Source organism: Saccostrea cucullata, unplaced genomic scaffold, assembly GCF_032062105.1.
Source record: "Saccostrea cucullata isolate Sc308-1 unplaced genomic scaffold, CSIRO_AGI_Scuc_v1 ctg46, whole genome shotgun sequence".
Classification (NCBI taxonomy): domain Eukaryota; kingdom Metazoa; phylum Mollusca; class Bivalvia; order Ostreida; family Ostreidae; genus Saccostrea; species Saccostrea cuccullata.
Genome location: NW_026935190.1, coordinates 517,693 through 573,575, shown reverse-complemented (window position 1 = coordinate 573,575; position 55,883 = coordinate 517,693). Strand labels below are relative to the sequence as shown.

Sequence of the window (55,883 nt, the reverse complement as noted above, 5' to 3'; positions counted from 1 at the left end):
TGGGGACACACCCCCTTGACGACCAGCTTAATCACTTATCCATGCAATCCCCTCATTTCCACTCCTCGGAATCCATGGAAATTTCAAGATTTAATAACTGTATCTTTAACTTCAAACAAATTTTTTTTAATACAAATCATTTGGATTTATTGTTAAAATATTTCTACAAAAATTGGTTAGCATGTGACCTTAAATACAAAAGATATTACAGGAGTCCACGAACTTTTCGAACAACCCTCGTAATGGCAAAAAACAACAATGTCTGTGAAATTATTTTACTTTTTTTTATTCAGCAAACTCTCAGATCGATAGACGAATACTAAAATACTTTTTACAGATTTTGCATGCTGTGACTTCCGCCTTAGAAAGTTTTCTCAAAACAAATAATGGAGAAACATCATCCGAAAGGAAGGGAATGAGCAAAATACTTCTACTAAAATATGAAAACACCAGGCAGTAATTATGAGATCTATTAAACCAGCGGTTTTCCAATCTATTTACTGTATTATAGAAGCGTTCATTAAAAATACATTTTCACGGAGGAGTTTGTGTAAAACACGAGATCCTATTTTCTTAGTTCCTGAACATACGAGGGCTGTTCAATAAATAATGTCCCCGGTGCTCAGAAAGATGCAAAAGACGCTTTTCAATGACTTAGACTTAATGATTTAACTTGATAACTTCTGATTGTTTTTAGAACTCATTTTTAGGTATGACCCATAGTATACTGGAAAATGGCAGATCCTATTATTTCCTGGACTAGTTTCTTCGTTCTGAAAGGTTTTTTTTTTCAAGTTTGGAAAATGAAACAAGTCAAAGGGCGAAAGATCTGGCCAATTTTGTTAGTGTGAAAAATATTCACTGTCTGTTTATCCCAAAAAATCCTTTACTCTTCATGGCGTGCGGGTTTGGACGCTGTCATGAAGAAATATAATGTAGTGGATTCCTGATTCTGGTTCCTTCCCCTCATTAACCTTTTGATTTTTTTTTTGGCAAAAAATTGCTTTCTAGACTCTTCCAGAAATTAAGCTGCCTCCCCGAATACGAATTTTAACAACAAGACCACTTATATTTAAGAAAATTGCATATGAATCTGTCTTTGTGCTCTTGCAATTCTTTGCTCTTCTCAGACCTTTGCTGTTTTTGTCAAGTACATCTTAATGGAAATTTTGTTTCGAGGGTTTTAAGCAATAGATTCAAGTTTCATTATCTGTTTGAATTTCAAACAAACTTGGATAACTCCATTTTTTCATTTTTTAAAATAATTGTTTAGATATTCGTACAAGGGTTGTCGTTTTCACCCATTTTTCAAAACATAGGGTGACCTTTGAGTACTAAGCTTTTTTACTATCAAACGATTCTTAAAAACCGTGTTAACTACTCCCGAAATGATGTCTATATAATTTGCTATGTGTCTTAAAGTCAATCATACATCATCAGTGAATTTGTTGAAAATTGGCAAACAGTACAATAGTTGTTATATTATTTGTTGGCAATGACGGTACCCCTTTTTGATGCCCATTATATAATTTATTATCATTTAAATCCACTGCTCATTTGTCTATAAAACAGACATTGGTTGCCGTAAATGTTACATATTTCAGTAAATATTTCTTTGGGATTCTTTACGAGTTTTACAGCAGCTTATAGAAGCCTTTAATCTCACTCTAGTTTACTGATTCTTTACCATTCATTTTAATAGACTGTCTCGAATAGCCCTTGTTTTCCAGCTTCTCACAATGAAACTATGTGATGCAAAGTATTCACATAAACTCTTATAAATTCATTAAAGATTCAATAATGCGAAAAAGTCAAACTTAATGTCATGTGAAATCTGTATTGTATGTCATACAGTTCAGGACATTATTTATTGAACAGCCCTCGTACATAATTGATTACTATATCGTAGAATTTTCATAGTTTTCCAATATTTTTATCTTACTTTTAAAAAGTATCATAAAATTAGATTATTTTTTACATCAGTGTGTGCCTTTTATTCCTGGCATCAACTTTATGACCAAAATGAGATCTTATATGAAATTATGAGCAAAATAGTAAAAACTGTGCATGTAATCTACCAGATTTTTACCTTCCTAAAATAACCTTGAATCTGCTAGCTTCTAAATTAAACATTGGGCCGAAATACATTTTACATCTCATATCCTTTTGATCTTGTTCCAGCTATGTTGGATCGGAGCCACGCTTTGATAAGAGGTATCATTATGAACTCTTTAGTATTTCCATGACATAAGTCATTGTATTTGTATTTCACTCTATCAGTAATGTACATTTATTCATTAACAACCCCCAAACCCCATTTAGTAAGCTACAATCACTTCTTGTTGTCTACTGTAGAAATTGTAGACAGAGGCTATACGAAGACATGACATAAAGCCCAATAAATATATGCCCTCCCTGCTGATTTTTGATCTGGAATTCATAAAAAAATCTCATCTGACAAACCTGGTTCTTCGATTTCATTGCTACTTTGTAATATCCAGTTTCTATTGAGTGGAACGCTAGTAAAACTACCTTGTTCAATATTCAAAACTCTTTACCTACACAGAAATCATACTTAAAATTTAAAAGAATTAACAGCAGTGTTCAAACCCGTAAACAACTCGATCAATTTTGAGAAAAACATAAAGAAAATAGATGGCAAAATACATTCATCTATCATCAAGGAAAGAAAGCAACAATTAAAACAAAAACAATCAAAATTTATTGAAATATTTTTTAAGTAATCTACAAATAAGAATTTTTAAAGAAATATTAATCATTCAAGTGGTATTTTCATTTGAACCCATATAGAACAATACCGGTATATATGGCAACTTAAGTAGCGCTATGATATTAAGAGTTACTTGGAAAAACACTTCTGTCTCCAAATATCTCACCCAAGTAAAACGTCACCGAGTCTTCACACGTTTACAAAACAGGATTCCTGAATGTTACAAGTTTGACATTAATCTAAAAAATATGATTAATTTTATTTTTTTAATTTTGGCATGGTCATATTCGTTGTCTCCTATTTTTATCTAAGGTTTGGCATATCTTTGTTGGTTATTTGAATTCATGGTCTTCTAAGGAGGCCGCTAAATCTAAAGAAGGTAGTTGTTTTGTAAAGCCGTCCTTTCCTGTCAGGAAATAAGTTGGCACTGTTCCAATGCCCTAGAATAAAAAAAAGTTTTTCATCAGATTGTAAGATTACACTTTTCTGATCTACATTGTAAGTAATTCATTTTTTCCTTTACAGATTGAGAAAGTTCAAGGAGACATACGAAACCTTCATTGTTATTTCACCACGGTAAGTTAGATGAAATCCTCCAAGTTTCTCCAAAATATTCCGACACGGTTGACTTACATGGATACGAAGAGCTGAACAATTAAATAAAACAACAAACTATATTTTTAAATCTACATATTAACCATGAGTTGAGGACTGTCATATATCATACGGTTAATGATTAAGGCATGTGATATTGAAGTCTTCGAGAAATGGTAAGTATGTCTGGATTTGTAAATGTAAGTACATGTTTACATTTAGTGCTACTGATAAATCTCACCTAACCCGGAGGACTCCATCCTTGCGGCATGGTTTACTGTGTCCCCAAACAAACAATACCTCGGCATCTTAAGACCTACCACTCCTGCACACACCGGGCCTAGTAAAGATAGGTGTTATATTTTAAGTCTGTGTTGTAATCAAAATGTTTAAAAAGGGGAAGTGCTTTACTATACATATACGTACTAGATGGCGTTACTTGGTACATTTGTAAAGGCTGTATGGTACTTATGAATAAGAACTTATCTCAATTTTTATAATGCATCATATCAATGTGTTTCTATGTTCATATCGCCGTGTGTTCTTAGTCCTGTTTTCGCAGCTATCTATCCTTACTCTATCCCAAATAAGCCCAATCTTTACCATTTATCGTGATTGACACCAGTATGTATCAATTACCGATGTGAATCCCTATCTGTGTGTCTTTAACCCTGTATGTACCACTATTTGCCAGTATCATTTCGCCTATATCCATTATCCCTGCCCTGTAAATGTGTCTCTATGTCTTTAACGCTGTTTCCCTGTCATTTACACTATTTGTCCATATCTAATCCCTTTTTACCTGTATATTTGTTATGCTAATGTCTTTCTTTATTCTTACCACTGCAAGTATATATGTATTCCTTTCATTATAACTACTTATCTGTCACCAGCTATCCTATACCCTTGTTCCTTTACTAGTATCCTTGTCATGTTAATATGTGTCTTTATCCTTACCGCTATCAGTTACCACTATCTATCTGTCATCCTATCCCCTAGCTCTAGCAGACTTGCTTAATGAATCACTTTATGTCCTTACCACTGTGGATCCCTATCCTTAGCTGTAGTTGTCTTCCTGGACGATGGCGTATCTCAAACGTTGTCACACAACTCAGAAGGTTAAGGGCCATAGTGGCTATCTCACTGGCATGACGTAAGCCATTCTTAACCGGAAGTCCACTTACCACCATATACGCGTCACCAATGGTTTCTACCTTAATTGAAAATGAAGTTCCCGGATCAGCAACTTTTTAAAATACAGCATTTCAAAAAGGGTTCCTCGAATGAATTTATAATATCGTACCTTGTATACATCAAAGTGTTCAATTATGGTGTCAAAACAGGTGTATAAGTCGTTTAAGAAATTCACAATCTAAAAGGAAGGTGAACGCTTTCTGTTAATCACAAAATGTATGAACTCAGAATAATGCAAATGTACCAATTCTTATGCCAAAATTTCAAAACAGACAGGTCTAATATTTTTTTTTTATTGAAAATACTAAACAAGCAGGTACCTCTATTGCAGTACTCTCTGATGCCAGTTTCGTAAACTGTACTATATCACTAAAGAAGATAGAGACACACTCAACACTTTCCGGGTGGATCGGTTTTCCGTATTTTAAATCATGAGCTATACTTCTGTAATCAAAATGTGCAATTTCTTTGAGAAAGTATCAATAAAGAGCACTTTATAAAAATAATATTATTGTTCCTTGCCTTAGGATTACTTGACGAGGTATTAAATGTAATATATCTATAGATGTATTTTATTCTGATTCCAAATAAAGGCAGAAACATAAACATATTCCTACGATGGAAGCATACGATGCAGGAGCTCATCTGTCTTTTTTTGTTCTTCTTCTAACTGGCGCGTGCGTTCTCCAACCAAGTCTTCTAAATGATCGGCATACTTCTCCATCATATGCATCATTTGGTCTACTAAATTGGTTTTTCTTCAAATAAAATTGAAAAGATCGTTTTTTCCCCTAAGATTTGGAAATAATTAACCTCTACGTTTATTTAAACGATTTAAACTATAACTAACCTTCCGTTATTTGTCTGTTTTAAAACGGATAAAATTGTTGTAAAATTTGGGCGAAACATTGGAATTTCTTCCCAGCACATTCTCATTAATTCCACTATTTTCCGATCAGCTGCATTGACTGGAACTTTAGGTCTAAAAGGGGGTGATTCTATCAAACGTACCCTCTGTACAATTTCTACAATAAAATAATATCTAATTTTGCAACAAAATTTTTAATTGGTGTTCAAACCTTTCAAACAATGAACTGGACGTAATAAAGGTTAATTGCTTAGTTCGCTTCCTCTTCAGATATATTATTCTACTTGAAGTATTGACCAAAGCCTACCATGTGGTTCCAATGTCTCGTTTTCGTATGGCACACAACGCAAGATAATTTCTTGTAGAATAATAGCAAATGCAAAGACATCCCCTTTTTGCGTTCCTTTAGGTGGTATAGACACTTGACGTAGTAGCTCAGGGGCAACCCAAAGTAGTTCTAAAGAATGTTAAAGATTGAATAAAGAGGATGCATACGAAAACTGTTTCATGAACAGAAATCATTTACTTGTATACATGTATAAATTTAAAAGACTTGATTTGCCACAATGGGAAAGAACAATTTGTCAAAAGATACTATACACAGTTGTTAAAGGTTGTTAAAATAAAACTAGAATCTTACTAAAATTTTCTGAATTTTTTGCATTATCACAGGTTTTTGCGCCATCACAAAAGTGAGGCATAGGCAAATCTCCAACTTTACACATCCATCGAGAGTCAACATAGACATTGCTAGACCGCAGTTTACCGTGAGATTCCAGGACTGAATCATGGATGTACGCCATGCCCTACAAATTCACAAGAGAAGGTAAAGAGGTACGATATTTCATAATTACAATCTTCAATAATGATCAGATCTAGGAATCTGTACCCTATCATCACTTTTTTGTACTAAAAAACTGAAAATTTTATTTTCCAAAAATTTTATTTGTTGCATTGTGATCTACAGATACATATAAACATCTACCTGCAATAATGTATCCCTCTCCGACTTTTTTTAATCTGATGTTTTCTGGAGAGGGCTACAATTCCATAACATCTCCGTAATGGTGCAAATAATTTTTTTTAAATAGGGGCGACTGCGGGCAAAATAAATTGTTTTTACATTCAGCTTACTTCTTATAAGACGAAATTTTTATTCACTGTCAACAACATAGTCTGTTAAATGCGAAAAACTTGTAAAATAACTCTGCGTGTTTCGCAGTCGTTCTACTCAACAGCCATGGCAGTTCACGCGATTCATGAGACTTTCGCTTGAAATTCAGAACTTAATAAAGCAAATGTCGGTGTTTATAAATGATTGTGCTGAATTGTATCACAAAACATCGATAAATAAAACCATTTTAAGCGTTATTTCTATGCAAGCAGGATATTTATGCATAAAATAAGAGAATTCCTAAAAGATACCCTCGTATAGAACCTATATTCTCATTGGCTCTCCCAAAATACAATCTATCAAGGTCAGTAAACAAGGCGGATAAATTCAAGCTGTGATGTTGAGATACACGAAAAATAACCGATATATGGATCGTTCTGTATATTTTTGGATTGATTTACGTTTTTAATGACTACATTTTTAGAGTCAAGGTAAGAAATGTTAATAAAATAGCCATTTACTGACACTTTGAGCCGAAATCCGTGCGGGAGCGAATCGCTGTCGCTGCTGCACCATTTCGGAGATCCTAAGGAGTTGTATCCCTCTCCCCCCAAAAGAGAGAGAGAGCTACATTATTGCAGCTAATAAACATCCAAGTCTGTTTTGGTCAAATTCACTTTAAGTGATCTCTTATTAGAACATAGGGCACATGCATGTCTGAAATAGCCATGTATCAACAATAAAAACCTATTTTAACCTGAATAGATAACGATGAGTTTATATAAAGTTCCTTCATAATTAACATTTCGAAATAATTCCTAAGATTGATTGTAAAGACTAAAATGTTGTAACAAGTTTTGCCTTTCATTAAATAAATGCTTTGCATGGTAAATGAAAGGTATATTTGCTTTAGGTTTGTATAATTGATTGTATTTTATGGTTAAAGCGCAATTTTGCATTTTTTTTTCAAAAAACATTCTTTTTGAATTGAAATACATATCGTAAAGTATTGAAGTACCTTTGCAATGTCTGAAGCAAAGGAAAGTTTGAATATCCAATCCAGTTTTATGTTGGTATTTGACAGAACATCTAGTAAGCTCCCCTTGTTATAGTAAGCACTAACAATATAGATATTCATAGGATCCACGCAAGCACCAATCAAAGTATATACATTGTTGTGTTTTAACCCGCGGATCTGAAATTTATCAAAAGTATTGCAAAAATTTTAAAATCTTAAAAATTCTTATCAGTTTATTTATCGGCTGATTATTTCTTTCTCTAGATGCATTCTTTCTCAAAATGTTGTGCAATAACGTCTTTGAGATTCTTAATGCAAAATCCTTGTCTTATCTAATTAGGATTGCTTCTTTGTAATTGAAATCTTGTTAAATATCTACAATGAAACAACCTACAGAAATCTGATTTCAAATTAAAAAAAACGAAGATACCTGGTTAATTTCTTGGATAACAGACGTAGTAATGGCAACAAATGCCTTGTTGATGAATTTTATAGCTACAATGGAACCTTGGTAGTTGGCGGTTTTAGTAAATATCTGGAGAGTTGCAGACATTTCCGTCTTGCCGCTTATTGATCGGGATCGGCTTCTTGTATCGTTCAGAAAAGAGGACTGAAATAAAGTCATGAAGATTTAACTGAACAAATGAACTTTTAAAATGAATGTAAAACATGATTAACCTCAATACTGTTTTTTTAATGTTACCAAATAGTGTCTGGATGTTACCTTGCTACAAACGCTATGAAATACTTTGCCAGAACTGGTGTCTAGATCACAAAATGATATCTTCCATTGCATATTTTCCATTTCCTCTTTCAACAATCTCTTTCTAGAACATATAAAGGTGAAATATTAACAAACAGTATCTGTATTATCGAGATGCCTTTGAGAAATTAAACCAAAGAATGTGTTCAGCATTGTGAAAATGAATGCATGTGTTGCAAAATAGACATGACAAAGCGAACGAAAAACCTCTAAACTAGCCATGAACCTTTGAATTATAATTTAGATACAAATTCTTCGTACATGTAACTTTTAAATTACTTGCGCATATGGAAGAATATGATAACAAATGTAACAAAGAGCAGCACGACCAGGGCAGCCATTGCAGACACAGAGACGATGAGATCTGTAATAGGTGATAAAATCTTATTCAGAAAAATGCATCTTTCTTTGTACTTTAAAATTTCATTGAAGTGAAAGTTGATAGCAGAAAATAAATTGAGAGAGAGAGAGGGAGAAAGAGAGCACTTACATGTGTTAGACTGGATTTTCACACAGAATTCTCCATCCCATCCACAAACAGGTCTCCCAAGAGGTTGTATTGTAGTTCTCCCGGGCCAATGAATGGTTTTGTTCGTAAAAAATGTTGTTGTTGTGCTGCAGAAAATTTGTCATTTATTTTTTATTGCAAAAATCTCATAAGTCTATCAAGGAAGTATATCAGTAGTTTGAAACAATGAGTAAACCAAATTTCATGCTAAAATTGAATATGAAAAACGAAAAAAAACGAACAGAGTTTGATCTCATATATCCAGTAAAGAATAAGAACTGGAAAGGACAAAATCTAGGAATTTTAGAAGTATCAAAGGTGGAATTAGGTGACAAGGAGGAGTTTGTATCTCATGTTAACTGATCAGACACCCCCGTGAACTCTCTGCACTGTTAATCACTCTGATCAAAAGTTCATGGAAACTATACATATAGGGAGCAGAGCACACACGGACCTATAAATTATTCAGAGACCGGATCAGGTGCAGTGGAAGAGGAGGGGTTTCTTTCCGACCCGTTACACCCGCCATGTGCTCCTTATCATGATCGAGTAAATACTTGTAGATATAACATAAAGCATTTAAAAAATATATATATTACCTGTCAAATGATGCAATTTCATTAAAGTCTTCATGAAATATATTAAACAGTGAAAAGGTGGTTTTTCTCGTACCAGTCTCATCGGTTGTAAAGCTTCCAAATGGTGCTGGAAATTAAAAAAATTAAAAAGGGAACCATTTTATCTCTGTATTTCCTTAACTTAATTCTAAATTAATACATTGATAAAAATGTTAGTTAACATTTATTTGCTTAGTATATATAAACATATTCGTTCTCTCTCTTTTTTCTTGCATGTTCATAAGATTTGGGTTTGAAAAAAATATATCTTAAAGACAAAATAAATTATTATTTGGCACCTTCAACAATTTGAATGTAACATGCTTTTGATATAACAATCATTATCCTTAAATAAAAAAACCTACTTTTTAAGGTCACGTTTTGCATATTTTGTACTATAATTGAGGTGTTTTTCGAGGTATATCCCTCCGCCAAAGCCTGATCCAAAGCCTTAGCATACAAATATAAAGCGTCCGATAGAAGATGTAGTCCGACTCCATTCTGTATAATTTTAAAATGACGAATAAAAATTACTGACAAAAGAAAAGACAGCAAGAGCAGACTGCTAATATGTTTCTAGATGTATATATGTTAAATCTTTATTGTCGTAATTGTCTAGTGACAATTAATATACCGTACCAAGCAGGCTAAAACACAAAAGGAATCAAATAATACTGTATGTTTAATGTACAAATTATATATATTTTTTAATTCAGACATTTTCTGCAAAGCATAACGAAACATTTTTTTAAAAAAGTAAGTAAGCTTCAAAGCAGCAAAATTAATAAAAAAGAGAGCCAGATTATCATCATCAAATATTACCTGCCCTGAAAAAGGATGCATAAAAAAGAAAGATGTAAGCTTAAGCCAGTCTTTAAAATTAAGTAAAATCAAATGAAATTTTAGTAAGTTTTATTTCTATATCTAGCAGTCAAATAGATTTTTTTTTTCATTCTATGAATGCAAAAAAGAGGGAGGCACACATTTGAATTAAGAAATTACGCTGTAAAATGGTACATTGTCTGAAACTGAATACACCAAAGGTTATCACGGCAAACATATATTTATTATATCAGTGATTAATTCAAATATGCTTATCAATCTGTTCCTCATTTGTACATCTGAACGTCTAATGGCATGCAACATAACAAAGTATGAAAAGTTAAACAATATAGATACAGCATTACAAATATTTTAAAGTGCAACCATAATGCAGAATGACATGCTTTAAATACTAGTATCTAACAGTTGTGCAGGTGCGAGAAAATCGTTGTTAGTACAATGGTTAGCCATACACTACCACTTACTAGATCTGAGATATTTGTCTACAGAAACAGGAAACCACCAAAATGAAATCTCACAATACGGAAATGACTCATAGTATGTTAATAATGAGATACAATGTAACAATAATGATTAAAGAGAAAAACCTTTCTTTTGAAAGTGTAAAAATAAGTCACTAGATTGTATCAATGGACATTGGCACCATTAGGCTTACCTTATATTCCTACCATTGTAACAGTATTTGAAGGTTGACATATTTTGTTAATGTCCTTTATCTTTGTACTTTTTGTATAAGATTAGATACATTTAGATAAAAATGAAATGCCCATTAAAACCCTACAGTTTTGAATGTCTTCTCCCTAAAAATGGCATGAAACATTTATGTCTTAGATTCAAACTTAATATCTGAACCTCAGGCATTCCATTAAGACATAGTCTACCTGGTATCCATAGACATATATGTCATATATTTATAAACTTATAAAATATGTTAAACGATAAATGTGCATAATGAAAAAAGAACATTTTTGCAGACAAACCAAAAGATACTGTTGCTGTTGGATTCAATCATAGTATCTAGCAACTTTTGTTTTCAAAGTTAAAATCAATAAAGTAACATTTTTCATAACATGAGAGAACACCTTAAAATCAATAAACGCATTAGAACAGAAAAAAAAATTTTGATTTGGATTAATTTTTTTTCTTACTTTAGGATGTTCTAGTTCTGTTTCCAATTCTGAAGAGTTTCCGTGGTCTGCATGAGCAAAGTAGCTCACCAAAGACTCTATATCGAAAGCAAAGTCCAAGATTCCTATGGAAAAAAAGACACATAAACTTCAAGTAGTAAAATTATGAAAGAAAACTTATAACTGATTTAAAAGAAATATAAAAAAAATGATCATAAAAGGAATCATTCCTTTTAGAATTGATACTTGGTTTGGCATTTTTAAATAGCAAAAATACCAATGTAATGCGCGACTTATACAACCCCAAACAATCGCTATTATGTATCGCTTTCTATCAGTTTGTCCAAGTGTTCATTGTGAGCATAGCATAATTTAGAGAAAGTATAGAGTGTATTTCCATGTTCTGGGATTAGATATTATCTGTAAACTTATGGAATATACTTAACTAGTGCATTAACAATTCGACAAAACATTAGATATAGTAAGATAGTCTTACATCTAACATCTTTGCTTTGGAGTAAAAGCATTTCAAAAAGCAATTTAAATTGTTGGGTAATACAATTTTTTCGCAAAGATTTTCTGAAAGACAGAATTCTTTGAAAATTTTGATTTAAAAAAAAATCGCAATTTTTAGAAAAAAAAATTTAGCTCAAAAATCAATGAAATATAGCCTGAGACACGTGTGAATGTTACTCCTCTTGGCAATCAAAAATATAATAGTTTAATCTTTCTTTAGCACAAGTAAATATTTCTTTTTATTGGTCAAGAAGATGACCAAAGAAAGAACCTTAGTGACAAAGTAGCATGATAACTCTTCCTATCAGCATTGTCACTGCTAGTCCGTACGGTAACAGGACAGAATTAGCTACATATTCTTCCACTTGAATACGTAAAAATTTTAAGCTTTTTTATACTAAAATATCCTGTTCATTTTAATTATTCCGTTTCATTAGATAATTGTTCGATAAAGAAATTATCCATAAGGAGAAATATTGCTGAAAGCAGTATTTTAAGCTCCTCGTTAATAACGTTAATAATTAAAAAAAAAATATTTGAAAACTCGTCAAGGTTAATCCAGGACAACTAATATTAGGTAAGAAAATGACGAAAGATTTTGTGAACGGCTTCAAAGGACTACATCTTCTCCCTGTATAATTGAATCTTTTTGATGTAATCATTTTATATAATACACAATATATAGATGTTAGTCTTAAGACTCATAATCACATAGTAATTTAACATCAGACGTAAAGTTATTATAAAATGAATATTGACGTAGTATTATCACTGAAGTATTAAAGTCAGTTTATTATCAGGTCATTCTTGAGCATCATTTTGAAAATGAAACTCTGAAATTTTATATACATGTAGGAAAATTTACTTGCATAAATGTTTTTTTACGCATTGGAGTAATGACCATGTGGGAGAAAAGTCTGAGCGTTAATCAAAATAAATATAATTTCACGTTTAGAACTAACGTTTGTTCAAGTAACATAAAAGACCCGAACATTTTTTAATTAAAAAAAAAGAGTATACTCTTAACATTTGAAGATTGTATTGAAGTCACTCGGGTGACGTAAGGTATTGTTATCCATTTAACGCGTCGTCCGTCGTGCCTTAACGCTTGAACATTTCCAGCTTCTTCCTTAGAACCGTAAAACCATTTATAACCAAATATGGTACTTTTTTATGTATCATTTTTGACATTTGGATTCAAAATTAGTGAATTTGTGTTATAACTTATAGTAGCAGGAATTCTGGATTTAGTGCTGGACCTTATTGATCAGATAGTGAAAATCTTCTTTTTTTCCCCAGTATACTCAACAGTCAAACTACGTGTTATTAATTAAACATAAAATTAAGTGAATTGGATGTGGAGAGCAAAAGTACTTTATTCAAAAATGTGAAAATCATGACACGTGAGTCTGCTTAGGTGTTAGGGTAGAGTTCTGTTTACCATATAATGAACATTTTCCAATTCTGTGAAAACTCTCTAGTTAGTTCTTGGTATTTAGCAGACAATTAATTAGTGCGTGGCTCTGCTGAGTAAGACTGTTGCTTCCAAATTTGTGATATGCTTGACCTCTGGTGTAAGAGTGTTGCATCTTTATAATACAGAATAATTTTTTGTTGAAAATCGATTACTCTTCCTCTGGTATTTAGCAGAATTCTAAATGAGGCCATCGTCATAATGAGCAAGAGTGCTTACTAAAAAAATAATTCTTTAACAAGAGGCCCAGGGGCCACAGCGCTCACCTGAGCACATCGACTAGGAAGAAGCACATATCAGATCAGAACTGAAAGTTTACTGAGGTGGGGGGGGGGCTGGGCTTGAATTAAAACCCCCCCAGGGGATCATGATTTGAATGAACTTGAATCTACACTACCTGAGGATGATTCCATATAAATATTACTAATCATGGCTTTGAAGTACTTGAAAAGAAGATTTTAAAAGGTTTCCCTATATATTCCTATGTAAAACTTTGATCAGCCATTTTTGCCCCATCCTACCCAGGGGGGTCAGGATTTGAACAAACTTGAATCTATACTACCTGAGGATGATTCCACATGAGTTTCATCTTTCCTGGCCCAGTGGTTCTTGAGAAGAAGATTTTTAAAAAATTTTCCTATATATTCCTATGTAAAACTTTGATCAGCCATTTTGGCCCCACCCTACCCCCGGGGGTCAGGATTTGAGCAAACTTGAATTTATACTACCTGAGGATGTTTCCATATGAGTTTCATCTTTTCTGGCCCAGTGGTTCTTGAGAAGAAGATTTTTAAAGATTTTTCCTATATATTCCTATGTAAAACTTTGATCAGCCATTTTGGCCCCACCCTACCCCCGGGGGTCAGGATTTTAACAAACTTGAATATACACGACATGAGAATGATTCCACATGAGTTTCATCTTTCCTGGCCCAGTGGTTCTTGAGAAGATGATTTTTAAAGATTTTTCCTATATACTCCTATGTAAAACTTTGATTGGCCATTTTGGCCCCACCCTACCCCCCGGGGGTCATGATTTGAACAAATTTAAATCTACACTACCTGAGGATGATTCCACACGAGTTTCATCTTTCCTGGCCCAGTGGTTCTTGAGAAGTTTTTTTTTAAAAATGCCATTAATTTTTCTCTTATTCATAATTATCTCCCCTTGGAAAAGGGCGTGGTCCTTCATTTGAACAAACTCGAATCCCCTTCATCCAAGGACACTTTGTTGCAAGTTTGGTTGAAATTGGCCCAGTGGTTCTTGAGAAGAAGATGAAAATGTAAAAAGTTTACGACAACGACGACGACAACAACGACGACAACGACAACGACGACAGACGTCGGACAAATTTTGATCAGAAAAGCTCACTTGAGCCTTCGGCTCAGGTGAGCTAAAAATCATGGGTACTTGGTCAGGGGTTGTAGATTTAGTATTGTTGTCTTTTGATCATATAGTGAAAATGCATTAACTGTTTCACAATTTTCTTCTGTTTGTTTGGATATCTAGAAGGCAAATAGTAACAAGCAAAGGTTTTTTGCTAGATTCATAAATATTCTTGTGATTTCGGGGCGCAGGACACGACTCTTACCATCTTGTAGGGAAATATTTGTTCTACTTTGTGAGTATTCTAAGATATATGAACAGTTTTTTTAAATCCTAATTGGGATATGAGTTGCAAGGAAACTGATGACCATGAGAAATATAATATCTATAGCAAATTTCTATATGCATCAGAACTTTGTCACGAAATGGAAGATGTTTCTTTTGATGGTTTATTGGGGACAAATACTAGGCATTATTGTTTTCAAGAGACAAATTTGACTTTTTTTCTTTCTTAATCTCTTTTTTCTTTCTTCACAGAAAGCCTTTTGTTGTTCGTCAACAACCGTACCTTGTTACGGTCTGGAATGCTTCCAGTGCATATATGGATTGTCATAATTAAACTTACAAAACAAAAGTAATGGCTTTTTTCTAGAATTGATTTATAAAAGAAAATGTGCAATATTACTTAAATGTAATTGCAATTCCTGAATCATAATCCTTGTAAAAATGAAATCTGTCGAACTTTGATAATTAATTCAGCCTATACTATTCCTCTGCTTCAAAGTTATGGCTAGGGTTTTTGCGCTTCTAAACCTTTTAACCTAACCCTATTCAAGTGAACATGGGATAAAATATCAACTATCTTTGAATTCCAGGTATCATATCTCTGAAATACAGCCTTTTTAATGTTTCTCCACCAAAAACTGTCTAGAGGAATCTGTGATTGACTTAATGTTCACAAGTCATTTTATCAGAGACAATACTCAGTACACACTACCGATCAAAATTTACATATGTGAAGTATTAAGTTTTTAAAACTTCCTTGTATTTAAATAATTCAAATCGAATAATACTGTTCATATTCACTTCAATTTTATGTTCAATGAAACCAACTATGTTATGTAATTGATACATCTTGGCCTGAAATTGCAAGAATAAACCTTAGTATTAAAACCGTACAAAATCCAATCTAGATGAGGTATTAGATATCATCAAACGTCTAGCATTATTTATATCATTTCGTATTATCATTAGTACTTCTTCCTGATAGAATAATGCGAAGCGTATAATTGTAAAAAAAAATTAACAAGATTGAAATCATCTTGTATCTTGAGATAAAACAATATTACATTTTTTTCTTTATGTTACTAGCAATTGCTAAATTTATATAGTTGGTATTGAACTATAGTTGCAATTGTCCATGATCATATATGAAATGTTGATGCCATGTAAATAGTTGGAAATTTTTTTTTTTTAAAGAGCAACATTTCTCCAAATCTAATGGCACTTTAGGTTTTGAAAATTGCTGTAGAGATTATTGAATGGAATTACAATCAGTTCCATCTATTTTCCAATAAGCTTCTGGACAGTTTGTGTCATTAAATGCTTTAATGCCAAATACGCAATTTTCAATCTTGAAAGATTGATTACTTTAATTTTTTAAACATATTTTTAAAGATGTTCCTTTTAAAAAATCTTCTTTTGAAATTATCATTACACATTTATTGGTAGATACAAGGTCTTTATCGGCAAATTCTACCTGTCATTAAGTTAAATGCTTGCTGAAAGTTTATCATACATATTGTTAGTCCATTATTTACACACACTGAATCACACGATCATTACAAGAAGCACAAGCCGAGTCTGACTGGTCGGAAAGGGATATTCAATTCTTCATGACACCTGATCCCACCTATGATGTAATAAAAATTCATGTTTGCTTAACCCTTGATTTGTTTTGTTTTAATATTTTTTGAGCTTGAATATTGTTTTTTTTATTTCCATATCATTTATTTATTGTTAAGTACATTTAAATAAAAATGGAACATGTTCATATCCGTACGAAATTTAGCTGTGTCTACGCAATTTAAATATTTTGAATCCATGCAAAGCTAATACTCTCAAGGTAATTAATTTAAAGACTTTTCCTTCTATTTTTTGAAGAAATAAGAGATATGCAGAACGATATGCAATTATGAATTATATATTTATTATAACATTTTTGAAGTGCATTTCCACAATCCCTTCAGAATTAGAAATGTCAATTATCTTGAGGTAAAAAACCATTTTGCAATGAAATGTTTTCCTTACACGATTAACTGTATATATACTAAAGTGTTTTTCTTTTCTGTGAACAGAAGCTATCAGAGGTACTAGTACTATATTGATTAATTATAAATATATTGTAGTGAATAAACTATTTTTCAAAGCTTTAAAGAAAAATCATCCAGTGCTTTGTTAAACAACGACGTCGACTTATCTACATCCATTGAAAAAGTGATTACATTCGTGTAGATGGAAATTAAAATCACGTAATATACATTATGACATCAAAGTTTTAACATTAATCGTCTCCTGGAGGTTTCTCATAAACGGTGTGGAACAAGTTTTCCGGAATCTATATCGACAAAAAAATTTCGGTATTATAAAAAACGCAAACACCTACTCGATTTTCATCATAATAGATCAATACATTTAAAAATAAATCAAAGTTTACCTTCCTTGTTTTAAAAATGTAAAGGTTGCATTAAAAAGATGCATTATAAAATTATATTCACATTTATAAAGTGTAAATATTGCCTTATAAGATTACATTAACCTAATAGAAAGCACAGAAATTAAAGACAGAAAAAAGCTGCAGCTTTTTTCATGCATGTAAAAAGGCTATCTTTGAAGTTTAAAAAAAAAGAAAAGAAAAAATGTACTAAGCATGACCTTCCAGAAAAAAGAAAGTTCCTTTTGTCTATTAATTGTTGCATAGTTAAAAATGCAAAATATAATAAATATGCCGATTTATTATTGTTAAACTCAAATTCCAATACTTTTCAAATAAAATAAATTGAAAAAAATACGATTTTATTTATGAATGACGATTTCTAATTTTGCTTTCTAATTTAAATTTATTTTTATAAAATACACGACAAGAAGCAGATTTATATATGTTTTTCTCCTCGTTCTTAATAATCTTAATAAAAATCATAATAATTATTTTCATCTACCTTATGTTTAATTATATCAAAGAATTAGAAATAATTGTAACATTTTTTAAGCATACTGCGATAAATTCTAGCAAATATGAATTAAAAGAAGAAATATACAAGCAGACCATCAGCCTCAATCAATGTAAATGCTTTGATTGTAAAATAGCCCGGTACTTACCATCGGTGACATTATGGGGACATTTCTTCTCATCGAATTCCTTCTCATCAAAGGCCAGACCAAAGTCGATGGTCAGAAAAGCGTACTCTCCGTTAAGTAGACCTATTTCAGCCGCAGCACACATTATACCCATGATGTCTCTGGGGTAAGCATATATTAGGAAAACTAAAAGACAAATACTTATGGTCAGAAAAAATAAATCCACTCTATACAGGTATGAATAGGAAGGAGAATTACTCTTTACTTTTATAGCTAGTAACTGGTCTTTTTGTTATGTAGCAAAAAGATCTTTTTAGCATTGATTTAAAAAAAACAACTATATTTTAATCAATATCCATTCCGAAGATCGTAGCTAGAAGGAACTTGTCTTTACTCATTTGTTTACGAATATACTTCTAATAAATAATTCTATTATAAAAACTATTTTAAATACGATCATTCTATTAACATAAAAAAATTCAAAGAGAGAGAGACTGAGAGAGAGATTACCCCTTGTTGTTTTGGATTCTCTTTCAAGGTGATGTGTTAGATATACAGGATCGTTGTAAACTGTTAATAAGTTCACATCAAAACCATGTTTTTCAAGTTCCACCTATTTATAGATATAAGATAATTAAATAAAAAAATATTCCGTCAAATGAGCATAGATATATTCTTTTAATGTGTACAAATTTTGTATAAAGAGTTATTCCAAGTGATGGTTATGAGAACTGCTTGGGGTACCGATTTTGATTGATTTTTATGGTTCAGCAGAAATGTAAGTAAAGTTGATGGAACGATCGAACAAGGATTGATTAAAATAATCTTGGCACTATGCTTTAAAGAGATAGTTAAAGTACAAGAGTTGGGATCAAGTGTCCAGGAGGAGAAAACGTCCCATGCTGACCTGGGTCACCTTCCGTGACCTCATGTATTGATTAGAAAGACGGAGTAATCCGCAGTGAAATTAAGAATTAAAATATTTTAGAATTGATATAAAATAGACAAAACACAAGCCAATCACAGATTTCATTTACAAACGCGATCATTATAACGACCGAATAATTTTCGAAGTGCTAGTTTAAACGTATTTTTAAAAACAAATGGTAGTTTGTTTATCAGTTCTTTATTTGCCAGTTTTGTCTGGGTTTACAAGATTCACCTTGCTCTTGAGTATCAAATAAATTGAGAGACATAACCCTCAATATATCGGAATGTTACTACATAAAAAGGCAAGTTTACGATGGAATAGCAAGTTTGTTGTTAATTAGCTATTAACCTCTAAAGTTAGTAAAACAATCAGGCCCCAAGACCATAAACTGTAAACAAACTTAAGTCTAACTTTGTTTTAATTCTTTGATATTGCTTGACGTGTTTGCTAAAATAAATTGCAATTCTCTAGTTTGAATTCAAATATATATACTTTTTGATTCATTATCAACATTATCAACAGTTACACTGCTTTTAAATTTTTACTGAAGTCTGTTCTCAGTTTATGGTCTTGGGGCCGATATGAAACAGATATCTTTTCGAGTTTGCTTGGATACTGAGTTTATCCAGTCAAAAATGGAATTTTAATTTAATTTAAAACATCGCTGATGTATCTGAATAAAGACAATAGTATGTCTGTTCTTTTTTTCTAATGTAGGATCTTTTGATAAATTCTGCTTCATATAAATATTAAGCGGGTGAAAAGGTCGACCAGTATCCATAGACATTCTAAGACTAAGTAGATATTGTCATCTGATACTTTAGCATCCTTTTATTAATAACCCCACAATACTTATGTGATTTTTAGAAAGTTATTTTTAAGATTACTAATCATAAAATATGAAAATGGAAAAATCTTGAATTTCATTTTTGTTGGAGAAACAGTTATCTGTGATGGAGAAAAATACCCCCAAATCTAAATTTTTAAGTCATCCAAATAAATGGTTGAATAAATAGCGAGAATTATGAATTTGCAAATATATACATGTAGGATATTAATCGCCAGTGAACAATCTGTATTTTTGTATGAATGTTTTGATTGCTGTTCCATTGATTCTTGTGATGATATAGAGCATATGGAAAATGAAAGAGTTTTTAAAAAAAAGTTTGTATAATCATAAATAACTTGACTAAACATTCAATATACCACGCATTGGAATGAAAATTGGATACTAGTAATTGATCATTAAGGCATATTCTGGCTGACGTTTTTCATATTAATTAATAATTAAGGCCATTAGATACACACTGAATTATTGACAGATTTTTCTAACTTTTTGGATGCACACGACAGGTGTGACAGGTGACGTCATACTCACTTCCCCACCTCTTATGTTTTGGAGGTCCCTGTTTGCTATGCTCCTATTTTGTAATGTTCAATTGACATACAATTACTACGAGTAAGTGAAAACAAGTCTCAAAAGGTGTTTTAAAAATTGTTATGATGACTTCTGATTTGATTAAGCAGAAATTAATGCCCTGTTCACACGGAGAGTTTAATTCGCAGTAAATTAATGCGAAGTAAACTAATGCGAATATTTGATTAAATTTACACATTAATTAAACTAATGCGAATTAATGCCCTGTTCACACGGAGAGTTTAACGAATTAAACAAATTACCGTTTTCTGCGTTCACAAGAATTTAATGTAATTAGCAATCTGGATATATTTTGTTTGTGTGACATGGAAAAATTCGATTAAATTCATGACTAATTTTCTTAATTTTTCAGCTAAAATACTTGTGCTATTTTAAAAATATGGAAAATTTTGTTAATCATTAAAATGTGTATACACATTATGTCAAATGGGTCTGCTTCTGCAGAAGGTGACGTGATTTGCAAATGACGTCATATTAGCTATGCTGACGCCGGGCTGCAGAAGTAAAATTTTAATTCGCATTAGTTTACTTCGCATTAGCTGTCGCGTGAACGCAATTTAATTCGCATTAGTTTGATTCGCGTTAGTTTACTTCGCATTAATTTACTGCGAATTAAAGTCTCTGTGAACAGGCCATTAAATACACACTGAATTATTGACAGATTTTATGACGTCATTTGCAAATCACGTCACCTTATGCAGAAGGAGATCCATTTGACATAATGACAAAGTGTCTGTAAACATGTTTTAATGATAAACAAATCACTCAAATATAGCACAAGTACCTATAGCTGACCACCGACAAGTGGCATTTGACTAAATTTTGCCATAATGTTCAATTGACATACAATTACACGGAGCTTATGCAAAGTAATTTAATGCGCAAAAGGTGTTTTAAAAATTGTTATGATGACTTCTAATTTGATTAAGCAGAAATTAAATTGTGACATAAATGCTTTAGGTACTTCTGTTTTAACGTTCGGTTCCTTATTGTAGCCAAATATCTGTTTTAGGGTACTTAGCATATTGTCGTACTAATTTTCAGTTATGACAAGAGGGTATTCACAAGAAATATGTAGAATGGAAACAATGTATTATAATGTTCAAAATATTTGGTTTTTCCTTCCCTACCTGCACATACAAGCAACGGACATTTAGTCCTTGTACACAATTTAAACTGAGTTTATAACTTTAAAAAAGTACTTTTATCTAGGGATTCCCTATTTAGCCTAAGGGACTGTTGGTTGCATAGTAACAAGATAAATTTGATTTGTTCCTTTGATACATGTATAGTCTTGTTCTACATTTTGCTATAAAATATAAAATTTTAAAAACAATAATATTGAAAGTCTACGTAATAAGAAGTCGCAATTTCTGCCTTCTTTTTATTTATTTTTTTTTTTCGTGTTTATATGGTGAACGAGAAAATGAAAAGACTCGAAATTTGATAAATCATGATTTGAAATCTAAGAGAGTGTAACAGGCTAAAGATGCCAAGGGACTGATTCTTTGCTTTGTTGAAGGAATTCTATATGCATGGTCATTAAATGTAAAGATTGTGTTACAAGGAACTGCTTAAAGAGGACACATATTGGCAACTCTTTGCCTAAGTATCACTACTGATTCTTATTCGAAAATGTCAACCAATTATCTAAAAAAAATTTCCAGAGTCGCAGGTTAGATAGATCAATTTGTAGGCGGACAAATGCGTGATTTAGGAAAAGAATAAATAAAATTTTCAAGAGAAAACAACCCGGCTTTTTACAGAGGAAAGAATAAAAAAAGGAGATAACTAATTATATCATAGAATAATACTGAGAATCAAGTAATTATACCATTCTTTTTTTCCAGAGTTATGGTGATAAGGAAAATTACAAAAGATCTCAAAGAAAAAAGAGAAGTCAACCGCCAAAATATCTACACATACATGTATTCTCATTATACATTTTTTAAAAAAATCTCTAGAAAAATATCTTATATAAAGAAAATGATTTTAAAAAATCTTAACAATATTTCTTCATTAATTAACCATATCACAATATTTATGAACATAATTTATCAATTTTTTATCCATCAAGAAAACTAAAACTCTGTGTTTTTTTCTTCTCATTTCAGTACTAATAAATTTAGTGTATTTAATTAATGTTACAATTAAGAAAATTATACTGTTACATTTATATGTTCCGCTGATTCTCTCCATATTTTCTCAGCTCCTTCTGCAACGATAACGCGATTCCAACCAAAATGCCTGATTGTGTCCTCAATGAATTTCTCCATTTCCATGTACGGTGTAGAGACTCGAGCGAAGGTAGGGTACAGTATTTTATTTGACAGTATTCTTTCTGCACATCCAAAACTGATCATTGGAAGATTCCATTTTTTCGCCAAATGGCCAGCAGCTTCACAAACGTCGTCACAAACGGGGCCTAAGTGAGGAATATGGATAAGGCAATTGAAAGCTTGCGTGATTACCTTCACAAAAAGTGGAGAAAAAGTTATATTATCATCTAGCACGACTCATTATACCAAAGAGCAACAACATTGGAAATGTCAATTGCTAATGACAATGCATAGAATCTGATTTGAGGTAAAATTTCCGGAACTTTTTAAAAGATAGAATAAGCAATTGTATACGTTCAAGTAAAATACCCATTGTTGAAAAGTATTACAGAACTGAATTCAATTTGGTTGGCGTTGCAGAGTCATTTTTGCAAACTTTACTTTTTAGCGTGTTGTAACCTCGTTGTTCAGTTTTAGAAATTATTAGATGGAATACAGACTGAAAATGACCATAATTTATTTTCTTTTAAGTAAATTTTCAACAGTATATGAAGATTTCCTCGTGTTTGCATTGTTTTTCTCGAGTTTTTCAATCTGTTAAATACCTGGTGTTAATCCCAAATATTCTACATCTCTCAAAAATTTCCAAAAGAGCTTGAACTGAAGAAAGTATTGTGTTTAAGGGGTAGCTGACATTTCGAATATTATCAGGTGTGTGTATCATAACAATGTAATTTGTAGCATTATTAAATAAAAACAGAGGGATATTGATTATTCATATTCATTAAAAGAAGACATTTTTATCCACTCACTGCATGCTGTGAATATGTCAAATAAGATATACATGTGATACAGATTTCTTCTTTTGCTTGAAAAAAAAAAACAAGATCATATTTTTCATCCTCTACTAGTGATTTAAAACACAAATTCCAACATTTAATTTTAAATTAGTAAAAAGAACGCTGTCCTACTTGCAAGTCAAATAATTTCATAGGAAAATATATTATACTTGAAATAACGTCTATGACTATGTCTATACATTGACTTGATAGTTATAATGTGGACTCAATCTTATCATGAAAGATTTCTTGAACATGCATCGTTGTTCCTATTTTAGTTTTTGTTATACAGCAGCTGAAAATAAAAAAAAAGGATAATGCATTAAAATTACCTATGAAGGCATCTATATCTTGTCCTCCACCCGACTCAAAGTCCATAATGGACACTAATTCATAGAGACCTTGTCCAATATCACAGTGGGTATCTCGGAATTTCCAAATAAAATTCACACCAAGTCTCTGAATTTCAGAAAATCTGGATTCACCTCGAATGAGAATGAATGTATCCTTAATCACATGGAATATTTCGTTTCCAAACACTTTGGGTCCTTTGAGTGGTGCTAGTATCCCAACTGTTATATTTAAGGCGGAGGAAGCGGGTTTAATCATATGAGGTACGAAAAGTACTACACACAGTTTAATAAAAATCATGTTAAGGTGGTTTTGTGTAAAAAATAACGTTTTGGTTTTCCATTTATGATCCGAGATGCAGGGTCGTACAGACATCGAAAGTTAAGTGCCGTATATATAGGGTCGGAAGTTAATACATCATTAACAATGCACCAATAAAAATTAAGTAACCATTCTTTCGATAGCCACAACGGTTATATGTAGCTTCAATATCAGCATCCAATAATGGCAGGCCTAGCGCAAAAGTGGCTTTTGATCAGCTTCCGTAATGCATCGTACACGTTTGCTTGTCAGGAACTGAGAAATATGTAGCAAAGCAGCATTGTCACGCTCGAGCATAAACAACCATCACCAATTGTCATGGTAATAAGACTTCTACCTAAAGAATACAGCAATTCATGAAATTCCAAAATGTCATCTATACACATTCTATTGATTAGATTTGTGTATCTTGAAAAACTACTAATTGAGTCGCAGTTTATGAAAAATTATGCAACACTTTGACGTCCTTAATGACCACTTTCAGAATTTTTGTAGAATCTCTTCGATAAATTCCATTACTTCTTAATGAATTACTTCGTAAGATTGTCAGTTTCCTGTAGTATGGTTTGATCGAGTGAATAAAGCAAATTTCTAACTAAAAATCCATGATGAATGATAAACCTGCAGTTTTCATACATTTGTAAATTTCCAATTATCACCAATATTAAGGTAGAAATATTAGATCGTATCGACAAAACGTAACTGTTCATGTTCATTTATTTCATTCATTTTTGATTGGTGACTTTGTATGGAACCGAAAACACAGCGTGTCATTCATCTTTACCGACTTTCAATTTTTTCTTTTATGTTCAACCTTATTAATTCATTTTCCTAGAGATATGTAAGGAAATTGAACTTTTTAAAACTATAAATTAGGCAACACATCATATTAAAGACGGGAAAAATTACACCGAAAAGTCATTTAATGATTCTAATTTTACTAACAGGAGACAGGAGAACGTCATTTCTAAATAATGTCCAAATCAAATACGAAGATAATTAGATTCAGTGGAAATAAGCAGCATGGCCTCCGGTTAATATTTTGAATCCAGATTTATAGCTTTATATAGATTAACAGGTATCCAATGCAGGTAATTAAACATATTTCCATTTTTCTGCCTTTCATCGATAATATTGACTTTTCACACCATTGCCTACTTGTGTGTCATTTGCTCTTTGTATGAAATCGTAATACTACATGTATGAGGACGAATGGTCAATAGGAAACAAGAACTGTTAGAAAACCTAATTGCCTTACTGGTTTATAGTGAATAATATTGAAGCAATCATGATGGATGTTGCATGCACTATATCAAGAAAATGAAGGGTTTTCATACAGAAAAATGGCAATTTTGCAGAATTCATCAGTTAGGAACTCCTCTTGAAGTATCCTTAAGGGAATCACCTTGAAGATAAGATGACTTTTACAATACAATTTTGATTTTAAAATACCACATACATGCAAGTAATCTAGAGCAAAGATTCATTGTTAAAGAAATTCAGCTCAATATTTTACAAGTGTTTAGAAAAAGAATACCAGAAAAGGCCTAGAAATTTAAAATCCATGAAAAGTAATTTAAGCAAACCAATATGCCAACTTGATCTTTAACTCATCAAGATGCACTCATACGTCAAAACATTTAGTCTGTTTCGAAAATTATGCTAAAAATCAAGTGCATGGGGTAGACTGCCAGATAGACAGAGGGAAAGCTAGACAAACAGACGGACAGACACAGAGGAAACCTGTAAAGACATGGAAATAAACATCGGATTAATGGACATAGGTAAAACTAAAACAACAATAAAATTATAATCAAAACACATCAATGAAAACTGTTGATATTTTTTTTAAATATCCCAGTGTAAACACGACAAAGTTAGAATTTAAATAACTTGAAAAATAATCTATCTGAATAAATTATTGCAAAAATAAGCTTGTACCTGAAGGTATTAGTGATAGTAGCATCTAAAAACATCAGTCGCATAGAAGGCAAATCTATCAAAAATCACCCTAATACGTGTTACATTTTCAACACAGTCTATTCAATAATTCCGCAATTTTTGGAAACAGGGACTTGAAAAGAACAACTTCTTCAATAACAAACACACTTGAAAATATAGACTTTCTTTGAAAAGATATTTTTTTGTTTAAGATATCATTCTTATTCTTTTAAATTCAAAACTATAGATGTAAAGAAAATTCAAATTTTGTAATTTCTAGAGAGTATTCAATTTGAGAATTTCGATCGATCTCTTACATCAATATACTGTAAATCATTATTAATTTGCGGTAACTTTATTTTCGCGTAAAATGTAATTGCGGAAAGGAACCATTTTTGCGTATATTAGTATTTTTTAAGATTGTAAGAGCAGTAACCATTATTCGTGAAAATTTTGTTTCGCTGATAAAGAGTAAAAGTAATTAAGGTATCGCAAAATTTATTTATCTACATTATATTACAGTATTCTAATATTCAATGAAATTTCACTCGCATTTTTACTTTTTTCAAATAATCGAAGAATCGAAATATTTAGTGGTCAAAAGATTAAAAATTATAGATGTGAAATTCATAGCTTCAATCGCAGGTAGTATTTTTGTATTCTGATTATTAATTTCATTATAGTTTTCCTACCTATTTACTGATTCGAAAAATACACAAGATAATGGATTTTATATTCAATTTTATTTATTACATTATTTTATACAAAAACACCTTTAGTTGCACAACAAATCTGTCTGTGGGTTTCCATTAAGGTAAATGTGTAGTGTTGAAAGTTTTCCTGCGTCACGTAGACAGTTTGGCACAACCTTCATGAATGCCTGGAAAACATAAACAACAAATCTTAATGTAGAACAAAAAAAGCATTGAAATCAAATCATTTGTTTTCTTCGAAAGTTATAGAGAATGATTATGGATGGATTTAAAACAACTACCATAACTTAGCAGTGATACATGTAACTCTCTTATTAAATAAGTAACATTTTAGTTAGATTTGATAATCGCAAAACGTTACTAATTGAATTGTGAAGATATGTTTTAAAAGAACCATTGAAACTAAAGTAAATATGCTTTAGTTTTAGTGCATTAAATAAATAATACCTATACTTGAATTCGGTTATTAAGAACATGAAATAAAACACTTAAAAGTGATTATAAAGTACCATGAAGTCCTGTATAAGAGAGTGGATACTTAAAAGATACTATTTATATATACAGTTCTTCGCGAATGAGAAAATGTCAAACATGCTTACCCCAAATGATGATTGTGAAGGATGTTCGTATCTTGTTGAGGACAGATCAGCTTGAAAGGCCCATCCGAAAGCATTCAGAACTCCACCATTGTATAGGAGGAAAACAGGGAAAAATCGATCACAGGACATATCGGCAGTTGTGTCAAACCAGTAATGAACACCTAAAGGGTAAAAAACAATGTATCAGCAGTTGTGTTAAATCAGTAATGAAAATCTAAAGAGTAATGAAAACCTAAGGAGTAATGAAAAAAAGTATCAGCAGTTATGTTAATTTAGTAATGAAAACCCATAGAGTAAACAACAATGTATCAGCAGTAGTGTCAGATCAGTAATGAAAGCCTAAAGAGTAATGAAAAAAGTGAAATCAGTAATGTCAAATCAGTAATGATTGTACACCTATCAAGTACAGAACAATGTATTAGCAGTAATGTCAAAACAGTAATGATTGTTATTTCATCAAAAACTTTTAAAATGTTTCACATTTGATTAAGATGAATATCTACAAAAAGATATTGGAAAAATGTATCAGCAGTTATTTCATTAAGCCAGTTATTTTCAGAGTTTGGCATGGCGCACAGAGAAAATATCAATGTGCATATATCAGCTGCAGTGTAAAAACAAAGTATATTCTCTCCAGCAGTAACGTCAAACCTGTAACTGTCCATTCTTTAGACAAGAACTTTTGTTAGTAAAAGAAACATATTTCAGGAGAAATGTCTAAAACAAAGAATTTACTAGTTTTCAATAAAACCAACATTGTAAATAACAATGTTTAAGCAGTAGTGACAGACCAGTTATAAACACCTTTAAATACAAAATTAAATCAAAAGAAGTGTCAAACCAGTAATGAAGACTACTAAAGTAAAGAACAATGTATCAACAGTGTTGTCAAACCAGTGTATCAGCAGTAATAGATCCCAAACTCCTATAAACTTTCGAAAAACATCAGTTCAGTTGTATCAAACCAGTGATGAACATGTCGAAATATAGAACAATGACAGTTTAATTAAATGCCAATGTGATGTAAAGGCACTAAGGCTCCACATATCTCGCAAGGTTACAATTAACTGAATTAATAAACTTTAGTTAGTAATAGTTCAATATTGACGATTACCACAAATTATAAAAAAAAAAAAAAGGTAGGGACAATTAATATTTTTGATTAAAAATGATCTGTTCCATTTATAATACGATAAGATATCGTTTATTTTTTAACAACTAAATGATAAATCAAACAATGAAAAATTACCCATGGCAGGGAAGCAATGGCCTTTGACCCACAATGTAGATCCAATGTCGGATTCTCGATGAGGTATTTTGATGGAGGCCATAGGATCAGTACTATTTTGTATGTAGAGATCTGTCCCTGTACCCTGATGGCTAAACTGAGCTGCGGTACGTCCATGTGTGCATATCGAATCTGAAAATAAAATCATCATCTAAAGATATAAAAGCGTTTCATTTTTACCTTTTAAAATAAATAATGTCATGACAAATATTATGCTGCATATTTCATAAGAAAAATGATAAAGCACAACGGAAGATATTAAAAGAACTGGTATAAAATATCTCATACTTGGTGCGACAAAATAGGCTGTCATATAATGCTTGTCGCCATCTTTGATCATGGGATGATTTTGAAGATTTGATGCCGGGTAACCATTGCTTAGTCCTGTTGGTACCTATAAAGACGCATACACATTTTACCCAAAATATACAGCAAGGATGTTAAATAATACTTTAACAAAAATGAAAAAAAGATAATATAAATATTGAGCATAACCGGTACTTGGCCACCTTAAAATTTCTGTTCTGTTAAACAAATTGGAAAGTTGAAAAACGTATCTTTTCAGTGCAGTGTATTTCAATGAAATTCCTTTTAGAAACGTATAAACTGTACCCCAGCCTGAATACCAGCGATGTAACCGTTAACGTCGTATATCAAGATGACGGCAGGGTCGTTATTTTTCATGTATCTCTTTCCGAGGAAATTAGGATGTCCTAAATCCAAAAAAAAAATTACGCACATGTATCCATCCGAATAAGCCGAATTTACAATATATACAGAAAAGTATTAATTCACTATTTTTTTTTATAATTTGGTATATTGTGGGGGAATCAAAATTGGTTTTAAAGTTTTAAATAAATGTTCAAAATAAAAAATAAAGGTAGAGAATTTGGAGTATTTACATTAATCCGGGCAATTGTAATAACCACCATATTATATTACAATTCATATATAATAAAATCCAAGTTTAAATCGAATTCATCTACTTATTTTACGATACACAACTAGATATTACAATCAAGTTTTGATTTATACTGATTTTACAGATATCATCTACTCACCACATCCAGATATCATTGTAAAGCCTTGATGTTTGGCATCAGCCTCTGTTCTCGGCATGTTGGCAAAGTTGGTACTACTGAGAGGGTTTATACCCCATGTCACTGAAAGGGATGAATAAAAACTATACACATGAATTTTCATTTTTTTCAAACATTTTAATATAGGTAAAGAATTTAAGGTATGCATCCTTGTTCAATTTTTTAAATTTATATAACATAAAATAAATATAGTCTAATATAAAATTAAACCACATGTATAAAAATGAATAAGTATAATGTGTATAATGTAAAATAAAAATAATTTTTAAAATATACCGGTATTGCAAAATATGTGGATGCAATGAAAATCTTTCCAGGACAAAGTTCATTCAAACAAATTAAATCAGAAGCAGAGCAAACACAGAACCCTAAAACATCAGAGGTGGGATCAGGTGCCTTTAACGATCTCAGTATATGCATAATGTCAAAAAAACAAAAGTTTTGTAAAGAAATTCATATTCTATACACCTAATCTCTTTTGGACACATTTTTTTAAAGAATGAGACGAAAAAACAAAATTCTTAAACAAGCATCTTGATTTCCCAAAATCTTGACGGTACTGTAATTTCACCTTCAGCGTTAATCCCCACTCTGCTTTGTGCATGTATACTGTTTTAAGACATCGGATAAGTGTAACTAAGCAGAACACCCAAGCATCCACTTACCTTTCAATCCATCCCAGGGATGAGACTTTGCTGAAAAAATTAAAAACCCATTGTACTAATTGCGTCTCATATTGCATATGATTAAGAGATATATCTCAAGGTTTGGAATATTGAAACAAAATGTGAAATCATCGGATATCTTGGAAGAAAAAATGAACGAGTGTATGATACTTACGCCCAAATAGGAATCCATTGCATACACCAGCAAGCACAACCAAATTGATATACGTTGACACAGCCATACTGTTAGTTGAAGTAAATTGCAAGTAGATCTAGCTAATATATATAGCATTGAAGTACTACACATTGTTTTACTGCTTGGTGCTTTAAGATTTTCTTCTGATAAGGGTGAAAGAGCGGGCAAACTTTGGAACATTCAATGATTTGATGTAAAATGTTTCAAACTTTTCCTGTCATCATTTTCTCAGTGGCAGAGACTTACTATTTTTCTATATGTAAATAGTGCATTTAATGGGAATTTATTAAATTTTCCGAAATGAGACTTAAGATTATTTCTCTCATTCAAAGCAATCTCAGATTGCCCTTAAATATACTTGAATAAACAATGCTGGATAGAGTGTGCATGTAGGAAATACAATAAGTTTGTATAATAGAAATTTGAAATAATTTGATTTCATTGCGATCTAAGATTGTATATGAACTGATTTAAGAATGAAGTCGCAATTACATGTATATCAAATTTAATGCTTTTTATATTTAAATCAGTAAATTTGAAAAAAAAGAATCAAGCTCTATGTCGTGCTATAATAAACTTTCTCTTAATAAAAGTACAGAAAGTTTTTTTTTCAATTTCGTTAGATAGTACGGAAGCCCGTTGAGGCCAGTTCAGAGAGAGAAATATTTTTTATTGCGTTTAAACGCAAGACATTGCGATTAATCGCAATAATCATTGCGTTTAAACGCAAAGTACATTGCGTTTAATCGCAATCTTTTGCGATTAAACGCAAAGTGCTTTGCGTTTAAACGCAATGATTATTGCGATTAATCGCAATGTTTTGCGTTTAAACGCAATAATTATTGCGATTAAACGCAATGTTTTGCGTTTAAACGCAATAATTATTGCGATTAAACGCAATAAGAAATATTTCTCTCTCTGAACTGGCCTCAACGGGCTTCCGTAAGATAGTGTATTAGATTGATATAATAGTTCAATAAGCTCTTAATCTGTGATTATTATGTACTCTCATACTTGGAAATCTTTTGCATTTTTTTTCTCTTTTAAAATTACATTTATGAAACATACATGTACATTTTTTTTTTTAAATCAGCTTAAACACGTGCATGGTTTATTAAACAATGTTGACCTTTCTAAGAAAATATTGATAATCAAAGTGCCAAGGAAGCGTTCTAAGAAATATTCCATTTTGAATTACCATTGGGAATTAAAGAAATATTACTGTCTTTGAATTCTGAGATTTTGTCACTGTATTCCAATATTTGGAATTAGCGCTAATGATGTGCTAACATATAAAAGCAATAGATAATCATTGAAGTACACCTCGAGGATTATTAAGAAATAGACATCTTAAGAATAATTAACACTCGTGGATCGTAACGATGAAAAGCTTTTAATTCAAATAAGTATGAATCGATAATAAAATTGAAAAAAGGGATCATCAAGAATCAGGAATAAAATGATTTTTTTAAATCTAGACCAAAAAAAAAAAAAAAAAATCAAAATCATAATCAACACATACATGTCTTCTTTAAAAGTTTGATATGAGATTGTAGACAAATATTTTTTTTAAATGACTGAATTGAAAGAGTTCTACCAGAATGAGCAATATCAGTGGTCTTCAACTTTTTTTTTTAAATAGAGTATCAAAATCCAAATTGCAAGCCGATGCTATATATTGAATAGCGGGGAAGTGATTGGAAGTCACTACGGTTTCAAGAATTCAAGTTGTGGTCATCAATAACTTTCTCTATAATGAAATACGCTAATATGAAACAGATGGGTCAGACTCTGTGGTGTCTTTTATTTCGAGAGTTATTCAATTCAATGTAGGATTGAAACTGAATTGGTGAATCATCATTGAAATTGTTACACCATTCTTTACACATTAATTTCCGTTTCGCATCATGACAAGGAGCATATTGCAATTGTGACTTGTCAACAGAATATGCTCATTTCTCTTTGTCACCTTAACGCCCCTCTGATGTTTGAAGATCTTCTTGTTTGTTGTTTTAGAGATTCTAGTTTGTTGTTTTAGAGATTATTGTTTGTTGTTTTAGATCTTCTTGTTTGTTGTTTTAGAGATTCTAGTTTGTTGTTGAAGAGGTTCGTGTTTGCTATACTTCCTATTTGTTTTGTTTATTTGTATTTTTGAGCTTGATGACTTCTCGTCATCTCCAAAATGTCATACTTGAAAAAAATGAAGATAACAAACAGTGATCGATATCAAAATATATATAAACAGTAAAAATCTTGATTGGTTTTTTTTTTTATGAATGATTGTATTGCGTGGAGGTATTCAAAATTTTAATTTGTAGGAACTCCGTTGTCACTAATTATGCTCCATCATAACCTGACCAGATTTCATAACTTTTGAAGCAGAATTTATTCAGAAAACTTTTTACAAAAAAATAAATAAATAAATAATAATATAAATAAAAAATTTAAAAAATAAATAAAATTGCTGAAGCGTTTAAGTTGACTTTAAATATCTCGACAACGTATTATTAATCGTTACATTTATTTATTTGAAACATTCGATACATCCAAGTAAACGTGAAGTTAAAGATATCAGTTATCACAGAGTCCGCAACGTCTTCATATTTGGATGTTTTACTGACAATAGACGATAAGGTCCAATAGATAATGAAATTGTATGACAAGCAAGATGATTTCAACTTCTTCAACGTCAACTTTGCTTATTTATGCAGGGGTTTTTCACTATCAAATGCATCTCCCAATTTAAACTCCTGAAGCCTAGGATGCTCGATCCGAAAACGATCAGTGTTTTAGCCATGGGAAGTTTCCGACAGATAAGTTGATGTAACAGGGTTTTAAAATACTTGTATGTTGTTTAAAGTCTGCATTCCGTAAATTCTATGGTCATTATAATGACAATGATAACATAATTGCGTCGTACTTTGTCTGACTAATTTCATACAAATTGTTAGGCCGTTGTTTTAGACTAATATTTCGACTACGGATCGATCGGAATGTTCAGTCTTCATGATGAATACATCGCCTGCGTGGCGCAGTGTTTAAAGGGTCTGCTCTAGAGGCGCTAAGTCATATTACCCATAGTCCTCTGCACACTCCGCGTTTGGTATAAACGAACTCTGGCGGAAGTTTGGCGCAAAGTAAGACGTTAATCATTACATCTCGGGCTCGAATCCCATTTTGGAACGTGGAGACCGATCATTCGGATAAGACCATAGAAATTGATGAACCGCGTTGCAGTAGGTACCTGCTGGCACCAAAAAAGATCACCCACTTTTCAATGGCAATAATTGCCGAGAATGGGACAAAATTTGGAGCTCTCCACTGACAAGTAATATGAGTGAAAACTTCTCTAGAAGGACATTAAACAAAACAAACAAAAGGTCAGGGGGTGTGTGGCCTGTCCATAGGATATGCTTACTCCTCCTTTCCACCTGTTGAATTTCCAAGGGGTTCGTGTGTGTGCCCCATTCAAAAATTTGTATTTTTGTGAATAATTTAATTTTAGTTGTTACACATCAATGAGTTACGTCAAAAACGTATTACTCTTCTTGACGTTACTTTTAAAATATGCTAATTTTGATGCCTTTTTCTGGAGGAAAAAATGTCTCATTGTCTACACTGTAATAAAATTATAAGAAATGAAGATTATTTCAACGATATGATATAACTTGGGACAGTTTACGCTTTTTTAGAAGCTGTTTATAATGCGTAAACTGCCCAAATTATGTTATATGAAATATGCTTCATTCCTTACATGTTTGAGATCGATCACTGTTTGTTATCTTCATTCTTTTTATTAGGTATCGAATACAATGTCTGATATCATGACCTGCTACATTCTGGACTCCACACAGGGAACAGTGGCTCACATGATATTCATTTCATTAGCTTTTTATTTGAAAAGACATTATTTAATGTAAAAATTACTTTTCATGCGAATTTCATGTGAATAAGTTTGTATGACATTTATATATATTTTCTAAAAAAGTCTTTCACTTTCATGTGATGTTTTCTTTTTTTTTTTAAAGATATCAATGCGACATGTTCACTTCATATGAAAGTTATTAATGTCAAAATCACTTGAAATTTTCAAAAATGTATTGTTTTCGTCCTTTTCTCATGCTAATTAATTCACATGAAATTCATGTGAATTTCATATAAATTTATAAGAATCATTTTTGCCTGTGTACCCAGAAAACACAAAATTAACGATATCGATAGAGACTTAACTCATATAATAATCATACCAATAATTTGTCTGTGTAATATTGAGACATTAAAAACGTATTGTATTTCTTCAATACAACAGACAAAGCTTAACTCATGGGCTTAACCATTTCAAGGGAATTGGTTGAATTTTTAAAAAATATATATATATATATATAATAATTTAGTGCTATATAAACTAATTTATTACCATTCAAATAGTTGGTTTGGTAAATATCCATAGGCAGAAACACGATTGTGGAAGGTGTAATGTTTTCATATCAGCGTATGATCATAGATCAACTACTAATATAGATTTTTTTTATTTAGTGAAAGAATTTTCCTCTCCCCTTTCAATAGAATGAAAAGAAGTTATACCTATATCTCGTGTTTATGTCAAATAAGGATTAAGGTTGATCTGACATTTCAGAGAAGTTGAAAATGTTCAAACCTTTAATCATAACGTATTATGAGACAATAGTTCATTTGAGTCCTCAGGTGACCTTAAAATGCTCGACTGAAATATACACTGTAATTCTAAAAATACATTATAAAAAATAATTAAAACTGATTTTTCGCTCCAAGAAAAGTACTTTCAATTAAAAGTGTTCCCATGAATAGAACATTATACAAAACAATATTGATTTCTATCATCGGCGTATCAGAACTCATTCACCCGGAAGTCTCTGTATCATGTAATATGATGATTTTTTATAATCGTTCAAAATTTGAGAGGACAGGGTATAGGATATATATGGAGTCTATTTTTCTTCCGATTCACATTCATTTTAAAAACTTTAATCAAATTAAATTTGAGAGGACATTGTTTACTAAAGTCTATTTTTCTTCCGATTCACATTTATTTTAAAAACTTATTTTGATCTGCTTTCCATGCAAGACATAGATGATAACAATCTAAGATTAATTTAAGTGCTTAAAAAGTACACTATATTGTAAGCTCACTTGCATTTTACTCTATTTCTAGACATCTGTCAGTCCTTTTTGTAAAATCTACAAATGTTTTACAACCGGTCATGTTTCAACTAACTTGGCAAAAACATTCTTTTAAAGGGGAATCTTAATCGTTTTTAAAATGGAAAAAGGTCATGCATATTTTCGAGAAGAAGCAATCAAGAGAAAGCAAAAAAAGATTGAATAGTCTATTCCTTGATTTCTTTATTTTGAAGTGTTGTAATGGTCTTACTTATTTACAAACTGAAACTAAATACGGTATGAAATACACGAGAGAAAAATTTAATCGCAGAGAAAGTCAGTCTGTGGACGTCCATTAAGGTAAATATGAAGTGTGGAAAGCGTCCCTGCTTGGTCAAGACAACTAGGTTTGACTTGCATGAAAGCCTAAAATGAAAGGAAATTAAAGAAATATACTAAATTACTAAATTGCTTGATACTAGTATTCAATTATAGGTTATATGTTCAATATCAAATGGTTATAATACTGAAAAGATAATTATTAACGTAGTGTAGTAGTTTGAAAGTAGCGCAAACTATGATCTCTGAACAATTAATTTCAAAATAATTATTGTGCAATGCCTAATACGACAAAAGAATTCTTTTAAAAAAAATTTGCAATGAGTGACCATACGTCATGTTTGAAAACAACCAACTCAATTTACCTTTCCGCTATGCTCCCTGTAGGGCATAAGGTCAAACCGACTAAATTGTTCGTATTTATTTGTGAAATAATTCGGAAACATGCCAGGTTTAAATGTTACATTCTAAAAATAAAATTGCTTCTGAAAGTATAACATGCTTACTGTTATGGATAAAGTAGCCACTCATATACTAAATATGCAGTTAATTCAATTGGTTTGTGTCGTAATTTTCAAAAATATTAAATGACCGAGGACATTAAGCCATATATGATCAGTTTTATAATCAGTGACATATGTAATCCTTCAGGTACAATGACTTATATTCCTTACCCTTTTTGAAAAGACCGATTGGGGAATCAAAAGCCAAATTACTTTATGACTTCCAAAATAAATGCAGTTTGGCATACATTTTAATAGTATTTTTTTTGGAATACTCCGTAAACAATAATATTTCAGATCCATACTTTGAACGTTTCATTGTTAATGACTATTTATAGTTGATTTGGTGATGGACTCAGTGCCTTCTAAATGAAAACCAAACGCATTCAAGATTATATAGAATGGAACACACTTGAAAATTGTTTTCGATCACATGACATTTCACATGAAATTCATGTGAATTTCATATAAATTTATAAGAACCACTTTTGCACCTGAAATAAAAGCACAAAATTTTCAATATGTAAATGGTTATAATAATCCTTTTATTGCTTTGTAACGTCAGGTTATCGTTTTATTTTCTTGAATTATATTGAGAAATTAAGTCATGTATTAACCATCAAAAGTCCTTTTAAACATTACAAAAATATATATATAATTAATAATAATAATAATTTATATTATATATAATTCAGGGCAATTTATTACCATTCAAATAGTTGGTTTGGTAAATATCCATAGGCAGAAACACGATTGTGGAAGGTGTAATGTTTTCATATCACGGTATGATCTGCGCTCCTACTCATATAGATTTTTTTTATTTAGTGAAAGAATTTTCCTCTCCCCTTTCAGTGAAAAAAGAAGTTAACCTATATCTTGTTCATGTCAAATAAGGATTAAGGTTGATCTAACATTTTAGAGAAGTTGAAAATGTTCAAACCATTGCATAACGTATTATGAGACGATAGTTCATTTGAAACTATTGACCTTAAAATGCGACTGAAATATACACTGTAATTCAAAGATTTTATAAAAAATAATTAAAACTGATTTTTCGCTCCAAGAAAAGTTTTATATAGGAGTGTTCCCATGAATAGAACATTATACAAAACAATATTGATTTCTATCTCTCTAATAAAACTCATTGATACCCTAAAGTCTCTGTAATCATGTAATATGATGATTTTTTATAATCATTCAAAATTTGAGAGGACAGGGTATAGGGTATATATGGAGTCTATTTTTCTTCCGATTCACATTCATTTTAACAACTTTAATCAAATAAAATTTGAGCAGTGACTGTTTACAAAAGTCTATTTTTCTTCACGATTCAAATTTTCATTATGTTTGAAATGCAAGACATATGATAACAAAAGTATTAAAAGTAAAAAAAGTACTGTATATTGTAAGCATTGCATTTTATTTCTAACATCATACACGTAAAATCTAAAAATGAACAACCGGTCATGTTTCAATAACTTGGCAAAAACATTATAAAAAAATCTTAATCGTTTTTAAAATGGAAAAAGGTATGATATATTTTGTTTTTATAGTCTATTCCTTGATTTCTTTAAAGTGTTGTAATGGTCTTACTTATTTACAAACTGATAAAAAAGAGAAAAATTCAATCGCAGAAAAGATCAATTTTATTAAGGTAAATATGGTGTGGAAAGTTTTCCCATTGGAAAAAATTAGGTTTGATTCTTTAAATGAAAGCCTTGCTATGAAAGGAAATAAAAAAATACTTAAACTAAATTGCTTGAAACTATTTTCAATTATAGGCTATATGTTCAATATCAAATGGTTATAATACTGAAAAGATAATTATTAACGTTGAGTATTTATAAACAGCTAACTTGAACAATTAATTTCAAAATAATTATTGTGCAATGCCTAATACTGGATTCTTTTAAAAAAAATTTGCACATGAGTGAATACGTCATGTTTGAAAACAACCAACTCAATTTCCGCTTGCTCCCTGTATAGGTCAAACCGACTAAATTGTTGTATTTATTTGTGAAATAATTAACAATATATGTTACATTCTAACTCTTCTGAAAGGTTACTGAGGTTAATTCAATTGGTTTTGTGTCGTAATTTTCAAAAATATTAAATGGTGCCATATATGATCAGTTTTATAATCAGGTAATCCTTCAGTACAATGACTTTATTCCTTACCCTTTTTGAAAAGTTTTGGGGAATCACCAAAACTTTATGACTTCCAAAAAGAAATCCAGTTTGGCATACATATGAATTTTTTTTTTTGATACTCCGTAAACAATAATATTAATCCAATCTCCTTTGAACGTTGATTGGGATACATTGGTGATGGAATAAAAGCCCATCCAAAAATTCAATATTCCTCCATTATATAGAAGGAACACAATTGATCAGTGTCAAAAAGCATTAACACAAATTAGCAAATTTTCATTATGTAAATGTTTAAAGTCCTTTTACATTCGATTGTTAAATTTTCAAATTATAGAGATAATAATAAACTGTCCATGGTGACAAAAGTCTACATTGTACTATTTTTGATTAAAGGTCTGAGGTGGGATTTAGGTGCCATGAAGGAGTCTAAGTCACTTTTCGTGCGCTCCTTGCCATAATTGGGGAATAACACAAAGCAACAATTTTGTTTAACAATTAGTTTGTTGCCAACCACATTCGACTAAATAAGAGATGATAGTTGGTGACAAGGTCGGTGAAGATAGTCTTTGCGAACTATTGAGTTTAATCGGGAATGTTGAAATATTGTTTTTGTCAACTTATTAATCAATAGATTGACTAATTTTGGAATTGATCGTACATAGAGTATGATCTACTGGTGATTGTTCATGGTATACATACTTAGGGAAGTTGACAACAGAAGGGTTAAAGTCATCATGTTTGTAGTAAGAATAAAAATATACATTTTTTGTAATATACTTAAATTTGAAACATGTGTCAGGAATGAAAACGAATATTGTTGATTGATCAAACCTCTTCGATATATATCGGTATCTAAATGTTAAACTGAAGGCCACATCAAGAGACTTTTCCTTTAATTTTCATTTACGTGCATTTTGATAAATTCTACTTCATATGAATTCTGATATTGGTGGTATATTGCTGCAGAACTTAAACCTTATTCTGAACTTTTAAGATTCTGATTACATACGATATAGTTAACATATGGAAATTTAGATGCTGGTCATTGAGATTAAATTAGAATTGCAACAGATAGATTCCATATTTTTATAATGGGAAAATGGTTTTTTTTTTTAAATAATGCAAACAACGTTAACATTTTATATTGTCTCAAACATAGTTCTAACAATTGATACAATCAGGTAAATCCTTCATCAGAAAATAAAAGTGTTTACCCATAGCCGGAAAGCAGTGACCTTTGACCCATTTTGTCGATCCAATGTCGGCCTCCTGGTGGGGTATTTTTATAGACTCCATTGGGTTAGTACTATTTTGTATGTACAGATCGGTCCCTGTACACTGGGTACTAACCTCACTGGAAGTGCGCCCACGTGTACATATCAAATCTGTATAAAATATAGTATATTATAAACAAAAAAATATGATATAGAACTAATCACCAGAACCATTCCAGACTAGAACTGGCCTGGGACATAAAACTTAGACGAGCTCACTTTTGATCTCAGTCTCACTTTTCCACTATTAAATCCTTTGGGAAATGTGAGACTGAAATCAAAAGTACATGTAGACTCGTTTTAGTTTTATGACCCACAGGCCAGGAAACAGCTAAAATCAACAATTATCAGCTTAATAAACACTAAAAATCAACCACTCCCCTAAACCTGCAATGAGTGTCAGATTTTAATAATTTTCAGAGTACTTTATTATAATATCAATACATATAGATTATTATATAAACAATACTTTACCTTCATATATAACTACCATTCATTAAAATTAAATTCATAATGAGAAATTTATTTTATACCTGGTGACACAAAGTAAGCTGTAATGTAATGCTTGTCAAAATCTCTGACAAATGGATGTTTCTGAAGTTCTAAGGATGGATAACCATTACTCAGAGTTGTGGGTATCTGTTAATTCAAAAGCCAAGTTGCCCTCATGTAATTAGCTTGTTATTTGTTAAGGATTTCCTCATAATAAATCCAAAAGTTTTCATCACACTTTTAAAGAAAAACACACATCAATTGTATGGTCCTGAATGCTAGCTTACCCCGGCTTGGATACCAGCAATGTAGCCGTTGACGTCATAAATAAGGATGACAGCAGGGTCATTGTCTTTCATGTATCTCTTTCCAAGAAAATTTTCATGTTCTAAATGTGACATACGTGTACATTTATACACTTTTAGAAGGTATCAGATTTTCAAGTTGAAAAAATACGAGTTTTTTAAGGTTTGAATGCTGAGATATGAAGTGTTTTAAGAATTTAGATTTTTTCTCTACAGATTAAACCAAAACAGTCAAGAGTTTGAAATAAGATATAAAGTTTCATAGTTTATGTTATATTCTGCATGAAAAATATCTTTTTTATATACACAACCATATTCAGTGAATGTCCACCTAATATGAATGTAAGTAAACAAATAAATTAAAAGATAAAACATATTAAATGTTTTTGTTGGCAAAGTTGATACTCATTTTGTAGGCAAATTCAATCTACATGTATTATCATCCAGATATAATTCTACCCAATAGCATTTTATATTTCGACCATTGAAATATCCAGATATTCTAAAAAATAGTCAAAATATACTCACCACAACCTGATATTATTGTAAATCCACTCTGTTCGGCCTCGGCCTCTGTTCTGGGCATGTCAGCAAAGTTGATACTATTGAAAGGGTTTATACCCCAAGTCACTGAAATTTAAAAAATGGATACAATTGACTGCAATTGAAAGGTTTACCCTAATTCTCAGAAATTTACAATGTTTTTACCGATGAAGCTTTACAACCCAAAGTCACTAAAATTGCAAAGTTGATACTAAGTCTTTTAAAAAGGTTTAAGGATTTAGGTAGCACTCTTTAGCATTCTCTAAGCAGTCGGGCCGTACGATGTACAAGATTTGTGTACTGCGGTGTATGTTTTTGCGGGAAATGTTTTTAAGTGACAAGAGATTCTCAAAAAATCAGAGTCTGGGATAAGGTACACATAAAAAAAAAAACAAGTATATCGTACACGTCTATCATTTGTAATGTGCTAATTATTGAAGAGTTTTATATTGATTTAACATAATTACATTTTTTGTCCGGAACTAGTTCTAGTTCTCAAGCTGAAACAAAAAAATGCATTATTTTTTTTTGTAAATATATATATACAGGCATCCCGACATCAAATACTAGTGCGCAAAAATACTACCATCTAACTTCCAACAAAGTATATAAATATGTGTGTAACAGTGAAAGAAAACAAAACAATAATTACAGTCTACAGTTGTGAGTTTTGAATTTTTCATTAGACATTCAGATCATAGTGTCATTTTGCATAAATGTATGTATTTTTAAAATTGATCTTAAATCCTATATCGAGTTCTTCATTGAAATATGGAGATAATAAACAGTATAACAACACAAGTCCATTAAAACAATACAATCAGCAGCAGAGCAAATATACTGACCAAAGCTAGGTGGGATAGAGTACCATAAGTAAGCATCCGCTGTCGACCGTTCACACCCGCCGTAAGCTTATTGTCCACATTAATACAACGGAAATATTCTCAGATATTTTTTCTTATCTTTGATATGTTAAACGCCAGTCAGCAGTCGGCTTGATGATAGATTGTACTTGCTGACATGATCGTTGTTTCGACCAAAGAAATGATGACTTCAAATGCCACTGCTGATATCCTTGTTTCATTAACTTCTTTGCCAATAGCTTGGCTCGTTTTGGAAACTGTTTGTTTGAAGTACATGCCTTTGTTAATCGATTCAGCTGGGAGACTTATACCCCATATGCAGGTGAAAAGGTGCATTCCTACACAAATAAAAGAGTATTGAAGGGGGAAAATAGAATCATGATCGCGTTTATCGCCGTTTTCTTTTCTTGTTGTTGTTGTTAATGTAACATGCATAAATGCCCCTTTCTTGTAAAATATTCAAATATGAAACAAATTTTTCTTACATGAATATAAAAATAGGTTGGTAGCAGCGAGGTGCAATTGGTACCCATAAGAATTCCGATAGACTTGAGCTTCAATTAATCTACGTAGATACTGTAAATCGGAAACTCGAGCATCTTGTAAGTTAGGAACTTCGGGGTACTTGTGTACATTTAACAAAAGAAATATGCAAATGACCAATGGCAGGGTAAGTAAATTTAAAAATTCAATTTCTAATGAAAAGTCCGCTGACTATGGTGTATGTAAAGTGTTGAAAGTCGCCTATTTTGATGCTAAAACTTGGTTATCTACTTATTAACTTGTAAGTACCACATCTGATTTACTTCACTTCTCAAATTATCGTTGTACAGTTCTTCTGAAGTTTGTCCTTTACTGCTGTTAATATTTTCGTTGAGTAAAAAAGGGGCTTGGTAAAACATTTACTGACAATCGCTTTGGATCTTTCCTTGTAATGATTTTATGAAGTTTATCAACCATTTCAAATTCGTTTTGATTGTTGCATGATTACATTTAAAAAACTGACATGGTTTTGAAGAATTTTCTCCTTATAAAGGGAGCCAATCTAACAATTAATTTTTTATACCAGTATGTGGAGGAGTGTTTTAATCATTGGTTGCATTGTAGATTTTACCTTTCAATCCGTCCCAGGGATGCACATTTGCTGAAAAATACAATGAATATGTGTAATTGAGATCCAAATATTATAAAATAATAGTATATTTAACTAAATACTGAAACTGATTAAAAAGTAACAAGAAACTCAATAATCCGTGAAAGCACTTACATCCAAATATAAATCCGCTGCAGGATCCAACAAGTAATACAAGACAGGGAAAGATGGACAAAGTCATGACAGAATGGTACGAGTATAACAAGGGCCAACGCGTCCGTATTAATGATTTCTGCAAAAATTGCGTATGATGATAATTATGTCAAAAAAATGGATTTTTTTCAGTTTAGAAAACATGCGACCACCTTACTGTATATTTATCTATATGATTTTGAAGTCATATCGAAACGGTGGCATTTTTGGGTGATAACTACATGTACATTGTAGTTCAATATCTGAATCAATTCCAAATGTTGCACATGGATTCGAAAAATGTTCATACAAATATTCTTATTTAGAGATGGAGGCTAAAAAAAACTAGAGGTACAGTGAGCAATGAACTCACTAATTTATACCCCCCGCCTCCCATATGAATATAATGGCAGTGTCTATTTTTTGCTGTCGGAAACCTAAAATATGTGTCGGATCAAAAAGTAAAACAAGAAGTGCACAATGACAATATGTTATAAATTATAAATATTTTGTGAAAGTTTCATCAAATCTCATTCAGTGGTATGAGAGGAGTTGCAGAAAAGAAATGTGTACCCCAAAGCATATCAGACAGACGGACGGACATACCGATTACTATATACCCTCCCGCTTTTCAAGCGGGGGTATAAATTAATATGGCCGAACAATGCGTAAAAGGAATGTATACGGCGCGATCTAAGAACTAAAGAAGTCTGGTTTTTATGAGATTCCTTGGGGTTCATACCTTTATATGGCACTTTTATTTTTGTAAAGAAAACTGCAACTTCTTAACCCAGATAGCAGGATGTTATTGGACCTTTGTTGGGCCAACAATGCTCCTTATGTTGGGCCACCGTTTGTATTCAACATTGGGCCATCGGTAATTTGCTCATCGGCCCTTAATCAAACCAACTTGTTGGCTTATTGTTGGGCCAATGTAACAGTTAATATTGGGCCACTGTTAGGCCAATGTATTATTTCAATATTGGGCAAACGTCATTTTTGTACAATTGGGCCATTGTAAGCAGTTAATGTTGGGCCAACGGTAATTTGCTCATCGGCCCTTCATCAAACCAACTTGTTGGCTTGTTGTTGGGCCAATGTAACAGTTAATATTGGGCCACTGTCGGGCCAATGTATTTTTTTTAATGTTGGGCAAACGTCATTTTTGTACATTTGGGCCATTGTAAGCAATTAATTTTGGGCAAACGGTAATTTGCTCATCGGCACTTAATCAGACCAACTTGTTGGCTTATTGCTGGACCAACGAACGGATATTATTGAGCCATTGTTGGGCCACTTATTCTTTTAATATTAGGCAAACATCATTTTTGGGCCAACGTTGGTTTGTATTGGCTCTCCATTATGACAACTCATTTGCTCTTCACTGGTTGGCCATTTGTCCTCAAAATTGACAAACAAATACATATATTAAGGTTATACTAGTTTTGTAGTACAGTTTAATGGTAAAAGCCCTTTAATAATATCTATATATGCTAGATTAATAGTTTAATACATATTCTCAATATATATCTTATAGCATTAATTAAACAACTGAGGAAAAAGAAATCAAAATATAAAATTAAATTATAACATACTAGTATTTTATTGCTCAGTGCATGAAGAAAACATTAATAAAGAAATAAAAGTTGATGCTCACTTCAAGCGATACATGTAGGGTTACATGACTGTATACTCCCTCTCTGATGTAAATTTAGGCACAAGTTCAATAAATTACAGGTATCAATAAGCAGGTCCAACAAATAAACACCCCCCCCCCGCTCTTAAAAGAATACTAAAATGAATCCCGTCATTTTGTTTACTTACACAAAAAATCGTGTTTGTAATCGACAAACAGACACAGAAAAGGGTAGAACTACAGGTTTGTCACAGTATATAACAGAAAAAAGCTAGGCACTGCCACTTTCCATCTGATCCCTCTCTTAAGTCTTCTCTTCTCTCTCCCGAGTCTCCTCCTCCCCCTTCTTTTCTTCTCTGTCCGTTTCTTCCTCCCCCATCCCTGTCCTTGGCATACCTTAGCTATTCTTTGATTGTGTTCTGAATGTCTTTTTAGAATCTCCAGTAACACTAAAATTGTAATATTTGGTACTTAATACATTTGTTACTTTTCTCAGTAAAGAGTAAACATACGATTAAATTTTCAAGTATATCACTATATGTTTAAGCTGTCAATTAAGGAATAACCGTCTTTTTTGTTTCATGGTGTGATTAAGTGATTAGCTTGCATGATGAAGGCATTTATGCATAACATTTCTACGCTTGATCATCATCATCACCACAACGATTTTGATTCAATGTTGCCCCATATAAAATACATGTACAGAAAAGTCATTACACTGAACAAATTTTAATTGAAAGAACCCAAATTATGTTTTGTACTGAATAAATTTAGTTTTAACTTCAACAAGTTCAACATTTTCAAAATGTTTGATCATGTGCTCGACGTTAAATGTATATAAGTAAATTAAGTGGTAGACTTCGGAAATGTATTTTACTAGTCACACATTTCAATCTAAATGAGGGGCAAATTATTTATTGTTTTAACTGTATCAAAACACATTTGTTATTTTATACTTTAATTTATTTTTCTTGTATAAAAACAAAACATTTAATCACTGATAATTTATTTTGTTTTGATAAATTATAAGAGTTTTAACAAGCCTTGTAAATTCATTTTAGCTAACTTGTACTTTCAAGTAGGATTGGTTGTAGATTTATTTTTGATTGAAGAGACGATCAGATTTGTTATTATACAGATTTGTAACAATTAAATGTTTATACACATTGGCCAAATGTTGGTCCAAAATATCGGGCCAACATTGGGCCAAGGAGCAAAATGACACTGGACCAACGGCATTTGCCAACATCGGCCCAATGTTCCTATTGACGTTGGTCAAACAATTTCGCATTCATTGGGCCAATGTTGGCGCAACGTTGGGCCAATATCTGTAGAAATAACACTCTACACTGGGCCAACGTTGGCCCAACATATCGGGCCAACATTGGGCCGATGAACAAACTTAAATTGGCTCAATGTCATTTTCCAACATTGGCCCGATGTAACCGATTACATTGGCCCAACGTTGGCCCAGTGTTAGCATGCCATCTGGGGTACAGTGTTGACCCAACAGCACATGCCTCTGCACTTCCCCGTGTCTGCTTTGCGCAGATTTGTACATGATATCGTTTCAAAATTAAACGTTAATTCAGCTGTGCCTAGGCAAACATATTATAAATACTTACAAAGTGGATGCAGATATGCAAGGTATCAGTCTCATTACGCTCACTCTTGTCAGATTAAAAATGGCGCGGATATTACAAGTAGCCCGGTTGTTGTCTACCCATGATGCTCAGTCAGATTCATGGTACGAGTATATTGGGCCAACGTTGGGCCGATGCCAATCCCCAAACAAATATTTTCTCTCATGATAATAATTTTATGATATACTGCGAACAGTTAGCCCAACATTAGCGCACAATTATACATAACCAGCTATCGATATTCCATGTTGGGCCATTGTTGGCCCAATAAAGGTAACCCAACATAGATAATACAACCATAATGTAAGATTGGGCCAACGATATTCTGCTATCTGGTTTATTACAAGTAAATATAAGCATAAACACAATTCAAAAAATAGAATAAAACACTCTTTGGTGCTGTGATCACTTAAGTGCAAAGTTAAAATGTTGAAAATATCATATCTAAACAAGAGCAGTCATCCAATGATAAGCATGGACATAGAAAGTCCTCTTAATTATTTCAGAATGTGCCAACGTTGTCCCAACGTAAAGCTCGGCAGCTAATTATAAAACTGACACCATCAATTAATTGGAAGTATAATAATTGGGCCTAGGTTGGCCCTATATAAATATCCCATCTTTTAAAAGATGGGATATTTAAACACCTAAACAAAATAACACTTGTGTGTATTACAACATTGTGCCAATGTTGAGCCAACATACTACTACCAACTTGATAGGACACGTTCTTTAAGGGTGTATTAGAAACAATGGGCCAACGTTGGACCAAAATAATACTATCAATTTGATAAGACATTTTCTTTAAGGGTGTATTAGAAACATCGGGCCAACGTTGGGCTAACATACTACTTGAACTTAATAAGGCACTTTCTTAAAGGGTGTATTACTAACAATGGGCCAACGTTGGGCCAACATATTACTACCAACTTGATAAGACATTTTCTTTAAGGGTGTATTACTAACAATGGGCCAACGTTGGGCCAACATATTACTACCAACTTGATAAGACACATTCTTTAAGGGTGTATTACAAACATCGGGCCAACGTTGGGCCAGCATACTACTACCAACTTGTAAATACACTTTTCTTTAAGGGTGTATTATAAACATTGGTCCAACATTGGACCAACACCAGGATCCTTCCTTCCTTGGGAACTAAAGTGAATGGAAGTTGCTTACGTTGGACCATCGTTGGGCCAACATAGGAATTCTGTCATGGTCAAGAAGGTTGACTTGGTAACATTGGTCCAACGTTGGCCCAACGTTGTTCCCCCAACGCCAACCATACAACCTTTTACAAATGTGGGCCCAACATAGTCATGCTATCTGGGTAATATGATTAGAACACGTAAAATGACAAAAATATGTACTTTGGATTACATAATATTTACATTTCCAATGTCTTTGTCCGAGATAAAATTACCAAATGTAAATTATGTACTTTATTTCCCCATCAATGTATTGGCGCGGTTCCAAAAAAACCACGTGCAGGGCGGGACAAACAGCTGGACAGAAGCAGGGCTTGGAGCACGTGGATTGGAGGAATCAAAGCGTGTAAATATAAGGAATAACTGTCAGATTTTTCAATTTTATGAAGATGATCAATCGATTGGCTTGCGTGATAATTTTATGCATAAACGCCTTCGGCGTTTATGCAAATTATTACGCAAGCCAATCGATTGATCACTTCATGAAATCGAAAAATAAGACAGTTATTCCTTAAATATAAGCAACAGATACATTATATAAACATTATGAACCTTGATTTTTATTATTTTTTTTTTACATTATAAAATTTTTCAAAAGCCTTTCAATTCGAAAATACAATTAAAACTGTATGATCACAGGAGTTCACGGACCTATCAGTTTTACAAAAATTTTCAGTAAATAAAAAAATGTAATACATATAATAATAACACGTGTTATTATTGAAGGTATTACGTCCTTTTTCAATTTACTGAAAATTTTGGTAAAATTGATAGGAACGAACTCCAGTGGTCAGGATAATACATGTAATCCCTCATGAGCGATTTTTAAAAATAAAATTACTTTGGTTATTACAATGCCAAACAAACTAAAGTAAGTCTAAATACTTTTTATACTTGCCTCAGTATTATTTCCCCGTCATGTAATTCAAACGTAACGTAATTTGGTTATGACGTCATACGGCCGAAAGGGGAGACAACTTGTATTGTTAAGAACGACAGATTTGATATTAATTAACTTCAAATATCAGCGGCATTTGTTTCGGAAATGAATTTTATCCCATGACATTTTACATGTACGGTACGGTGAGTTAAAATTTATTTCCGAAACAAGTGCCTGTGCAGAGTCTGTATGGCTTAATCCGAATTTATTTATCATCCGAACAAATGTTTTGGATATGATATATGATAACTAGTTTAGCACAAACACGGGTATATTGCAAATTCACGGATATAGCGAAGTTATCTTGGATCCCCAGCTATATAAATCCATATACCTCATTTTAGGTCTATGATAAATCTAACAAATTTCTTAACTACGGTTAAAACGAAGTTATTTCATGGGTCTCAGTGACTTCGCAATAACTAAGTTTTACTATATTTTTTCACTATTTACAAACTCGCGTATTTGGGGGATGTGCACGTTTTTTTGGTGAAAATCGGTTCAAATTTGGTCGAAATGAATAGATTCAATCTTTTTTCTTCAATTTACTGTTTTGAACGAATCATATTTTCTTTTTTTTTTAATCATTTTAATTCGAGACGTTGGTATGCAGTCATTCTGAAAGCTATGCAAAAATAAATTCCTGCTCTTAGACCATACAATTTTATCTCACATGTATCTGATGATCTGTCTCTCTCTCTTTTAATCTAAAAAGTACATCAATACTAAAATATACTGACATAAGTAAGATTAATACTGGTAAGCATCAGCAAAATATCGCTAATGGACATATTTCTATCATATCTACAAGAGTGGCTAGGGAATACACAAAATCTATGAGCGTCTTTGTTTCAAATTCGAGGGTTTACCAGTATATCCGACATTAGTATTAATGATGTGTTAGTGTAATTTCAAAGTAACACTTATTCATATAAGTAATTCATATAAGTATTAATGGCAGATATACTCCTTATAATGAAGCTTTTTGCGATCGTTAAAATCTGTTTCTTTCATTTGGGATTTTGCGCAGATTATTTTGTTCCAGTCTGTGTAACAAAAGTTAGAAATGACCAACTCCTTGCAAGAGGATAACTGAAGTTTAATTTAGTTCAGTGAACCATCCGAATAATGATATCTGATCAAGGCAAAAACCGAAAAATTAACGTATGGATAAAAAGATATATGTACAGTAATTCAAAAAGTTAACAATTGTAAATAACTGGGTGGGTGAACACGTAATGGCCTCTATTTTAAGCTAAAGCTCGTTTTTTTGTATATATACAGCAAGAACTAGTACGAGCTTTTTCTTGTTTTAACTTTTATTTCTGGTCCTGCTTCTAATAACCATAGGGAGTTTTAAGTCCCAGGACCATTAACACCTTATGCCACGTGGTGAAATGGTATAGAAGTCATTCAGTCCAAAGTAACACTGCTATTCTGGTTGCATTACATGTAAGCAAGGTAAGCAGTGCAATGCTTTTGAATTTCAACATGTAACAGAGAAAATGTCATATTTTTGACTGAATTAAAGCAACCCAGGTGAAGCTGTCATGTTCTGTGTAACGGCTGTTGAAGGCTTTGCAACAACTGACAAAGAAATTGATATCAATAATGATTTTTGAGATATCAAAAACACAACTCAACTATGCCATTGTCATATTTTACAATTTACTAGAATGCCAAGTCAAACATATCATGACATAAAACATTGTCTTGTATAAGTAATCAGTTTTAAAACACAAAATAACATCACTTAACTTTTAAATAATTAAAAATCACAGATAATTGATTGGAACTTCAGGAAATCATTGTGGTCTGTGTTTCCTGAAAATAAAGAAAATTCAGTGATAATAAACATGATAAGAGGTACTGATAAAATAGCATGTTACTCTAGCCTAATCTAAAATATTTAGGGCCTACATGCAATTTTTTTTACAAGTTACACATTATATTATAAGTCTATCTATTATCAAACAATTAAAAAAAATTGTATTTATCAAATACTATATATGGAAAAAACAATTTGTCTTCTCTACTTCTGTTTTTACAAACAAATTCATTGCGCCAGTGGAATGTTTGTTCCTAACACTAATCATGTTATGTTATGCAGAAGAAAAAATGCTTTATCGAGCACATGTAATGAAATATAAGGCAAGAGGGTGTTTCATAAATGGTAATTAAGACTGTAAGCTTTCTAGATCTTACCTCCTATGGAATAACTTGAGTAGTATCCAGTGTACAACAAGAGGCCAGACTAGAAGGGCAAATAGAGATCTTCTGTTGAAATCAAAAGGCCACCACTGGGATGTCTAGGAAGAAATAAAATTGTTTATTCAATCTTTGAAAATATCAAAAATTTGTTTACTTATTAATTTGCATGTATACCCACGTTCGTCATCATGCACATAAAATAACAAAAAAGATTCTTGTGCTAAGATAAGCACTCCTGTATATATTTAGCAGAGTGTGTTGATGTTACTTTTGAAAAACAGTATATAGTATGATAATGGTGGTGAAGAGATAGGAAGAAATACTTGCCTTTTTGTCTTTATTATGACTCTCATTTCTACCCTAAAACCATCAAGTGTTAAAGATGTATTAGAAGATAATAAAACAAACAGCCTTGGAACAGGAATTGGAAATGAAGTGCAGAAAATATGATATATATACATATATTTTTTGCATTAGGCCTATGTGACATTATAATTAAAAGAAACTGCAAATGACAGTCTGATGAATACATGAAGGACAAGATAGTGTAAGACCCGTTTTTGGCCCCTGATTTTGGGGGTCTTTCAGAATGATGCAAGTTTATCCATAGAAACCTGTTGTCATCCCTGTCATAAAATGAGTACTGGCTCCAAGTTTTGAAATTCACAGAGGTCACAGAGAGGTCAGAAAATAGGTCATTTTATGAATTTTCTCATGTTTATGCAAATTTTCATTGATTTTACAGCACATTTTGTTTCGGAAAACAGAGCACAAGCTTGCCTATCTACCAAACTTATATATTTTATCAACTAGTACTATCAGATGCAGTTTATGTGTAAAAATCTCAGATAGGCAAGCTTGTGCTCTATGTTTTCCCAAGAAAAAAATATCTCAAAAACCGTATAATCCCTATTAACTGCCCCTACCCCTATAAGCACCCCCTTAGGTCTTTTTCGATTGTCAGGAAATAAGGGCCCCCTGTAAGTAATTAAAATCAACCAGGATCGTATCAAAAAAATGAAGAAAGTGAAAATGAAATTTGTCTGTCATCCAATTTCTCCGTGGAAAATGAACAATTTAGCATAATTTGGGTGGATTATCTTCACTTTGAATAAAGTTGGACATTATCTTAGCTGTTTCTTGTATTAATTTTTATTTTCAAACGATTTTTTGAAGTTAAAATATGACATTAAATATCATAAAGAGAACACCAAAATAACCGCCCCCTTTTTGCAATTTTCTAAGCGCCCGGGGCGGTTAATAGGGATTATACGGTATGATGAAATTCTACCAGAATGGAGTAAATTCGGTAAAATGTCCTACTTGTGCACTCTCTAATGGCTTCCATGTAAGCTTTGAATCAAAATCAGTGCTGGTTTTAAAGCAAGCATCATTTTCAGTTCTTAATTACGAACTATCACAATTTTACCAGTGTTCTGATTTTCACATCAAATATGGGGCCAGATTTGGCAATTACCCTACCTCATCCTTTGAACATGCAAAAAGTAAAAGGTGTGTTTTTTAAAATGATTTTTTTTTGTTGAAAAGGTGAACTTTTTTCCCTGTCTTAATCCTAGAAGGGAATTAGTTAAAACAAACATACATTTGTATACAGCAAACATTTGAAGATTCACCCTATTATCCCTCTGAACTAGAAATACATGTATGGTCCCTCATATGCACAAAAATAATTTACATGTATTTCCCTTTTCTTCAAATATTTTGTTTAGTTGCTGTTGCACATGAATTTTTGGCAGTGAGAAAGGAGTGAATATGTTAATATTTAAGACATAAAGGTACAAACACTGATGATTGAGCCTTTTGCTCTGATTAGCTTACAAAATTTTAATTCTTGTAAATTGTTCGCTGTACCTGATCTCTCTGAGCTCGCTCCAGGTTGTGGACTCTTTCCATCACATTATTCATATCTTGCTGTAAGCGAACCAGAGCCAATGCCATTTGAGCCTCTATGCTCCCTGAGGGGGCCCCCACAGGGAATCCCTCATTGTCCCTCCCTCCACCCCCACCCATCCCATGATAACTCTGAGAGCCTGATGAACCACCCTGCTGGTTTTGTCTACCTCCCATTTCTCTCCCTGCAAGAAATAAAGGAAATGGTTAACTTCTTTAAAAAGAGCTCATAACCTAAGAAAATGAACTATTGTACTAAACTTTTCAGTGCTATTTTGTTATACAGATTATAAAAAATATATACATACTGTACTGTGAAACTTTAATATTTCACCTTAAAGTGATTTTGAAATTTAAGCAACATTCTATAGTTAAAAATAATATAAAAGTTGACATCAAAGATACAATCCAATAAGGACTGCTGATTTTAATATAATATATCCATGTTCATGATTCATTTTTTTTTCAGGAATTTTGGAAAGCAAAGGAAATGTTTGCAGTTTGAATTGTTGAATAGGAAGGGTGTCTAAGATTACAAGGACTGTGTGAAAGAAAACATTAAAAATAACATTGGCATTATCTTTACACCTACCTCCAACATTCTGTACTCTGATTGGTCGACCTTCACCTTGAGAATACCCTCCTGGAGGAGACATATCCCCTCCTCCCACTACCCGGACATCTTTGTCATAGTCTTGCAGGTACGATGAGTTAAAATTGATATCCCTCCTCCCACTGGACTGATCCTCATCCTTATTACTGCTGTTATAGGAGAGGTTCATAGTGTCATGTCCTGGCGCATGGACTAGAAGGCTATCTGTCATACCTCTACCACTGTTACCGAAGCCTAAAAGCCGACCTTTGGAGGGAGTGAAGGGAAGGGAGGAAAAATTGTGCCCATGAGATCCAAATGGAATGTGATTACCTATGTTACCTCCTGACTTTAAAGGTGTAGAGTTTGCCATTGCTGGATTGATTCCTACAGCATCTGTTTCGTCCTAAAGTTATTCAAAAGAAATCAAATACCATGTCTGACTTAAATGCATTACCTACTATAAATTATTTTGGCCAGAAAGTTAAAGTCTAAGAAGTCAAGAACACAGGTTCAAAGAAAAATCTGCTCTCTAATTCTGCCATTTTATTGCTGATTTTTTTAATGCTGCATCTCTGTGGTCCACTGAGAACGACTGCTATACAGTAACATTATACTTAATAATGAGCCTGTACCAATACCCACAGCTAAGGCTTTCTTAAGCCCTTACCTGTGATGGCTGGTCGGAGGTATCACAGAATTCTTCCTCACTCTCTGTCTCACTGGTCAGGTGGTCCCCTGACACAGGGTGTCTGTTTCTGTGGGTCCTACGCTCTCTGGGTGGGGACTGGTTATCTTGATTCCCCGGAGATCTATTTCCCTTCTGTTGATGAGCCTCTACTGTCAGTCTACTATCTGTGATATGTATGTGATCTCCATTCATGGTGACTAGCTCTCTTGCCTCTTCATGTATCTTTGTGCTGACTGCAATGTCTGTGGAAGTATCTGGTGAAGAAAATATTCATCATAAAAATTTCAATTACCTGATTAAAAAAAAATACAAACAACTTTAATACAATATTATTGAATTGAGCACTTATTTTGCCTTTGCCTGTCAATCAATAACATAATAAATGGTTTTAGTTTCCTTATTTTACTTTCCACTATTAAAAGGGTTACCATTTTCATCCTCTTCATCCAAACCATTTTGTAAAACTTCATCTGATTGGTTCAGTAAGTCATTCATATCCTCACTTTTCTTCAAAACAGTGTCCACCATTTGTGAGTGGTCAAATATTTCCAGTGGGGTCTTACCATCTATAAATAAAAAGATATTTCAAATGAAGACTCAAACAACCCAACAATGAAAGGAAGCAGATCTCCGTAGTTAGTTTAATGATTTAACCTGTTGATTCGTTGTCTGATGGAATGCCATTTTCTTCCTGAGGTTTGTGGTTTTCTGCTGAGGGTTTGGGAACGGGTGAGTCCTCATCTACTATCTCATAAAAACTGCCTAATTTTTCCATGAAGTCTCGAACCTCCTCATTTTGGGGCATAGCCTCAACAATCTGTTGGCAAATGTTACTGATCAATATCTCAGGTAAGTCTTACTTGTAAACAAATTACTGGGAAATATACAAAAACATTCAAACATATTTACTAGGTAACTTGTTAAAATCAGAACATAGAAAAAGAAATTTATAAAAGGGAACTGTGCATGCTTATGAAGAAGATTTTTAGCATAAAGCGTTACACGTTTTTGTTAGTTAATAATAATAATAGTAATTTTGTTTATGAAGAAATATATCCATACCCAAACATGTAACAATATGCTGAAAACAAATTTTGAATTTGTAGCTAAAAGTACATGCATACATATGTTCTAATTTAAAGATCATATTCCAGGACAATATATTAGTAGAACTCGTATAAATGTTTTCATGGGACCAGATTCCATTAAAATATATCTACCAAATCTTAGTTGAATAATATCACGAACCTACATAGTTGGCAAATAAGAAAGTAGGATGCTGCATTGCATGTGAGTAGGAAAATATGGTACACTTAAAACCCATACTACAGACAGAAAGAGTGAAAAAAACTCCTACCCTGGGGTCCCCCTGTTCTTTCATTGCCAACCCCTTCTCAGTGAAATGTTTGATAGTCTGAAAGAGTTAAAAATCACCTCACTTAT

At 32.2% G+C, this 55,883-nt stretch overlaps 4 protein-coding genes across 4 annotated transcripts in view; all 4 read right to left on the bottom strand.

Moving 5' to 3' along the window:
* Positions 1-2,746: 2,746 nt before the first annotated feature.
* Positions 2,747-24,188, bottom strand: LOC134242174 (atrial natriuretic peptide receptor 1-like). The gene is made up of 22 exons (XM_062724243.1): positions 23,870-24,188; positions 22,591-22,844; positions 18,561-18,663; positions 18,072-18,236; positions 11,383-11,502; positions 9,773-9,910; positions 9,390-9,495; positions 8,773-8,897; positions 8,562-8,646; positions 8,244-8,346; positions 7,950-8,129; positions 7,520-7,696; positions 6,028-6,193; positions 5,695-5,844; positions 5,370-5,544; positions 5,137-5,277; positions 4,840-4,963; positions 4,629-4,697; positions 4,365-4,539; positions 3,567-3,665; positions 3,287-3,378; positions 2,747-3,171 (listed from the first exon to the last, which is right to left on the bottom strand). Exons 1-22 carry the CDS (start codon positions 24,186-24,188, stop codon positions 3,064-3,066), a joined length of 3,174 nt encoding a protein of 1,057 aa, XP_062580227.1. The 3' UTR covers positions 2,747-3,063.
* A 2,686-nt stretch (positions 24,189-26,874) lies between these two features.
* LOC134242184 (uncharacterized) lies at positions 26,875-30,781 on the bottom strand. The gene is made up of 8 exons (XM_062724253.1): positions 30,691-30,781; positions 30,516-30,545; positions 29,812-29,913; positions 29,363-29,463; positions 29,039-29,144; positions 28,712-28,882; positions 27,463-27,623; positions 26,875-27,030 (listed from the first exon to the last, which is right to left on the bottom strand). Exons 1-8 carry the CDS (start codon positions 30,755-30,757, stop codon positions 26,926-26,928), a joined length of 843 nt encoding a protein of 280 aa, XP_062580237.1. The 5' UTR covers positions 30,758-30,781; the 3' UTR covers positions 26,875-26,925.
* A 5,369-nt stretch (positions 30,782-36,150) lies between these two features.
* Positions 36,151-43,654, bottom strand: LOC134242185 (uncharacterized). Its single transcript, XM_062724254.1, has 7 exons — positions 43,588-43,654; positions 43,435-43,464; positions 41,443-41,544; positions 40,897-40,997; positions 40,651-40,756; positions 40,058-40,228; positions 36,151-36,276 (listed from the first exon to the last, which is right to left on the bottom strand). Exons 1-7 carry the CDS (start codon positions 43,652-43,654, stop codon positions 36,254-36,256), a joined length of 600 nt encoding a protein of 199 aa, XP_062580238.1. The 3' UTR covers positions 36,151-36,253.
* A 7,027-nt stretch (positions 43,655-50,681) lies between these two features.
* The window catches only part of LOC134242183 (acyl-CoA-binding domain-containing protein 5-like), a 9,594-nt gene continuing 4,392 nt past the window's right edge, over positions 50,682-55,883 (bottom strand). The window contains exons 4-12 of the mRNA XM_062724252.1: positions 55,798-55,854; positions 55,095-55,257; positions 54,869-55,006; positions 54,420-54,694; positions 53,750-54,155; positions 53,119-53,342; positions 51,574-51,606; positions 51,241-51,344; positions 50,682-50,859 (exon numbers count right to left, since the gene is read on the bottom strand). Coding sequence (XP_062580236.1) covers positions 50,841-50,859; positions 51,241-51,344; positions 51,574-51,606; positions 53,119-53,342; positions 53,750-54,155; positions 54,420-54,694; positions 54,869-55,006; positions 55,095-55,257; positions 55,798-55,854 — 1,419 coding nt within the window. The 3' untranslated portion in view covers positions 50,682-50,840. The remainder of the gene's footprint in view (positions 50,860-51,240; positions 51,345-51,573; positions 51,607-53,118; positions 53,343-53,749; positions 54,156-54,419; positions 54,695-54,868; positions 55,007-55,094; positions 55,258-55,797; positions 55,855-55,883) is intronic.

Coding starts and splice junctions, on each gene's coding strand:
- LOC134242185 (XM_062724254.1), bottom strand. CDS start 43,654: ATGACTTTGTCCATCTTTCCCTGTCTTGTATTACTTGTTGGATCCTGC. Junction 40,757..40,896: donor TTGCTGGTATCCAAGCCGGG/GTAAGCTAGCAT, acceptor TTGAATTAACAG/ATACCCACAACTCTGAGTAA. Junction 40,229..40,650: donor AGCTTACTTTGTGTCACCAG/GTATAAAATAAA, acceptor TATTTTATACAG/ATTTGATATGTACACGTGGG.
- LOC134242184 (XM_062724253.1), bottom strand. CDS start 30,757: ATGGCTGTGTCAACGTATATCAATTTGGTTGTGCTTGCTGGTGTATGC. Junction 30,546..30,690: donor CAATGGATTCCTATTTGGGC/GTAAGTATCATA, acceptor TAATTTTTTCAG/CAAAGTCTCATCCCTGGGAT. Junction 29,464..29,811: donor TACAATGATATCTGGATGTG/GTGAGTAGATGA, acceptor TTTTGGATTTAG/GACATCCTAATTTCCTCGGA.
- LOC134242174 (XM_062724243.1), bottom strand. CDS start 24,188: ATGATTTTTATTAAACTGTGTGTAGTACTTTTCGTACCTCATATGATT. Junction 8,347..8,561: donor ATATTCTTCCATATGCGCAA/GTAATTTAAAAG, acceptor TATATGTTCTAG/AAAGAGATTGTTGAAAGAGG. Junction 3,172..3,286: donor GTGGTGAAATAACAATGAAG/GTTTCGTATGTC, acceptor TTTTTATTCTAG/GGCATTGGAACAGTGCCAAC.